Source organism: Mirounga angustirostris, unplaced genomic scaffold (assembly GCF_029215605.1).
Source record: "Mirounga angustirostris isolate CCGP_5_RB_7025 unplaced genomic scaffold, mMirAng1.0.hap1 SCAF_8, whole genome shotgun sequence".
Lineage (NCBI taxonomy): Eukaryota > Metazoa > Chordata > Mammalia > Carnivora > Phocidae > Mirounga > Mirounga angustirostris.
In genome coordinates this window covers 80,981,422-81,053,510 of record NW_026991716.1, presented here as the reverse complement: position 1 = coordinate 81,053,510, position 72,089 = coordinate 80,981,422, and the positions used below count along the sequence as shown (strand labels likewise).

At 35.0% G+C, this 72,089-nt stretch overlaps 1 protein-coding gene and 1 long non-coding RNA gene across 2 annotated transcripts; one reads left to right on the top strand and one right to left on the bottom strand.

The window, feature by feature from the left end:
* Positions 1 to 16,742: 16,742 nt before the first annotated feature.
* Positions 16,743 to 56,857, top strand: LOC135365493 (uncharacterized). Its single transcript, XR_010413431.1, has 4 exons — positions 16,743 to 17,105; positions 20,562 to 20,686; positions 48,243 to 48,293; positions 56,620 to 56,857. It is a non-coding gene; the product is annotated as an uncharacterized LOC135365493 (long non-coding RNA).
* Positions 41,110 to 43,956, bottom strand: LOC123836472 (ferredoxin-2, mitochondrial-like). Its single transcript, XM_045865426.1, has 2 exons — positions 43,948 to 43,956; positions 41,110 to 41,673 (listed from the first exon to the last, which is right to left on the bottom strand). Exons 1-2 carry the CDS (start codon positions 43,954 to 43,956, stop codon positions 41,110 to 41,112), a joined length of 573 nt encoding a protein of 190 aa, XP_045721382.1.
* Positions 56,858 to 72,089: the final 15,232 nt, after the last annotated feature.

The window sequence follows — 72,089 nt, the reverse complement described above, 5'->3', positions numbered from 1 at the left end:
CTTAACACATATGTTTTAGCTCCCTAAATCTCATTTAAATAACAAATCTATTACAGTTCTGAGACTGGCAGGACAACACTTCATCTTCCATTATTATATCATTAATTCTTTTAAGGTATGAGCAAGAATGGAGGTAGACACAGACCAGAACATACTCATTAGCATGCAGAATGGCAGAAAGTCTCTCAGTTTAGTGAATACTGAGAAGAGTAATAGGTTGTGAGAAACAGGTTAATTAAAAGATGCATTCATAATACTGAGAATCTCCTACATATTTGCCCCGCCCATATTACAACACAGCAAACTGTTATGTTGCTTTCCATCCTTCCCTGTCTACAAGGATATTTCTACTGTCTAGTCTAAAAAAGCAGTAAGTCTGAGAAGGAGTAGGGCACCTAGTATGGCTATTAGATTCCAAAAGTGAAGCTCTTTTTTTTATTTCTGTACTAGTACGGACCCCAGAATGTTCATCTATTTCTCATTAAACCTGAAAGTGAGTCTTTTTTTTTTTTTAAGATTTTATTTATTTATTTGACAAAGAGAGAGACAGCTAGAGAGGGAACACAAGCAGAGAGAGTGGGAGAGGGAGAAGCAGGCTTCCCCCCGAGCAGGGAGCCCGATGCGGGGCTTGATCCCAGGACCCTAGGATCATGACCTGAGCCGAAGGCAGACGCTTAACGACTGAGCCACCCAGTTGTCCTGAAACCTGAAAATGAGTATTGCTAAGTCAGGAAGACCTTCCCACATACTCAGTTCACCCAAGTAAATCTTCCAATTGAGGAAAGGCCTGTGGTGGAAACACCATGCTGCATATACTAGCTATTCATCATAATTCTAGTCCTAAATTCATCATTTACATAGGAACTACTGGGCACCTGAGGAAAATTAATAGTATAAAGAATCAAGTTGAAGAAAGAGAACTTAAGCCAAAGGAAGCAAAACCTTTAAGATATTAATTATAATTAATAGATCTAGAGTTATTCATAATGAAAGATTCAAGAACAAGAAACAATTCTAGAAAAATAAAAATAAAATAAGATTCTCAAAAGAACTGATTAAAAGTTTAAAAGACAAAAGTTAAGCAGAAACAATGAAGGAAAAAATAATGAAATATACAAAAAATTATAAAGTCAACATGTTTTCAGAGTTAAGGGCTCGACATGACAAATGAAAACATTTTCATTTGGACATGTGGCTTGTGAAATTTTAGAATATCAGAGAAAAATAGAAGCTACAAAATCTTTGAGAGGGAAGAAAATCAGCTTATCCTATAAAGATATGAAAATAAGATGCTCCTCAGATTTCATTAGTCATATTAGATGTTAGAGAAAAATGGAACAATGATTTCACTGTTCAGAGGAAAACTGACTCTACCTAGAATATGCAAACTAGAAAGTTATCAAATATAAAGTAAAGGCGTTTTCAATTGTTCAAAAACTAACAATTAAATTCCATTTATTTTTCTGTCTAAGGTGGAATAAGAAAACAGAAAAGTGGGAGGAGACTGTATTAAATAATGAAGCCAATTCTCCATAACAAACTTGGTAACTATAGGAATATGAGAGACAGAATATTGGAGTGATTGAGAGCCTTGACTTTATTTTTCCACTGTCTGCTACACCATGAGTTCCATGATGTTTGCCAAGTCATTTAACCTCTGTGTCAGTTTCTTCATTTGTAAAATGAGCAATAATTGGACCAACCTCACAGAGTTGTTGTGATAATTAAATGAGTTAATACGTGTGAAATATTTAAGTGTGAGAATCTCAGTAACAATATGAGCGCATAATATCAGGTTATACACTGGCCATCAAAAATTGAAGGAAATACAGGTAGAATGTTTTTAAACATATAAAGGAATACATAATTTACCTTAAGCATTGTGGGGGTTAAGGACAAAATCCACATATAACTTTTGAGTCCCCAAAAACTTCACTACTAATAGCCTACTGTTCACTGGAAGGCTTACTGATAACATAAACAGCCAATTAACACAAATTTTATATGTTCTATGTATCATATACTGCATACTTACAGTAAATTAAGCTATAGAAAAGAAAATGTTATTAAGAAAATCACTAGAAAGAGAAAACAAATTTACAGTACTGTACTTTATTTACTGAAAAACATCTGAATATAAGGGGACCCACATAGCTCAAACCCATATTGTTCAAGGATCATGTTTAATGGAATGAATAAAAGGAGGAGTCATCAAAACTGGAAGTATGGGGGCGCCTCGGTGGCTCAGTCGTTAAGCGTCTGCCTTCAGCTCGGGTCATGATCCCAGGGTCCTGGAATCAAGCCCTGCATCGGGCTCGCTGCTCAGTGGGAGGCCTGCTTCTCCTTCTCCCACCCCCCCTGCTTGTGTTCCTGCTCTCGCTATCTCTTTCTGTCAAGTAAAAAAATAAAATCTTAAAAAAACAAAAACAAAAAACGGAAGTATGGTAAAAACTCAAAAGATTTAATTACACAGTGAAACAGATATTATGATTTACATATATGTGTAATCTTTCCATAATGTGGAGAATATGTGAATGGATGGAAATGAGACTGGGCAAACTGGTGTGCTTTACTTACTAGAAATTATAGGTTGAATAAGGAACTTGTATCAAGATACGTGCTAAAAAGGCCAAGTCTAGGCAACTTCTCAGTTCCTCACTGGTAAAATGTGTCTATTGGACACATTGCTGGTTGAAGGAGGATGTAAATAGAAGAATGAGCTTCCTTCCTGGTTATAGCAGGCTCTGACTTCACCCTACTCTACCTGCTAACACAACCGTCTAGGAGAAAGAAGTTTCTGAGTATAGTAAGATTCACCTTGTGCTAAGGAGTTTGAGTTGCGTTTAGCTGAAGTACTAGGTTATGAGCTTCCCACTGTAGGAGCTGCCAGAGTCAGAAAACCAAAAGTTTATAGACCTGGCTCTCCCCAGTCTCCATAGAGGAAACAAAGCAAAGAATGGGAAGTCTCCCCACAGTCAAAAGTTTAACGCAGAAAATAAAAAAATATATATATAATAATATATTGAGTATTATTAGTTTTAATTTCTTAGACATTGAACAGAAAATTTATATTTTCATGAATAAATACAGTTTTATCAACATTGAAAATTTATATAAAAGTGGTACAGAAGAACAAATTCGGCAGGTTAAAAGACAAAGGAAAATTAGAGAAACAAGTAAGGCTAGAAGTTTCTTTTTACACAGTAGGTTAATAACATAAATATTGAATTTTGGTATATCAAGAAATATTGTTAAATCAACTAATGGATGATTTAATAATAAAAAAGTAAGTTAAAAAATTGAAAAAGAGGATAAGAGGGTCAGGGTGAGTTAATCTCTTATTCTTCATAGAAGAAAGTCATCAGACACTGTCAAAGTTGATTAATCAAACTATGGTCATATAAACACATTATTTAGAACTATGAAGACAACTACCAGAAACATCAAAAATAAAATGTAATCTGATTGCTTGTGGAGAGAGGAAAAATGGGGATAAAAGAGGAATGTGTACATTTGTGTGTGTGTGTGTGTGAGAGAGAGAGAGAGAGACAGAGAGAGAGGGGTGGGGATAGAAAGAGAGAATTAGGCAGTCCTTATTGCAACCAATTGGAAGAACACTTCTGTTAAGAATCAGCATTGTTTTGGTGTTTACTCAGGTATATCGAGCCAACTATACAACAGGGACTAGAACCCAAAATTACTTGACCATCTTCATTTTATGAAACTTCAGGGGAAGAGGAAGGAATTAACAACGAAGATAGAACATTAAGCATCCAAACTGCTATTGTTTAAAGAATTTTGTTGCTACCCTAGCAATCCATACACGGATATGCACAAAACAATCATTGTTAGCCAAAAAACTGAATTAATATTATCGGTTGACTCATCAAGAAACAACCCACACTCAAGAAGTATATTTATAGCACGCACTATTTATTTATTTTCTGTTCAGAAGAATAAACCATGAGGAATCAAATACTCAAGATGGTCTTGAGGTAAAATTGCTAGTTAACGAGCTGTGCTGAATAGTTTCTTCAGCCACAGTTGTAAACTGCTTCAGACATGCTGGCTGTCTCAAATGATCCACACAATTGTGAAATGAAGATAGAAAAAGACACTTTTGAACAAGATTTGGGGGACTCTGCTAATGCACTAAATGACATTATGCACAGTTTCTTGATGAGACCATTTCAACATTTCCTAATTCCTATCACAATTTAACAGTTACAGCAGACCTGGTTTCCTTGAAATTTGTTGTGAGGTTAGTAATGAATTAATTCTACCTGCACTAGATAGAGGACTAAGGAACTCATTTTGACTTAAAATAGCTGCAAATCCTATTATGTCTGACTATGAACATTTTTGCCTGCCCAAGAAATCTTTGTGAACTCTTTCCACCATCACCCAATCCGCATAGGATTAACATTAATGTCAAAGAACAAGATTATCACTCAACACACCAAACTAAAGTATAATATATAAAATATATAATACATGATTAATATATACATATCTATCTTTGGAAGATTTTTTTTTAATCATCAGTCTCTCTGGTGAATATTTGATATTGTATAACACTCATAAGTATAGTATCTACAGCTTTATTAATATTCTAATTTATTCCCACACCATTTGCACTAGAGTAGTTTTAACTTTAGTAGTGCACTAAAAATATCGCATAATGTTAACAATCACAGATAAAACAAAATTAGTATTTCACTAACATAGTATGTTATTTATATTTTGAAAAAATTAATAGTAACTACTGAAATACATGAAGTAACCCTTTACATTTTCTTGTTTAGATAATTTTTAAAAATCATAGAAATGTAACATGAAGTTTACATATAGGAAGTTGTCATATGGTGCAAACCATTCCATAAAATCCTCTTACATGTATTCTTCAGTCTACATAGTTATTCTACTTAATACTTCTTAAAAGTAAATCATAGCATCTATATAATTCTGTTACTGCAAACTTACACACTTCTCAAACATTGTGACAAATCCCTAGCAATTTGAAATTAAACAGTTGTATTTGCAACACCACCTTAATAAAACCCATTTTAAAATAACTATTTAAGGACATCTTATAATGTTAAATGTCTTGTTATTAATGCAGATTCATTAATTATATTTCACATGTGTTTTATATCATTTGTTTAGTTAAAAGTTTTATCGATAACTCCATGACTGGCACAATGATCAATGAATCATGACCTACTCACAGTTTAAACTCTCTACTCATTAACTGATCCATGAGCCAGACAAAAATATAATTTTAAATAATTACATTTTTAACATGTTTTATTATGACTTACTCAGTTTGAAATCCTACAATTGAGAATTCCCTCATGAGCTCAGGCTAATTTCTAGGAAAGAATACTGGGGAAACAGGATAAAAAACACAGTAAAAGGATAAATGAAGAGTCAGAATTAAAGTTATTGCAGTGCATTCATCTTGTTCCCCAGAGTATCTACAAACATGCCAAATTTGGGATAGTAAAGCGTGCCAGCTCACCTAATTCAGCTTGTTTATTAAACAAATCTTGATATAATATTGTTCTAGGCTAGTGCATGTCTTTTTTTTTGTCATAAAACATACATAGCATAATATTTATCATTTTAACTATTTGTAAATATACAATTCAATGACATTAAATACATTCACAATGTTGTATAACCATCACCACAATCTATAACCCAAAATTTTCATCATCCCCAACAAAAATTCTGTATTCACTAAATAATAACTCTATTTTTTCCTTCCCCCATCCTTGGTAACCTCCATTCTATTATTTTGTATCTATAAATGTGTCTATTCTGGGTACCTCATATAAGTTTTGCCCTTCTATGTCTGGCTTAAGTGTAATATTTTAAAGGCCCATTCATGTTGTAGCATGTAGCAAAATTTAATCTCTTTTTATGCATGAATACTATTTAATTGTATGTAAAAGAACTACATTTTAAAAAAGATTTATTTATTTATTTGAGAGAGAGAGAGAAAGAAGGGGGAGGGACCAAGGATGAGGGAAACAAGCAGACTCTCAATGCAGGGCTCGATCCCAGGACCCTGAGATCATGACCTGAGCCAAAATCAAGAGTCACACGCTTAAGTGATTGAGCCACCCAGGTGCCCTAATAATTACATTTTTAAAGTAAATTTAAAATGACAAACATGCCATATATAACAAAAAATTTTCAATACTTTTATACTATATTTTTGGTGGCCATGTGATTGATTATTCATTTTTATCCTGAGAGTAAAAGGGATAACTAATAACAATTACACCTGGACAACAAACTTATACTGGGACTCTCTAAGGCAAACAAGAAAAATGGTCATCCTAGGTATCAAGGAACTCAATGCAGCAAGAAGCAGAATATAGATGGTTACCTATGGCAAACAAAGTATTTTCTTCATGAAGAACTAGATATAGAATTGCTTTGTGGGATTCCATGGTTTTGGTGTAAATTAAAGGTTTAAAATAAAACAAAATTCAAATGGCAAACAGATATAGAATTGCTTTGTGGGATTCCATGGTTTTGGTGTAAATTAAAGGTTTAAAATAAAACAAAATTCAAATGGCTTTAAGATAACAGTTTTTCAAACAAACAAACTGGCCTTGGAGGCTCCTAAGAATTAGAGGGAACCAGAAGAAAACCTTCATTCGCTGGTTAGAGTACTGCTGAGATCACCATAATTTCACCTGAATACAGCAGACTCTAGTCATTTTGAAAACTTAATTTCACCCCGTGCTATGATTACAGAACAAACAGCCTCTTAAAATCAGTAAATACCCTTTACTCCTCCCCCACTTCCATTTTTACCTAAATCTTTTCAATTCTCTTCTCATCTGTCTTTCAAAATTTTACTCATCATGTCACTTTTCACTAGGAGCCTTCCCTAATTGTCATGGCAGACATGTCTACCTCAACTAGAGTACTTATTTTTCCACCTAATCTTATGATTATATATACTTTTAATACATATATTCAGAGCTTGAGGTGATTGATATCTTCTATACTTTCCAACATCTAATCTATTGTACCTTCTAAAATAGAGTTTCAGAAGTGCATAAAAGTAAAATAATGGGTTACGATCTGTCCACAAAAGAAATAGCTCTTTCTTGAGACACACGGAACGCCTAACACTCTTCTGACCAATTAGCTTCCAAAACTTCAAGGTCATATGCAGTCTAAAAACAATAGAAGAGGTTGCTGAGGTTGGGAAAATGTTTACCAGAATATCATAATAACCTTTTGTCCACTGCAGACACCTAAAACAATCAAGAGTATGCTTGAGTTTGTCATAGCCACATGGCAGTGCATGAAGGAAAAAGATTATTTTAAGAAAAGGATTTTGACTGAAGAACTAGAAGCATAAAAATTCAGAGTTTGAGTGAACCATAAAATTCACCCTTTTTAGAAAGCTACCTTCTCCAATCTCCTTATAATGTACTAATTTACTGGACAATATACTAGAGAGATGATTGTTCTAATTCACCTTAATACCTCCATTAATGGGAACCCATTACCAGTTGAAAAAGCCTCTTCAACTTAGTGTTAATGTGTTCAGAGGGCTAATTTAGAAAACTTCAGTTTCATATATATTTTGTGTGTGAAATATTACTCTATTGCTCAATATTCTTTAATATTTCATACTATTCCAATGAATGCTATCTCATTCATACAGCTTAACCTGTTGTATTGAGATAGGGTATAATGCAAAATAACAAGAGCGTTGACAGGAAGTTAAAAGCTTAGCTTTTAAGAGTGGGATGTAAAGACTTTATGTTATAGCGATAGTGTTAGAAGTATAGTTGAGAAGTGTAATACTTCTACTTCCTGGAGACCAGATAACCTTGTCCTAAAAAGGGAGGAAATCGAAAGTAAAAAGAATCTAGGTACTGGTGTAAGGCCTTGAGAAGCATGGGTACTCCCATGTCTAAGATTTTGTTAGTGGGGAGGGCTGATAATAGAAACTCCAATAATTTCAAGTGACCCAAATACAAGTATGATGAATGATTCTCCATCCCTCACTCCTGCTCCCAGTAAAGGCTGAAATTTTGCAAAACCTAGAGAGCCCATATAGATCAGTCTTCCAAGAAAAAGAACAGTTTTGAGAAGTGTAAAGAATGGATCTGGAGAGACAACGAGAAAATGTCTGATAGAAATGCAGCAGGATTTATGGAAGGTCTGAAGGCTCACTTGAGGTTGTAGCCATCAATTCAAAGACAGACTGGTCAGTGAGATTGCATTTTCTTCTCTATCCCCTACATTCAGTAGTCTGGATATATTGTAGAAATAGTCAGAGAATTTAGATTTTGTCAGGTAAGTACGAAAGATGGAGGGAAAAAGAAAGGAATATTGGAGTAGAGATCGTATTCATGATATTGATTATAGTGCTAGATCAAGTTATAATCTGAAAAAGGAAAAATGATAGACCTCTCATCCTGTAAATAACATAGGGTTAATAAAATAGAGGTACCATTAGGTTGAGACAATTTAAAATTAGTATACTAGAATAGAAAATAGGATATAGAATAGCAAAGTAGAAGAGTGGACAGAAATCAGAACATTTGTCATCTGAGATGACACACTTGGTAATTCAGAGTTGCAGTATGAGCATTACAGTATGCTGCTGAAGAGGTATGTTAATGCAATGATTTTCACAATCAAGGTGCTTTCTTCTATTAAACTACCTTAATTTAAGAATGAAGGGGGGGTGAATTAGAGGAGAAATTCCTGGTATTACCTTGTCCAGGGAATTTCAAATCTTTGGATAGGTATTGATTTAAAAAAGAAAAAAAAAGATCCTCACAGGAGTTTTAACATTAAAATGTCAGTCAACTAATTTTTTACATATTGATGGTACTGGTTCATACCATGGAGGCAAAGAAATCATCAGCACACGCAAGAGTGCAAGGCATATAGTAGGTATTCAATATGCATTTGTTTCATGAGAAAGATTGTTTGAAGGATATAATTTTAAGAACTAATGAGAAAATCATTATGAAAATACTGTTCATTCAGTTATTTTTTGTGTCATAAATAGACGAGGTAGTATATTTGAAAGCTTTCTAGATTTTAAAGCTTCATAATCATTATGTTTCTGCAGTTTTGATGTATTAATATCCATTTAACAACCATTCATAGAAAAATGCTGTAAAGAAAAAGAAAATTTCCAAAATCCTTAATATGAGACATATATCAATTGTGTTCTTAAGTTGGACTTGACATCCTTCAATTACATAAAGAATAGTTTTGAAAATATAACCTTATTTTTGACTGTTGAGTGTCACCTAATCCCGTGCTGTGTTTACCCATTTTTATCTTCATATGATAAATATTGCTAATTTTATTTATTTATTTACTCAATTTTATTTATGATCTAATTTCATTTCTTTATACTCTCCTCCTCCTTCATTTATTTATTCATTTATTGTCTTGCAGAAGCAAACACATGTTTTTCTCTTCTTACAAAAACAGAAAGAATGACCGTTCATGCTACTCTCAGGGCTGCATCTTAGGAAGTTCCTCCTTCATGGATCTTTTCATGATTTGCTTATTAGGTTTTATTGCATCTTGTAGGTCTCAGGTTAAATATCTGTTCCACTCCCTACCCTAGACACTATTATAATTCTAGCGTATCATTCACTTTTTATTTTCTTTCTTTCTTTATTTTTAGATTTTATTTATTTGACAGAGAGAGAGAGAGACAGCGAGAGAGGGAACACAAGCAGGGGGAGTGGGAGAGCGAGAAGGAGGCTTCCAGCAGAGCAGGGAGCCCGATGCGGGGCTTGATCCCAGGACTCTGGGATCATGACCTGAGCCGAAGGCAGACGCTTACTGACTGAGCCACCCAGGCGCCCCTCATTTTTTATCTTTAACAAAGCACTTATCAACACTTGAACTTATCTTGTTTACATGTTTAATCCTTATCTCACACCTAACCCTCACTATCAAGTAAGATCCTTAAGGTCAAGGATTCAGTTTGTCTTTACTCCTGTGTTCCTAACACTTACAGAAGTACTTAACAAATAGTAGGTTCCCATAGAATACTGGTAGGCTTTCTAACATTAACAAATCTGTAAATCTTTCCTTTTAAGATTTCTTTAATGGAGGGCGCCTGGGTGGCTCAGTTGGTTAAGCGACTGCCTTCGGCTCAGGTCATGATCCTGGCGTCCCGGGATCGAGTCCCGCATCGGGCTCCCTGCTCGGCAGGGAGCCTGCTTCTCCCTCTGACCCTCCCCCGTCTCATGTGCTCTCTGTCTCTCTCATTCTCTCTGTCTCAAATAAATAAATAAAATCTTTAAAAAAAAAAAAAAAAAAAAAAAAAAAGATTTCTTTAATGGATATCATAGTTAAATAGCAGTACTGTATCAGCCAGTCTAGTCAAGATACAAAAATTTCATCAGACAATTTAACAGAGTTTTTGGTATAAAGAATTATAAACCATGTCTTAGAGAACTAGAAAGACAAAAAGGAGATACTAAAGTATCACAGAAGGAAACAATTACCACTTTCATGGCTGGGGAACAAAGAGATAAGGTTGGAATCCGTAGCATTTAGAAACCTGGAGAAGAGTCCTGTGAATCCGAACTCAGATCTCTGAGGAAGGGATGATGCTAAGTTGGGGCTATCTATGAGATGCCACAGCAGAAAATTACGCTTTCCCACAGCATTAAAAGACTGAAAAGTGGAATCAGCTGCTACCACAGCAATCAGTTCTCTGTTGTTCTAAGGACGAAGAAGTGCTGTGGTGATGGCGACAGAAGCAGGAAACAAACAGAAGTAGCAGGTCCTTTTTCCTACAGCCTTCCTCTATTTACTTCTACTGAAAGAATCTAATAGGAACCATCTATCAAAGGAGGAAAGTAGTTTGCAAAATTCCAGCCCCACCTCAAAACATGGTAAAAAAGGGTCAGTTTGAAGTCAAGATCATAAGTTTAATAACCAAAATATTTAATTTATATTTAATTTATATTTACTTGAGCAATTTTCTAATTAAATCTTAAATTTTTGAACATGATTTTAAATACTTAATATATTTGAAATTTATTTTGTTAAATGTTTTGAGGTTGCTATAATTAAATTGTTTCCCATAGTTAGTTTTTGTCCCATCACTATTCATTCAATAATTCTCTCTCATTATATAAAATTCTTTTTTAACACAGTAAATTCTAATGAAGGGAGAGAAACGGGGTGGATAAAGATTCACAGATGTTTGGTTTACTTTTTTTTTAATTCCTTGTTCTATTTTCTGACTTCCTCAAATCTTTTGTTCTTTCAATATTTTTTTTTAAAACATCTATTTAATTATTTATTAAAGAGAAAGAGAGGGAGAGTGTGAGCTGGGGGAGGGGCAGAGAGAGAGAGATAGAATCTCAAGCAGACTCCCAACTAAGAGCAGAGCCTAACACAGGGCTTAATCTTACAACCCTGAGATCATGATCTGAGCTGAAACCAAGAGTCAGATGCTCAACCGACTGAGACACCCAGGCGTCCCAGTTCTTTCAATATTTCTATCTCACTAAATGACACTACCCCCATCAGAAACCTGGGTGTCTTCTTTGTCTTCATCCTCTGTGCTTTCCTTTCTTTTCTTTCTGGGAATTCTTATCCCCTTTTTAATTTGTTCTCTCATTGCAGCCAGGATGATTTTTATAAAACACAAATAGGATCATGCTTTCTTCTTACTTGAAACATTACCATGGTCTCCTTTTGCTCTTAAGAACACATCTTTACCATGTCTGAGCAGGACTAATATCATCTGCTATGTACCCACTATCATAGTTTCACCTTTCAGTGTACTTCTTTGCACTCACTGTACTTTAATTCCACAGGAGTTTTCCCCTAATACTGCTATGTTTCTGCTCCAAGCAGGGTCTTAAACAAAGGTTCCTTCTGCCTTGAAGGGGCTATCCACTCCCACCCTCTGCAGCTAGGAGCCTCTTCAATTTATTTTCAATTTTACATATATTGTCTCTTTCATAGGGTAGTTTCTGTGAACTCCTTTACTAGGTTACAGTCTTCTATTACATAGTAACTTTTATAGGCCATATGACTAATCCTTCTGCCACTCAATAGTAAGTTCAGTAAAGGCAATGTTTGGCTCACACATTTTATCCATGGAGTACTTGCCATATACTGATTATTCAATTAATATGTGCTCAATAAATTAATAGAGATACCATCTATTAGGTATATAATCCAATTATTTGTTTGCTTCAGTTTCCTTCCAAGAGACATTTATAATGCCCATTTTTAAGTTCTATATATTTTATTCATTTATTATCAGACATTTTACATTTTATGTTGCCATATGGAACTATTCAAATTGTATTTTCAAATAAGATGAATTTTTGAACTTCAACAATGTTTTAATTGAGCTTCTTGGGAGCTATTTTTTAAGAATATAATCAGAAATAAACCCACAATTATGTGGTCAATTAATCTGACGAAAAAGACAAGAATATGCAATGGGAAAAAGTCCTTCAACAAATGGTGTTGGGAAAACTGGACAGCAGCATGCAGAAGAATGAAACTGGACCACCTTTTCAAACCATACATGACGATAAACTTAAAATGGATTAAAGACCTAAATGTGGGACCTGACAGCATAAAAATCCTAAAAGAGAGCACAGGCAGTAATTTCTCTGTCATTGGAAGTAGCGGCAGTTTTCTAGCTATGTCTCCTGAGGCAAGGGAAACAAAAGAAAATTAAACTATTGCAAATACATAAGGTAAAAAGCTTAAAGACAGCAAAAACAAAACAAAACAAAAAACAAAAACAAAATCAAAACAAAAACCAGCAACAACCAAAAAAATTAAAAGACAACCTACTTAATGGGAGAAGATATTTGCAAATGACATATCTGATAAAGCGTTAGAATCCAAAATATATAAAGAACTTATGCAACTCAACACACACACACACACACACACACAATTAAAAAATGAGCCAAAGGCATGAACAGACATTTCTCCAAAGATGACATACAGATGGCCAACAGACACATGAAAAGATGCTCAACATCGCTCATCCTCAGGGAAATGCAAATAAAACCACAGTGAGATATTACCTCAGACTTGTCAGAATGGCTAAAATCAAAAACACAAGAAACAATAAGTGTTGGTGAGGGTGTGGAGAAAAAGGAACCCTCATGCACTGTTGCAGGAAAGCTAACTGGTGCAGCCACTGTGGAAAACAGTATGGAGGTTCCTCAAAAAATTAAAAAAAAAATAGAATTACCAGATGATCCAGTAACTCCACTACTGGGTATTTACCAAAGAATATGAAAACACTAATCTGAAAAGATATATGCACCTTAATGTTTATTGCATTATTTACAATAGCAAAAATATGGAAGCAGCATCAACAGATGAGTGGGTGAGGAAGATGTGGTGTATATATATATATATACAATTGAATATTACCTAGCCATAAAAAAAGAATGAAATCCTGTCATGTGCAACAACATGGATGTATCTAAAGGGTGTAATGCTAAGCAAAATAAGTCAGTCAGAGGAAGACAAATACCATATGATTTCACCCATATGTGTAATTTAAGAAACAAAACAAATGAACAAAGAAAAAGGAGAAAATCTAAAAAAACAAAACAAAACAAAACAAAACAAAAAAACACCAGACTCAACTATAGAGAACACATTGATGGTTACCAGAGGAGAGGTCGGGGGAGGGGATGTGTGAAATAGGTGAAGGGGATTAAGAGTACACTTAGTAAGATGAACACTGAGTAATGTACAGAATTGTGGAATCACTGTATTGTACACTGAAAGTAATATAACACTGTATGTTAACGATACTGAAAATTTTTAAAAAAGAATATAATCACTTCTGCAAATACTAATGATAATTCTTTCTTTCAAATGTCTTTTAGTTTTTCTTGATTATTATCTAAAACTTCCAGAAAAAAAATATGTAATGATAGGAGTGATTGTGGCATTCTTACAAACAGCTCTGAAAATATTTTGGGGTTAAAAAAAATAGTAAGAGTAAGCTACACTAATAAGTAGTAAAAGGAATGGAACTGTTAAATTTCTACTTTACACTTACCTTGTTAAAAATACTGCCCCCGCTTGGTATGTTGTCATTCTACTTCCAAGACAATGTTGTATTTTTTCCTTGGATTCTTATATCCCTTTAACAAGTTTCTCATACTCTTTTGTGTGTAATAATGTGTAGTTTGATTTATTGCCAGAAGTTCCAATAAAGCCCAGAGGACTCCAGACAAGGCTGCTCAGATTTAAATCCTTGCTTCATTTCTTACTAGCTTTTTGATCTAGGAAAGTCATCTGATTTCACTGTGACTCATTTCCTCATCTGTAAGATAGTTTGAGAATAAGAAGAGTTAGTATACATAAAACATTAAAAGATCCTGAAGATTTACAGGGCTTTTAGGACCCTATGATTATATAATCACAAACAATTATAGAATGTTGGATAGAAAATTATGTGATACAAGAAAATCATTTTTATCATTTAAAACTGAAAATGTATCTTTTTTTTTTTTAAAGATTTTATTTATTTATTTGAGAGAGAGAGAATGAGAGACAGAGAGCACGAGAGGGAAGAGGGCAGAGGGAGAAGCAGACCCCCCCGCCGAGCAGGGAGCCCAATGCGGGACTCGATCCCGGGACTCCAGGATCATGACCTGAGCCAAAGGCAGTCGCTTAACCAACTGAGCCACCCAGGCGCCCCTGAAAATGTATCTATATATTTTTTATTCTTATTCAATCAGTAGTGCTTCAATATATCTTAAAGGATTATAAACTAAAAATACATATCAAAAGCATTTATTTTAGTGAAACTTCTATGTTATCAAAAGCCAGTTATAGGTCAAGAAACATTGAGAATGGTTCTGATTTACTTTTAGCAGCTCAAGTACAAGAAGAAGACTTAAAATTAATCAAGTGAGAATTTTGAGAATGAGTTTGAAAGATGTGTCCCTTTAATTTCAATAAAAGATTAGCCACAGAAGAGAAAAGATGGGAAAAAATCAAGAAGTAATATTTGAGAGGTGCCATCTTAGAAGTAGCTCATCCTTAGGGACAATTTGTAAATTTGTGGAATATCCTCAAATCCAATCAAGATGACTAGAGTCAGGGAAAAAAGGGATCATCAAACTTAGAAAAAGTTATAACTTAATCACTATTTGTTATCCCTCATAAAACCTTCTGCTTAGAACTTAGTCCAATGCACATCAGGCTGGGATGCCAAGAATGATGAGCATCAGTGTTCCAGTCCCTCAAAAAGCAATGGCATAATCCTCATAGTGAAAGTATTAAAGTGCCTGTTGGCTTAAATCTAAGTCTCCCATGTGTTTATCATTGAGAATCAGTGCATGAGTCTAATTAAAATATATAATTGATTAGAAAATTAGAGGAATCAAGTAAAATGTCCTACTTTATGATATTTAAGGTTAACCTAAGATAAATCATTGGACTTGTAAAATATTACATCAACATTAAATTTTATGTATATTTGTTTATAAGGATATGCTTTTAAAATCAGGTTTAGATAAGTCCCACACTATATTGAAATGTGTCTTGCTATTCCTAATATCAATAAGCAAAGTCTGCCAAAAAGGGAGCATCCTCTTATAATGAGTCTCAGAAGTCAGTTTCTGAGAATTTAGGGCTTTAATAATATCGATGAGGGTTTGGGTGAGTTATGGATAGAATAAAAGATGTTATCTAAGAGATATGTAAGCAGCAGAGTTTTGAAAAAGGAGTGGCACTAGAAATTTTAAAAATATACATATGCTGTCTTCCCCACTCTCCTGTAAAAAGACATTATCGACAAATGTGTGATTCATGATAGAAAAAGGTTTTTAGTTAAAATGTATCTAAAATCATAAGGGACATTCTAAATCCTGAAAAATGATAGAATGTAGGTAAAACAGTTGAAATTTTGGAAGGTTTGAGCAACATAATTTATGAACTGTTCTAATAGATAATAGGTTAATACTGCTCTGCTCCCAAAAAGTTGAGTATACACATTTGTTTTCCTTTTTTAAAATTTTTAAAATAAGACTATATATTTAATGTCTATGGCATGAGGTTTTGATATGCATTCGCATAGTGAAATGATTACTACAGTCAAACTAATTATAACATAACCATTTCCTCATATAGTTGTCATTTTCCTCCCCAGGAGATGAGGGTGTGCCACTGTCTCAGTTCCTCGAGACAGGCAAGATAGAAGCCAGCCCTTCTAGTAGCCCCTGGAAAAGCTGGGGTCCTAGATGTCGGGTCCAAGTCCTTCTCTCCTCCATGAGAACCTGGGAGCTGGAGTGCCCACCCACTCTGCACTGAGCTGGGGGAAGGAGCTGTGGCAAATGCCTGCCCTCTTGTTCAGGCCACGTGCTCTTCCTACGGTTGTGTTGCTCTCTGTCTCTCTCAGGGGACCAACCGAACCACAGGGCTCATCAGCTCTCAGAGACAGGTGGGTTAGCTGGAGGCTTGGCTCTGTCTCTGGAGTAAGGGGGCAAGGGGGGTGTTGTAGGCAGTGCCCACCCGCCATCTCAAATCACCAGGAGGCTAGGGATTACCTGCCAGAGACAAGCCAGTTAGGAGCCAGACCTCCGGGGAAACAGCTGGAGAAGTTGAGGCACTGGGCGTGCAGTGTCGCCCCTTTCAGGCAGAAGGTGGGAGATGGGCATTATTGCAGGAACGTGATAGGACCCGGCTCGCAGGAGAGCCTGCAGAGTCATTTAAAACTGCTTTGTTCACCGGAGATCCGAGGGACTAGCAAATGCCAGGCCCCAGGAGTTCCCAGACACAGGCAATGGAAGCCCAGACCCTCAGGCAGCTGCGGGAAAAGTGAGGGCACTGGAGGTAGAGTCCAATTCCTTCCCGGTGGAAGCGAAAAGTTTGTGTTTGCTTTTTTCCTCAGAAGACGGCGTGGAGGGGGGAGGGAGGAACACCGGAAGTGCCCACAAGCCTCTCCTGTCCCGTGTCAGTGGCTCCCACGGTTTACCACAGAGAAATAGCTGTGGGTGGCGATGTTACTGAGTCCAAGGTCTCACCAGCCAGAAACCGGCCAGGCTCCCGGAGGACCCGGCCGGCAGCCAAAGGTAGGAGGGTTAGAAACCAGACTCTCTAGCCGCAGTCCGAAGAGCCGGGAATTTAGACGTGTAGTCCAGCCCCTTCGAGGGAGAAGCTGCGGCTGGGTTTAAAGGCAGGGGCTCGCTCTGCGCAGAGCGGTGCGGACTAGCTGCTCGAAGTGCTCGTGCACGGGTTTAAAGTGCACGCGTCGTTCTCTGTGGTCCCGGGGGACTAACGAGTGTCTGCCAGCTCCCAGAAATACGTGCGTTAGGGGTCGATTCCTCAGGTGGCAATAGTAAAGGTCGGCGCTTTGGATGCGTGGTCTGAACTTTTCTTCGCTCCTCACGAGAAAGGAGGGAGTTGGGGTTTCCTTCTGGATTGTATGGTGTTGTGCCAGGGGTGGCGTTTAGGATGAGAGTGTGTTTCAGCTTTTCCTACTTTTTCCACTGTGTGTATTTTCTCAGCCACTGGGTGTATAGGAGATTCTCAGCCGGTTTCTGGATTTTTTCAGAGAGCGATCCTACACGTGTAGCCGCTTATTACTTGCATCCCTCTTTGGGAAGAGGAAGAATCGGGAACGGTCTATTTCACCATCTTGTTAATGTTACAACCCCCCTTCTTTTCAAAGATTCATGCAACATTTACAAAAAATGATGTTTCCAGGTTGTAAAGGAACTGCCATTAAATTATAAAAATATCAACTCCGCATAGAGGAACATTCCTGATTACAACATGAGATTAGTAATTCGGTAATAAGTAGATGTTCCCAGACCTGTAGATATGGAATATAAAATGGGTTTATGAAAAGTAAATGAGTAAATACTTTATTAACTGCTATAGGCTAATCATGATTGAACAGCAGTATGATGTGTGCAGTTTAATGAAGCTAAATAAGAACTTGGAGGGAAATTTATATTCTTAAATTTGTTTTAGAGAATAGGAGATATTAGGGGCACCTGGTTGGCTCAGTTGGTTAAGTGTCAGACTCTTGGTTTCAGCTGAGGTCATGATGTCAGAGTCCTGAGATCCAGCCCTGGTGGGCCTCCTCTCAGGGGAATCTGCTTGAGATTCCTTCCCTTTCCCTCTCTCCTCCCCCTGCTCATGCTCCTGCAGTGCACTGCTCTCGCTCTCTCTCTGTCTCTCTCTCTCTCAAATAATAAATAACCAAATAAATAAAATGTTTAAAAAGAAACTAGGAAATATTAAATTTTAATGAGCATTTTCCTAAACATGTTGGACACTTATCATCAACCCAAAGGAACTATAGAAAAGAAAGTGGTAAAAATAAAAATAATAAAATTTAAAAAAGAAATCAGATTGATCAACTATACATAGAGATAAACAATAAAACAAGAAGCTGTTTTTAAAAACTAATAAAATACCTTGGTAAGAAAATATAAATGAATAACTGATTTATAATTAAATATAAAAGCAATGTAGAAACACAAAAGCTACTTCACAAACTTAAGCTATTCTAAAATTTGAAATCTTGAAATTCAAAATATTTAAAGGAGTTTTAAATACAGTTAAGGAACTAGAAAAATATTTAGCACATATGAAAAAGACAACGATGATCCTTCGACAAAGATAATACAATCCTTGAAAAATTAATTAAGGGCATGAACTGAATGTTCACAAAAAAGAAATACAGCTAAAATTAAAAATAAAAACAGAATTACTGTATGATCTAGCAGTCTCATTTCTGGGTATATATCTGAAGGAAATGAAATCTGTATCTTAGAGATATCTGCACTCCGATGTTCATTGCCAGCATTATTCACAATAGCCAACATATGGAAACAATGTGTCTCTTGAGGAATGAGTGGATAAAGAAAATATGATATATGTATATGTGTGATATATATATTTGTGATGATATGGATGAACCTGGAGGGCATACTGTGTGATCTCACTTACATGTGATAGCTAAAAAAAGTTGAACTCATGGAAATAGTAGAATGGTGGTTGTCAGGGAATAGGAGGTGGGAGAAATGGCGAGATGTTGGTTAAAGGGAAAAAAGTTTCGGTTATGATGAATATGTTTTGTACAGAATGTACAATGTACAGAATGATGACTATAGTTAATAATACTGTATTGGAGGGCGCCTGGGTGGCTCAGTTGGTTGGGCTACTGCCTTCGGCTCGGGTCATGATCCCGGAGTCCTGGGATCGAGTCCCACATCGGGCTCCCGGCTCGGCGGGGAGCCTGCTTCTCCCTCTGACCCTATCCCCTCTCATGCTGTTTCTCTCTCTCTCTCTCTCTCTCTCAAATAAATAAATAAATAAAATCTTAAAAAAAAATACTGTATTATATACTTATAATTTGCTAAAAGAGTAAATCTAAAGTGTTCTCATCACACACATATACAACAATGGTAACTGTGATGTGATGATGTGTCAATTAATTGTAGTAATTATTCCATAGTGTAAACAAATATCAAATTACAATGTTATACAACTTAAATATATACTAGTTTATTTGTCAGTTGTACTTCAGTAAAGCTAAGGTGAAAAGGCCCTCAAGGTGATTCTGATGTACACACTCAAGCTTGAGAACCACTGCCATGGAGATTTTAATTGACATTTATTTAAAATTATACTTCACATACTTTGAAATTTTTATTAACTACTTCATGATTCACAAATAAAAATAGTATTCAAAAACTAAAACAAAAAATACTTATTTAAATCAGAGAAATTAAATTTAATATAATAATTTTTGCATATGCAACTAAATATATATGATGATAGAAATAAATGGTGATGATGATGGTAACTTTGCTTTGAGCATTCTTATATACCTGAAGCAGAAGTTTAATTGAAACAAACGTTATTAAAATCAATTTAGCAAAATATGTCAAGGATTATAAAAAAAAATTTAATAAGATTTGTACCAGTTATTCTCTTCCTAGTAATCTATTAAAAAGAAAACAAAACATACACACCCAGAAACTCTTACAATGATTCATCTACAGCAGAGTTTAACAAGACATTGCTTATGATAATAATAAAATGGAAATAGTCTAAGTATCCCCAAATGGAGGACTAGTTAAATAAAATATGGTCCATGGATATTATAGTGGACATTTGTGAAGGACCGCCTGTCATTCATTATTTCTTGTCCCTTTCTCACAGGACCTGGATTTTCTCCCATTTTATAGCTTCTATCTGATTTTTGTGGTGTGGGCCCTGATTGGCTTCATTTAAAAATATATATATAAATGGACAGAAATTAGTAAGGTGAGAGGCAATAGACAGACATAAGCCAGTCAGTTCCCATCATTCTCTCTGTATATATTGATTGGTTCAGGGTAAATATGTCAAGTACTATGTTCAGCTGTATATAACTGAGAACCCAAATAATAGCGATTTAACTAAATATCAGTGTATTTGTATCACGGAAAAAGCCTAGAGCCAGGCAGGCTGGGGCAAGGCCAGTAGCTGCATTATCCATCCACAATATTACGTATGTTCTTTCTTTTCAGGCATCCGTATCAGACAGTGTCATACCTGTGTCTTCATAGTCCCAAAATGGCAGCTACACAACCAGCACTTGCCCACGTTCCGTTCAGGAAGAAGGGACAGGGGCAAAGGCAAGATATCCACTCCGGTGAGTTTTTCACACTTAAAGAACTTCTTTGGAGCCACCCAACAACTACTCTGTGCGACTCCTAGGTTCTATGCTTGGGAAGTCTGGAAAACGCCGATTTTAGTTCTTTGAGGTATTGTTGGTAAATGAGGAGAAGACGAGGTAAGATAGGTAATGAATGATTTCTGACAAAGGTAGGTATACAAAATGAGTTGGTCCTAACAAAGTGATGCCCTTGACTTTTCCCATGGTTTAGAGAGAAGGGTTTGCATTTAAGACTTTAAATGTGTTTTTGTTTTTTTTTTTAAGATTTTATTTATTTATTTGACAGAGAGAGAGAGAGAGAACACAAGCAGGGGGAGTGGGAGAGGGAGAAGCAGGCTCCCCGCGGAGCAGGGAGCCCGATGCGGGCTCCATCCCAGGACTCTGGGATCATGACCCGAGCCGAAGGCAGACGCTTAACGACTGAGCCACCCAGGTGCCCCATCCTTACTTTTTTTTTTTTTTTTTAAGATTTTTATTTACTTATTTAACAGAGATAGAGAGCACAAGTAGGCAGAGCGGCAGACAGAGGGAGAGGGAGAAGCAGACTCCCCAATGAGCCAGGAGCCCGATGCGGGGCTCGATCCCAGGACCCCCGGATCATGACCTGAGCGAAGGCAGACGCTTAACGCCTGAGCCACCCAGGTGCCCCCTGACCAAGCTTTTCAAACATTGGAAGGAAAATAAAGTATTACAGCAACCGAGCCGGGACGTAAACCTTGGGGCGACCCGGATTACTCCGCTCGCTGGGTTGGGCGGAGGGTGCTGGTGCAGATGACACCCGCCCACCAGCGCCAGCCCCACACCGCGGTCTCTCACGCAAGGACACTTATCCGAGCCCAAGTGAGTCACTAACAACGGAATGCTAACCTGAAATTTTCTCTAATTCGTCTTTAAACAGTAAATCAATCGCAAACAAAACACAAACGCTTTGTATGAATAACAATGAACTTGTGACACTTCACAAAAAAACAGGAGAATATTATTAGTGTGTCAGTTACCTGTTAACAATCACTGTTCTATAGAATGTTATCGAGGCTTTAGAAAATAGAACCATGTTCCTTAGAGCGCGGGACTTTTTTTTTTTTTAAGATTTTATTTATTTGACAGAGAGAGACACAGCGAGAGAGGGAACACAAGCAGGGGGAGAGGGAGAGGGAGAAGCAGGCTTCCCGCAGAGCAGGGAGCCCGATGCGGGGCGCCCGATGCGGGCTCCATCCCAGGACCCCGGGACCATGACCCGAGCCGAAGGCAGTCGCTTAACCAACTGAGCCACCCAGGCGCCCTTGAATGTGTTTTTTTGTATGAATCAAATAATGCTTGATTAGTATACATCATCAGTGCCCTATAACATTCTTACTGTTTTCACTAAGAGTGAATAAGATATTAAAATGGACTATTCTGTGAAAATAATTTGTATTCTTACAGAAATAAGGTACATAAAATTGTCTGTTAAATGACAACCAATGCAAATTATTTTTCATTCCATAAAAATGTTTGCTTTCTATATATGGATACAATTTATTTTAGGAAGTTAAATATGCCTTGAGTATATCTATTCTATCATTCTCTCTCTTAGGATGATGCACAGTGATGGGAAGGATAAGAAGGTTGTAACAGGAGATTTGAGTTTGGGCCCAGACCCCATGTTTACTAATTAGGGGCTCTTAAGCAACTATCTGAAAATAATTTCTCCATCTATAAAATGGAAGTAACTAGAGTATACTCAGAGGACTCTTACAGGGGTTAAAGGAGAAAATATTTGAGAATCGTTTAAGAAACTGTCCAGTTCTGCACACGTTTTTGAACATTACCCCTTTATCCCTTTTTATTTTCTCTTTTATTCACTTGTAAAGCACAATGTTGACTTACTCAGCTTAATTAATGTAGTATCATGTGACCTCAGTTTCATACAAAGCTCTACCATAATGAAATTTTATTTCACTTACACTTTAGAAACACTCTGGTGCCATTTCCTGGGCAGAAACAAAGGGAAAAGCTAGCCCTAGGCATGGGTCTAACAGGCTGGACTCTCACCAAGCATATGGGCAGGCAGTGCTTCAGTGGAGAGATCAAAGCACAGTGGATGGCCTTTCTCTGGATGACTTCCCCAGATGCTTAAGGTTCTCGAAACAGCTGTTTCAATCCAGGCACAGCAGGTTTCCCACTCTACCCTCTGCAAATTGTGGATTCTTTGCAATATCCCCAGTGGATTTTTTTCCCTTACAAATTGGCCTATAGATTAGGCATGACAATTAGCACTAGTCTATAGACTTAGAAAAAGAAAGAAATTAGTCTGGAACTAAAAGAAAACATGCTGTGCACTAGTAAAACATATGATATAAATTAAGTCAGAAGATTATAAATGATGGAACTAGAAGGGACCTTTGAGACTCCATAGCCCATTGTACTAATTGTACAGATGAGAAATCTGATGATATTGTATTTTGTTAGACTGCTCATGGTCACCATCTCTAAAATTGCTAAATTTGTCAGTGGGAGGGGGGAAGCAAACACAATTTTGCAGATTCATTTTGTATATAGCTATATTTTGAATCTAAGCGTAAAACAGGCTTATACATTTATTCAAAACAGCGATCATTTAATCCCTATAATCTATAAGAATACTCCCAAATTTTAAAGATACGGTATTTTTTCCCTTTTATTATGTTTTAACTCAAATACAGTTTTCGTTAGCGTTTTAAGTGCAAGCAGTTTCTTGCTCTCTGGTCAAATCTTACTGTTAATGCAAATCCAGTATATCAAAGCAAAAAGCACTCTATTAAAAATTCATTTATTCATTCATCATTCAGTCATCCCGTGAATATTTACAAAGTATCTGTTACTGTTTTAACATTATCCTACACATTGAAGATATAGAAACGAGAAATGGCTATTGATCTGTAAAGGAGAGAGTGTAGATAGTTCTTGAGAAAACCAGCGTGGAGCTACCTTGTCTAAGTTTGAATTTTGTCTTCATTACCATCTAGCTAAGAGACAGTCAGCAAGTTACTTAACCTCTGTGACTTTAGTTTCCTCATCTGTTAACTGTTCATAATAATACTATCTACTTCACAGGAGTTTGTGAGGATTAAATGATGTAATCTGTGCATAGTTTTAGCATATTCCCTGGCAATTATTATTCGCCAAATAAATGTTCATTACACATGACATTAGAAACTCCTTATCTAGTGAGAAATACAGAAAATTATACCACTACTCACAATATGATAAACTATGGTCTGAGAAAGATAAGCATGTTTATATGTCCCTGTAAAATATGTCCCTGTTCCTATGGTACTACAAGATGCAGCACCAAATCTATGGTTGGATGATAAGGCCACTGTTCCCTGAGAAGTTAATGCTTGAGTTGCTTTTTATAGATTTTTTTTCAGTTATTTGACAGTGACTTAGGAGAAACATAATATGAGGAGTGAATATTCCAGGTAGAGGAATGCATTTAGGTTTTAGAATGATTGCTTTGCCAGTGATATGTAAGGTGACTTGAACTTATCTTGAAGACAGGTGTTATGAAGGTAGACTATTGTGGTACTGCAGCTGAAGAATTACGTATGAAGAGTATGAGAGAGAAGACATATTTGAGAAACATTTAGAAGATGGAATTAGCTAGACTTAGTTGCTGATTATATGTGGAAAGTGGGGGGAGAGGAAGGAATTGTGTAAGCTTCTTGCAGTTCTTTACTTTAAAAAAGTAGTTATGGAGTCAAGTCCATTTACTGCAATAAGGAAGACCAGGCCTGATGAAATGATGAGGCCTGTGTTTTCCATGAGCAAAACTTTCCAAATGACATATAATTCATGAGAGAAAAAGATAACAAATCTGGATATGAAGATAAAGATATCTTCACTGTAAAGTGGCTAAAAGTCATATTCATGGATGGAATTATTTATTTAGAAGAGAAAAGAATGCTTTGGTCAAGCCTGATTAAAAGACTTGGACTGGGAGTAGTGAGGAGATAAATCAATCACTAAAGCTGTCAGGTACATTTGAGATGAGTTAAGGTAAAGGAAAGAAGAAGTATATTGAGGTACCTAACATTTAATAAACACATACTATAACCTGAGCCATTTACATGTTAAAATATTTAATTCTCAAAAGAGCCTGTGATACAGTCATCACGATTTCAATAATGAGAAGACTGAGGCTCTGCTGGCACAATATTTTCAAAATCACACAATTCGTATATAGCAGGGCTGAGGTAACACAAAAGCCAACTCAACATCAAAGCCTTCATGTTTCAGTACCTCATTTCATAACCAAAAAAGCAGGATGAAACAAAACAAAGAGTAATATCAGACAAGCCAAAAAAGGAGAAAATGCCATGAAAGTAGATGTAGAGAAAATAGAAACAGAATATTTTTGAAGAAGTTGCAAGTGAAAAGAGTAAGACTATTTATTTGGATTGGTGTTGTTACTACTATTTTGAAGATGGGAGAAATTTGAAAATACACACATACACATGGTTATAGCATCCATATTTTTTTAATGATGCAACTTTAGAATCACTTTTCATTGAATGAATGATTGAGGCATAAATTTATATGGGTATTGTGAGTTGAAAAAAATATATAATCAGAATTTATTTCAGTAACATTTTATTTCAGGAATATCATCCTATTTGATGGGAAGACATTTTCTGATTATCCAGATTAGAGTGAAAGCTAGAACTTAGAGGGAATGGGGGAGCTGACTCTGGCAGTGACTGTATTTCAAAGCCTAGGGTTTCTTGGTTGTGAGGAATAAAAGGATGGGAAGAGCAAGAGGAAAAGAAAAGGAAAAGCCCATTGAGACAGATGACAAGAAGATTGTGCAGTGTGTTAAATGAATCCCTCCAAGGGGACATTGTTGTATTCTGTACAAGTCCAGAGAGCACCAAATATCTTGACTTCAGTGGATTTCTTCTTTTGTTGACTGTTAAGTGGGCAAAATTAACTCTAGGAATTCAGATGTTAACCTACTACAGGTTCTTTGTGAGAATTCCTTCTTTGACATCATTTTGGTTTATTTTAATTTATCATTTTTCCCTTTGCCTACGTCTTTCAATAATTTCAATATGTTGAACTTAGGTATAGATTGCAGTTAATTTAACCTGCTGAGGATTCTTTCAGAATTTTTTTCTTTTAAATGTGGGTATGATGTCTTTTGCTTATTTTGAAAAATTTTCAGCCATTATCTCTTAAATACTTTCTCTACCTAAATTTCCCACTTGTAGGACTCTATTAAATGTTTGATATTCTTCTTGCTTTATTTTACCTTATCCTTTTTTCCAAAATTTTATCTCTGTGCTTTATTCACAGTAGTAAACTGATCTTCCAGTTTACTACTTCTCTTTGCAGCTGTTCTGTTTAATCTATACATTGAATTCATCTTTATAGTATTTTTCATTTCTGTGAATTGTATTTCATTGTTTTGTAAATCTTCTGTATAATTTTTAAAGTTTTTTGTTTGAAAATTTTGAACATATAATCTTAGTCTCTTAGAATGGTGATCTACCATGGGCCCTTAAAATTCTTGCTGGGCATTTCAAAAAATGAAGTCTCTCAATGCTCTTTATTTGAGCCATTTCTTGGGCTTGAACCATTTTTTTTGTATTTGCAGTGAGCAACCATGAAGGATAAGAGAACATCTCTTTTTGGACTAAAATCAGACATCCTTTTATTTACTATAAAAGTGGTGAATCTAGTAAACTCTCAATTAACACAACCCACTGTGTATGCAGGCATCCACCAGAGGCACTGTGCCACCATCCTGGACATGGAGAAGCAGTGTGAACATCATGCTGACTACGTTCTAGTTACTGCTTTGCCCTAAATAATGAAATCCATTTTCCTCTGACCCAGTAATCTAGTGTCTTCTTCTAATATCTACAAATGGTAATAGGCTAGTTTTTAATGTTGTCTATGTATATCCAATACCCACTGAAACAAATAGAATACATAATACATATTTGACTAATCTTGAAACAAAGTGCCTGTTAAATATGTATTTTATGTTCCCCTTAAACAAAAGTGCTTGAGAAAAATACTGTCTTGAGGCAACTAAATAACAAAGTTATGTAATTAAATATAATTTAATTATTTTATTCAAAATCATTCTGTCTCAGTTTACATCAATTATTTTTCCAAAACTATGGAATTGCTCTGCAATGTGCAAATCTTTCGCAGTGACTATTTTTTTTCTACTTTTGTCTGAAAATTTAGTTTGTCTTAGAGCTGGTGTAAGATACAGTTAACTGCAATGAAATGATTATGAATACTCTATGTAGACAGGTTAGATTAAAATATTTTGCTATCTCATAGAAAAGATAAGTAAATGAAAGCTGCTTATACGTGCATACTTTCTAGAGAAGGTGGTTTATTTAGAAGAAAAATAAGTTGAATCTGATTACCTATTGGAACACAGTAAGATAAAGCCATTTTAAAAAGCCCAGTGAAGAGTATTTTCATACAAATTTATTAAAAATCATATTTAATAAATATGAATAATGAATTTATAATAAATATTGTATTTATTTTATATTTTATTTATAAATAAATAAATTTATTTATAAATAAATAAATTATAAAATAAATAATAAAATTCACATTTCTATAATGTATGGGCCCTGATAATGAGTAAATTAGGTTAAGTGAAAAAACCTAAAGAAAGCCCTAGTTGTAATTTTTTACAATTTTAAAATACAATTTTAATACCAATTTTATAATTAATTTAACTCTAAGAAAAAAATAATCAGATACATAGAATTTGGAAAAGAAATTGTTTTTAGTCAATTATGGTCACTTTGTTTTTTATAGGAACTTGTCAACTTCAATTTTCTCATGGTAAATTCCTTTGTAGCAAGCATAGGTCTTAGCAAACAAATAATAAATGATATTTTTGAAAGAAAATAATTCTGTATTTGTGGGTAGTCTGGAACAAGCAGTTTCACATTACCCCCGACATAGGTGTATATGCCTTTAAAATGGATGCACCAAAGTGATTTGCACTGAATTTTTTTTATCGTTTCATACTTTACCTGGTGCTTTACAAGTCGAAAAGCCTCAAAGCTTTGGTTTGAAGGGTGCCAAACATAAAGTAGAAAGCACTAAGTTTAATCTGAAACCCACAAAATCAAAAGATTGCTTAGCCAAAAATCCAACATTTCACTGTCTGTAAATTGCAATGGGAATTAAAGTATTGCTTTTATTCCTTTCATCCAACATTCTGAAGGACATTTGAGAACTTAATTTATGGCTTTGAGGAAGTGAGTCTGGGGGTTAACAAGCAAAGAATTTAAACATCCAATTGCATATATTCCTTCAAAGACATACCATTGGTACCTCCTGTACTTTCATTAAGTGGTGTGTCTAGATTATATGGCCAAAGGAGGAGAATACTTCCAGTCTACATTTTTCATTGATGTGGATTTAGCAGAATTTCTTTATGATCTATCATTCATGTATCCCACAAATTTTTATTATCTAAAGTGGGAGTTGAAGCTATAATTCATATAACTCCAAAATTGCGATCAAGCATTTAAAATGCCCATACTTGAAATGGAGATGACGTATAAATAGATACACCAAGTCTTTCTTATAGGAAGCCAAATTATTTTGAAAATGTGGGATGGAAGACAGGATTCATTGTGTAAACCAGGCAGCTCAGAAATAATTTCACAGTGGAGCCTGGGACAGTGAGCCTATATTTTGACTTATTAAACTCACATGCCAACATATGTTAATTGTTGAAAAATGGTTTTGGAAATATCTCTTGGAAATATCTCTAGAGATGCCTTGCCATTCTGACCAAGATATTAGAAACATTGTCTAATATCCATTGACACTTTTTTTCTACTTTCCTCATCCTTTTCTTTTTCTGCCTTCAGTCAGTTTAAATTGATTTCTTCTCTCCAAAGCTAAAAAAAAAAAAATAGTAGGAATAGAGCTGGCAAAAAGAAAAGACATTGTCCTGGGGGAAGAAGTATACAAGATAGAGTCAGAACTAAGGATCCAGACTGTAGCTTTATAAGATGCCATCAGAAATCAGCCTGAATCACATAGGTGCATCCATGTGGTACCAGATATGTCAGTGCCCTAAGTTAATAGCGTGAGTATAATTGGGTGAGGGGTATACATTCAAATTGCCAGAAGTTGAATCTCAGTACATAGTTAAGTGCCTGTGTCTGATACTTTGAATAGAAATTTTTCAAACTTCCTCGCAACTACAGTGAATATAAGGAAATCCTTTACTTTTCTCTATTTTGCAACAAAATATTTTCATCGAGTTGCTTGCAGTGTGAATTAATGCTAAGTATTCAATATGAAAAGCAGTGTGACATTCATTTTTAAATTTCATGCTTCGTGTCACTTCACCTCTCTCCTTACTAAATTACATTTGGTCATACTTTAACCACACAGGATGATGCAGCAATGTTATATGTGGAAGAGGGGCAGGTAGGGAGAAAGGTGCAGAAGTGTAGTGCAAAAAAATTAAAATTTTGTTTACAACTCTCCAGGAAAAAAATATAAAGCTGTGGCGCACAGGCCAAAATATTTTGAAAGATACTGAGACTGATTCTTGTAATCCTATATGTATTTATATTTACACTGAAGGTTAATTCATTCATTTTAATTCATTCACATGTAGTCGTTAAAATATCTTATATATTTTGTTGTAATCATGTTATTTATGAAATTTATGTATTAAAAGTTTAGAATTTTTTACATTATCATTACTTTGTACAATGAAAAAAAAAAAACATTATATTCTGAAAGACCTGAAAGAGATAAGGAAAACATTCTGCAAGATCTTAAAGAGAAAAGTAGAAGTTAAATGGTAGCTTATATTGAATCCTTAAATAACACCAATTCAATAATTACTCAATACCTGCTATGGATAAGACACTCCTTAACACCCTGCAATGTAAGTATTGTAATCTTCATTTTATAGATAAGAAAACTGAGTCTCAGAGAGAAGTCTTTGTTTTAAGGCTACACTAGTAGTACATCAAAATCTGGGATTTTTGTCCAAATATACCTGTCTTGGAGGCTCATGCCTTTTACTATATATCCCATACTTTCCCTGCTATAACTGTTTCTTACTTTTAAAAAGTTGAAGGATTAATATAAGTGGCAGAGATATAAAGAGCTAAGTGTAATAAAATTAGGACGAAGTAAGAACTAAACAAGATGTGATACTCTTGCTGTACTGATGAGAAAATGATTAAAGATATTAGTGTGATCAGATAAGATTTGCTGGAGGAAAAAGTTCTTATTTAATCAAAGTTCTTTAACAAAAAAACAGTAGATATGCAATTAAGTATAGTATACACAGTTATGTTTTAAGTGTAGACACATAAATAACCACAGACTACATAAAAGTCTGTTTTTTGTAGTCATTAGGAGCACAATCTATAGGCTACATCTGCTTTGACTCAAAATCCAATTTTTGCTATCCCCCTACTGCATGGTATTACAAAGCCAGTTTCCTCATCTATAAAGTAGGCTGTATAGTACCAACTTGTTTTTATGAGGCTTAAATGTGATAATCCATGTAAAGCTAACACAGTGCCTTGAAAATAACTAAAGAATCCCATAAATAGTTATACACTGATCACTTGTGATAGGCATATGGTATGGAATTTACAAGCAGAGAATGGGAGAAGAGATGAAAAAGATATCCGGGCTGAGTGAATAGTGTTGCAAGTACATAGAGTCCTGAATGAAGCAATTTGCTGGGGATGATTGTTGGTATGGCCAGAATGCTAAGTGCAAGGTCATGGGAAGGGGAAGGAGATGATACTAAAATTCATTTTAGCTTTTTTGGAGGATGCATGTCTTTCTTTTGTGAATAGCTTTATTATATTATTCTTATAAAGTTTTAGTGTACATTTAATACCAATCTCCAACAAAGCACTGATTGCCCTGACCAGAGCACAGCCTAGGTATTTTATACCAGGAGTTGTGGAACTGACCAAGAAGGAGCTGTGGGCTAGAGAATGAGAGGAAGACAAGTTAAATCTCTTTGGGGTAGCAATGATGGTTTACTTGGAAGACATCAATAAAAAAATAAAAATAAAACTCTCAAGAATGAACAAAAAGGCACAGTAGACACTAAATCTGGGCACGTTAATTAAAATTACTTCTCTATAAGTAATAGAAGTCCACTCTGAGTAATTCAGACCAGAAGGGAATCATTGGTAAGCATTTAGCAAGACTCTCAAAAATAACACAAAGTCTAGAAAACCCAGCTGGATAAAAATCAGTAGTCATGGCCACCCAAGATCTAGGTTAAACAACACAGCAACAACTAATTTCCAGGTTTATCCCAGCACAAATGCTGGCTTAGCTTTCTCTGTTCAAGAATGGATTCCAGAGAAAAAGAACAATTTATCTGTGTAGACTGGGTCATTTTCAACATCATGATCAAGAATAGCACCTAGGTTAATATTTCAACCTTCAATCTGATTGTGGTCAAAGAATATGCAATAATTCCCCAAAGGGAAATTGGCCTTTATTGCCAAAGAAAAGAAAATAGATGTTAGGCATCCCTTCTTCCCATCCCAACAAACACACACACACACACACACGCACGCACGCACACACACACCCCAGTTGCTTTTTGAAGGAGCCAGAGTGAAGAGTCTAGAAAATGTGAGAGAAGGTTCCTAATGACTGAAGTGAGCCACTGTAGGCAGATCAGATTTTGTGAAGGGTTATTGTTTTTCCTTAAAGGAACATGGAGTAGAAAGGATGCCATGTTCCTGACTTGGGGAGTTCATGATGGATAGAGGTTATAAAGGTTTCACTTCAATTATCTTTCTATCTGAGAACTTAGACCTGTGTCTGGATTGTAGCTGACACTTAAAACTTGGATAAAAGGATGAATTAGTAAATTAATAGCTCTTTTATGTTTTTTTCCTTCATTTTATATCTATCTAGGATAGATTCCTGGAAATGTAAATTTATAAACACTTTAAAACTCTGGACATGATCAGTAACTATTTTAGAATAAAAAGTTTATTAAAGGACTTCCTTCTGGTTTCTGATGCCATCCTTGGAAGTCACTCCAGCCCAACAGTAAGAAGCTGGACATATAAATCAACAAATCTTAGATTCATACGAGAAGAGAGGGCACAGGGCATGCTAATATCCCCAATACTGGGAAGTTAGACAGTGAACACAGGGTATCACATCTTACAAGGCAAAGACTCATGAGCAGAAATAGCTGATAATTAGTACCAGAATAGGAATACCTGAACTGTGATTGATGAATTACAGGAGGCTCAGTGTGGATAATTCTGAGAGTTAAAAACTCCAGGAGGACCCAGTCAACCCCTTCACCCCCACAATTTTGTGAGATTTACCTCCAGAAGCTTGACTGGTTTCCCACAGTATATATTGGAGAAAAATCCGCTCTGGCTTCTGGCAGGGGGATGGGTAAAGGAACTATTTTGATATATGCCAGAATGCTTTGTTTTTCTTAACGAGGCCTGCCTTCAAGGGAAACTGGTTAAATCAGAACCTAACCTGCTGGGGAATTATCAGAGTCTAACGGAATAGGATGAAGGAAAATACCAACTTCGGCCCACTCTAGCCATCCTATCCAACCTAAGGGGAGGAAAAACGATACAAAACAAAACACTAAGGTAAAGAAAGACTTGAGCTCACAGTCCAGAGGAACAGGCTCACTAAAAGACTGGAGACCTAATCACAGGACTGTAGAAAACTCCCCCTCACCACACACCTCACCATCTAACTAAACATCTATTTATAACATTTCTTTAAGTGAGTTCTTTACATAATGTCTGGCTATCAAGAAAAAATTACAAGGCATATCAAAAGGCAAAATAACACAATTTGAAGAGACAGGGGAAGCAGCAGGATCATATATAGCAGAGATGTTAGAATTCTCAGACCAGGAATCTAAAACAACCATGATTAATATTTTAAGGGATCTAATGGATAAAATAGACACCATGCAAGAACAGATGGACAAGGAAGCAGAGAGAAATCCTAAGAAAGAATAAAAGAAAAAGATTCTAGCAATCAAAAACACTAACAGAAGTGAAGAATGTTTTTGATGGGTTTATTAGTAGACTGCATGGCTGAGGAAAGACTTTCTGAGCTAGAGGTTATATTAATAGAATCCTCAAAAAATTGAAAAGCTAAGAGAACTATATGTTATCTATAAGAAACCCACTATAAATATGAAAACACATCTCATTTAATAGTAAATGGATATCATGAAAAGACATGGAAAAACCTTAAATGCATATTACTTAGTGAAAAAAGCCAATTTGAAAAGGCTGCATACTGTATGTTTCCAACTTTATGGCATTCCGGAAGAGACAAAGTTATGAGACAGGAAAAACAGCAGCAGCTTCTAGGGGATGAGTGAGAAAGATGAATATGTGGAACACATAGTACTTTTAGGGCAACAAGTATACGCTGTATGATGCCTAAATGATACGTCATTATACATTTGTCCAAACTCAATAGAATGCACAATGCCAAGAGTGAATGGTAATGTAATTACGATGTGTCAATGTAAGTTCATCAGTTCTAACAAATGTACCACTCTGGTGGAGGATATAGAGAATTGGGAAGACTATACATGTGTTGGAGTAGGGGACATATGAGTAATCTCGGTATCTTCCTCTCGATTTTTCTGTGAATCTAAAACTTCTCTAAAAAAACTCTAAATTTTTTAAAAGTTAATTTAAAAACTCTGGACATACTTTAAGTATATTTCTGAGTTTTTAAAAATCAAATTACAGTATCATCAACAATGTGGGCAAACTCTAACCTCCAAACAAACACAAATTGGCAGGTACTGTAAGCAAACAAAAACCCAGTGTAACACTGTGAATTGTGCAAGACTGTTGAATCACAGACCTGTACCTCTGAAGCAAATAATACATTATATGTTAAAAAAAAAAGAAGATAGCAGGAGGGGAAGAAGGAAGGGGGGGGAATCGGAGGGGGAGACGAACCATGAGAGACGATGGACTCTGAGAAACAAACTGAGGGTTCTAGAGGGGAGGGGGGTGGGGGGATGGGTTAGCCTGGTGATGGGTATTAAAGAGGGCACGTTCTGCATGGAGCACTGGCTGTTATACGCAGATAATGAATCATGGAACACTACATCAAAAACTAATGATGTAATGTATGGTGATTAACATAACATAATAATAAAAAAAGATTTAAAAAAAGCAGTGTAATCCAACGTAAAATAGACTCTCCACTCATTGTGAAATTTGTGTGTATATTTTAATCCAAAATAGGCACTAGTCTTTTTGAGCCTGTTCTGATATATTAGGTATAGAAATAGCAGTAACTGACTTCCTTTTAGCAGCTGCAGTGGACATACTGTCACTTTGAGGGTATGGTGAGTTCCAGGAGATTTAACCAATAAATCTATACAGAAAATTGTGGTGAAAACTTTTTGCTGTAATAGTCTCTAATCAAAGAACTTGGAGAGAGGATAGCTTAAAAAGATTCATGGAAACTGAATTGTATTTAATATCTATTAAATGCCAGCCACAACCACCATACCTGCATATAACTATGATTGTACTTTTTCTTTCCTCACTGCAACCCTCTTAAATAAGCATTGTTATCTTTATTGTATAGATATTAAAAAAAAAAACAAACTTCATTGAAGCTAAAAAGAATGTCTACAACTTCTTGCATTTTGTGGTGGTAGAACTATGATTTTACACTGTATCTTGTGGCCTTTTACATATAATAATATAAAAAGAACATTAATCTATAAACTTTCTAGAAGACTTTTGTATAACATAGATCTCATAGCAAAAGTCAACTTTATTCTAGTTCTGTCTTCTCAGATAAATATTGAAAAGGTGAAAAGTCATATAAGGCCAATTGACAATCTAAAATTGATACGGTTTTTCTTGATATGGTCTTTCTTGTCTCTGGAGGCCTAAATAAGGGTACCTGGAGAAAAAGAAAGTCTTTTGGTATCACCTGATTCAGTGGCAAAAGTGGTAAGCCTTACTAGTCAACTCTAACATATCGATAGTAATCTATGCCATCTCTTCAGCTTAAACCATTACCTGAGCATCATAGGAACAGTGTTGGTTGAAATAGTAAATATAAATAGCCCAGAAAAAAACCCAAAATGATGACCTCACAAATGAAATCCTGTGGGAACTGTGTAGCTCAAATTAACGAATTCTAAAAAATAAAAAAATAATGAATTCTAAAGGCATTTAATTCTTTAAGCATTTTCTCTACCAAATAATTTTTTTATATCTAGTTTTACTAGTAAAGCTAATCTAAATTGTTTATTTAGTTAACTTGAGAAAGCACTGCAAAAAAAATTCTAACAAATAAACAAAAGTTTAATCTCAGGCATATGAGGAAAAGGCAGCTGTGGTCTAAGGAAAAGAATATTTAGACAAAGGCTTAGAGGTCTTGGGTTTGAATTCCCATTTCTCCATTTACCAGCTGATTTTCACAGATAAATTATTTGGCTTTTTTGAACTTTATTTCCCTCTATGAAAATGTAGATGATAAAACATCCCTTAAATGAAGCTTTTTGAAGTTTGCAACCTAATAGGATTTTTGTACATTTAGGTATATTTTTAGAGGTTGTGTATTTCTTAAAATTTTACACAAATGTCTTAAAAGTATCAGAACACCTCCTAACAGTTTAAAATAATTATAAGAAATTGACTCTAAAGGACTAGACTATAGTTCAGTGAACAATTGTTAAATGTGAATCTGAACTCAGGACATAAGAATAAATTCTTGCCTTTCAAATATTGTGCATATTCAAATAATCAGATGTCCTGAGGCCATGCATTTCTCTACTTCACTTTCTTGTTTCTGTTTGTATAACTATTGTATTGTGTAACTGTTTGAGGGCAAGGTGATGTTTATCTGTATAGCCTGGCACAGAGTTGGTTGTTGATAAATGCTTATCAGAATAAACAGGAAAAAAGCAAATTGTAACCGACATTATGATGTATAATTAACACAATTATTAAATAATTAACACAATTACTTATATGCAATGCTAACAAATTTGGCAGTTATTGAAAAGAAATGTACAAAAAACTTGCTAAAAATGAAATTTAAAATTATAAAAACTCAGAGCGTTACTGTCATGCACTTTGCAAATGCCTCACAAGCACATAAGGCACAGCTGGTGAAGAGCACCAGACTCCCTGGAAATATTTATGTAACTTATAATTTCTCAAAATGATGTCTTGCAAAACAACAAGGTGACTCTGTGTGAAAGTTATTTTTTTCTTTAATAAACAAACAAGAAAATTTGGGTTAAACAAGACAAAACTATGTCTTAAATGCAGGACTGCTGAATACTTCTATGTTAAAATGTCATGTGACTATCAAAACAACAGAATAGCCTTTCCTCAATATTTTTATTTTTTTATTTTTTTTTAAAAGATTTTATTTATTTATTCATGAGAGACAGAGAGAGAGAGAGAGAGAGAGGCAGAGGGAGAAGCAGGCTCCCAAGGAGCAGGAAGCCCGATGCGGGACTCGATCCCAGGACCCTGAGATCATGACCTGAGCCGAAGGCAGACGCTTAACCATCTGAGCCACCCAGGCGCCCAATATTTTTATTTTTTATAGGACTTTTCATAGTTAACATAGTGAGCTTTGTGTTTGTTGTTTGGGGGAAGAACCTATTATTATTTCTCACAGCTAGAAAACACATGGAATGTAATTTGCACACTATCTAAAGAAATTATATAGAGTTGTCCTTTGTCACCCTGTCATGAGGAAACACTTGTAGCTAATGTATGCTCTAAAGGGAGATCTGTAAAAAGTATTGTAAATATTTTTTAAACTTTTTTTTCAATAAATTATATACTTGGTGCCCAGAATATGGCAGATATAGTTCTAGGTATTGAGTATACACATATCCGTTAATCCCTCTGGTGCTTTTAAAGCTTGCTTACTAGACTGTACTACATAAGGAAAAAAGAAATAATGAGCGTGAGAAGTGTTAAAAGTAGAACAGGCACAAAGCACTAACGAAGGCAGTGATAAGCCATGTCAGAAGAGAGGTGCTTGAGGAATTCTAGAGTCAGTGGAATCCTACTTGGTCAAACAGTGAGCCTTCCTATTCTAGGAAAATTGCAAGGGCTTAACTTTGTTTTGAGGTTGACGATGTTATTGATTATTGAGCATTTTGGTTCCTTGAGTCTCTGTGATAATGATCAGAAAGAGTTACCTAAATTGCTTTGATTCACAGGTAATTAAATGACTCTACCTCACTGTGTGCTATGAAAGATTACACAATTTATCTTGTCTAATAAGGCAGAAAAATAGTAGTGATATGCTATTACAGTGTTTTATTTTTTAGCACATAAATTAGTGCTAGAAAAAGACTTGAAAGAAAAATATTGGAATGTGTAATATCCGCTTTTAAAGCAGTTTTGTTGAATGTCAATTCATCATGCTTTTCTCCACATTGCTCTATGGGTACTGGTTATGTGACTAGCCATGGATATATATATTGTTTATAGCAAATGAAATGGTTAGTTTGAGCTACTGTTTTTCCCTTGAGAAATAATATAGCTGAAGATTTTAGCCATTTCATAAATCAGTGTTTTGCCTTAGTAATAGTATTGTGTTTTTGAACACTGAGAAAGTGAAAGTTTGACAGTCTTTGCATCAACCTAACTGAAAGGCCCATTGCCTTAATAAAGTTATCTATTTTGCCATTGTCCTTCAAAAATTGTGCTTTGTAAAGTTGTTTATTATATTTCAGTAAAAATACATTTTAGATGGATACAGATTCTGGTATCTAAACTAATAATTAAAGAGTATATATTCTTTTTTTTTTTTTTTAAAGATTTTATTTATTTATTTGAGAGAAAGAGAATGAGAGAGAGCAAGCACATGAGAGGGGGGAGGGTCAGAGGGAGAAGCAGACTCCCTGCCGAGCAGGGAGCCCGATGCGGGACTCGATCCTGGGACTCCAGGATCATGACCTGAGCGGAAGACAGTCGCTTAACCAACTGAGCCACCCAGGCGCCCAAAGAGTATATATTCTAAATATGGAAAATTTTTGAATATTTCTTTCACAGTAACTAGCATAAACTTACTAATGGAAGAATCTTCCTACAGTTGTAGTTATTTTATTTTATTTTATTTTTTACAGTTGTAGTTATTGATATCTAATGTAGGTTGGTATCATGCTATGTGTAGACATAGTTTATAAAGTAAGTCACAAAGTGCTCACCTTAGGCTCACATTTAGGCAGGATTTTTAAGTGAGCATGGATGTTTACTTTTAGAATGAGAAGAGTGAGTGCAATTTTACATATTGTTAAAGAGGACAACTCCCATATTAACAAACATATACTGGTTAGAGATACAGAGCCATCTAGGACTACGTGATAACCTTGGCAATGGAAGCTTTCTATGGAAAACAAGATAGAAAGATCCCACTCGGACACTAGGAAAATCATATACAGCTTGTACACTAACTTCTTCCAGTTAGAAAAACATTTTGATTGTAATGGGACAGACTTCTTTGTTGCTATTGCTGTTGTTACTCTCAGCCAAACCCTAATTCCAATAATTCATTTGCCATCAGAAAATGCTCATGATAGATGGTGTATGGGGGGGGGGAACAATGGATATAAATAATGTGTAATTATGTGGGAAGGGTGTGATAATAAGGAGGGTGAGGAGAAAGAGAAGTAGGAAGACTTGAAGACTGGAAATAAACAGATGTGTTCATTTTAGTGTTTATCCTAAATAGATATTATAAGTAACTGAATTTTCTTTGGATATTCTATATTTTCCTATGAAATACAGTCAGTATTAATAAACTTATAGTTAGAATATTACAGTTACTCAAAATTTTAAACATTGATTATGCATAGAAAAAATGAGGAAATTTAGCTCATACTTCACTGGCTGGGTCCTGAAAGAGTCTCACCCTGGTTTCTTTGTTCTCTGTCACACTCTGCTGATGATGAAATGTATACATCTTCTTCACTGGTTATAAAAAGGACAGTTCAAAAGGTGAATAAAGGGTCATTATAAACATTGAACAGTCAGGGAACACTTTACCTATATCACACATTTAACCACTATCTGTATTAAAGTTCCTTAATGGAAGTGCATAATAGATTTAGTGCTACAGATTTTTAGAGAAAATTAAGCATGGAAAGAAATACAGACTGTTGAGTAAACACACATAACCTCCAGTATAAGAGAAATTTATAATGTTGTACTATGAATTTTGCAGATCACAAAGGTACATAAGAGGCTTGCGATGATGTCACCCTGGGACCCTCAGTGAAAAGAACACCAGTAAAGAAGGTTGTGGATGATCATGTTCCTCTGTTGTGGGTTGAATTGTGTCCCCACAAAGATTTATATATATTGAAATACTAACAGTTACATTGGGAAGAGCATCCTTCAGTGATACTTTTTCTTTTCTTTTTTTTTTTTTTTTTAAGTTAAGTCCAAACTCTACTTTGCCTACCAGTAATCTCAAAGCCTGGCCCCATCCCACCTCCGCAGTTGACTTTCTAACATTCTTACCTTATTAGTATTCTGGTCTCATATAAACAACTTGCATGTTTTCAAAAACAGGTCATGTTTTCCCTCTTTCCTTCATCATACTTTTACACCTCCTGTTTGTACTTCTGGAAATGTTTTCCTCTCTTCTACTTTATCCTATTCATTCCTCAAATCTCAGTTCAAATGTTTTTTCCTTTAAGAGACATCCCTGCCCATGTAAGCTTGCCTTAGCAATGCTCTTTCTGTGTTCCCCCTTAAGTACCCTTTACCTATTTATGTGAGAACACTTACTCATTTGCATTGTATTATCTATTTACTTGCCTATATTTTCTTCTATTATGTAAGTTTTTTGGAGTATAAACTGTGTCTTTGTCATTATTTTATCTCAGATATTTAGCCTGCTAGGCTAAATAGGCCCATAAAATAGGTACTTGAGAAGTTACATATAAATGTATAAGTGATCAATAGAGTGATGCCAAACTTCTCATGGCAATTGGGCGCTCTTTGTTGGGCCAAATTAGCTTCATTTTAAGGAAATTGTTATTTATGGTGAAGGATTTAAAAAGGCTGTTGATATTTTCTAGAGGTACTGAAGTTTTTTGAGTGAAAATCTGGTATTTCAAAAGGCAAATCTTTGTATATGATATATATAAATTTAGAGTATATGGGAAAGTCTTTCTGAATGATTTGGTCTTACAGTTTGAACATACTTTGTATGAAGGTGACTACAAATTAATAAGCATGCAAAAGTTTTTGTTTTGACAACTGAAAATCACTGAATAAATCTTATTTACTGATGCAGTGCTCTACCATATTATGTTATACTAATTAATAACCTTGAGAAATTTACAGAGGCTTCAAAGAATCTGATTCCTGAAGTGATAGGAGTATAAATCCTGAACACTGTTAGTACCACAATAAAAACTTTAAAGTTTGCTCTAAATTAAGTTTAGGGAAAAAAACATTTGATTAGGATTCAGCAAACCTCTACTTTAATCTTTATTATCATTCATCATGTCTCACTCAGCCTTTCTGGACCTCAGATTCTCCATGTTCAAAATGGAGAAATCATGGGCTGTACCCATTTCATAAATCACTATGGAAAATCAGTGCAACAATATAAGTGAAAATCATGAAGAATGAAGTCATAGACAAATATAAGAGTTTTTATTGATGCTATCAGGCTAGGAAGCATCTATAGATTAAGTCCTCTGAGATAGTACAATGTTATAGGAGCAGACAGTAGAGGTGAAAGATCTCATTTAACCATTTAGAAAGTGACAATTTGATAGTTTCCTTTTATGGAAGGAGCATGGAAGCAATATTAATAACATTCTTAAAAACAAGAATGTGAAGGGGCGCCTGGGTGGCTCAGTCGTTAAGCGTCTGCCTTTGGCTCAGGTCATGGTCCCAGGTCCTGGGATCAAGCCCCACATAGGGCTCCCCGCTCCATGGGAAGCCTGCTTCTCCCTCTCCCACTCCCCCTGCTGTATTCCCTCTCTTGCTGTGACTCCCTCTGTCAAATAAATAAATAAAATCTTAAAAAAAAAAAAAAATGTGAAAACAACAGTATTTTTTTTTTTTTCCTGTGAGACAGTTTTATTGTTGTTCTAGTCAGATTCCACCCTATCTACACACTGATTCTCCTGAGTTTTGGGGAGGCCACCCCAGCAGGGCTGGGTCCCCCTCTGCCTCCCAAACCAGAGCCTGGACATGGGATCTTTCTGAGGCAGGGGCTTTGGCCTTCTGGTTGCTTCCAACATCTCTCTCGGGCCTGTCCATGCTCTGGGCTGGGCTGGCAACTTGGCTATTCCTCCAGTCCCCGCCCCAAGGCCACGGGTGCCCGGGGTGGTGCGGCTGCCCACGTCAGTGGGGCTTGGGGACATGGCCGTCCGCGTAGAAGTTCCTGGTGATCCTTGACAAGGTGAATTCGGCCCTTTCCAGCTCAGGAGTCAGCACGATTTGGCAGCCCAGCTGGGAGTTCTCCTGAAGAAGGGGGGCCATGTCCAGCATGTCGTCCTCCCTCTCAGCAGGAGGAGGCAGAAGGTCCAGGTGGTCCTTGCTCACGTACACGTGGCAGGTAGAGCACACCAGGGAAGCTTCACAGGCCCCTTCCAGGTCCACTCTGTGGCACTGGGCCAGGTGGAGAACATTGTCCCTCACTCTGCCGCTCACCGGAATCCATTGGCCTGACCGGTCTATGAACACCACGTTCACCACATCCCCCGGCCTCTCGGGGCCGCCAGCTGCTGCTTCCCCCGCCAGGCGCGAGCCTGTTGCTTGGAGACTTCTGGCTGTCACTGGCGCCGCCGCCTTCCCGGACCCCTGAGAGTCCCCAGGCCGGCTCCACCAGGCTCCCCTGGCCGCCCCCAGCAGAATCCCAGCACTCACGCCTCCCCAGGCCACGGAGGTGGCCAAAACAACAGTATTCTACAGTTCATAAAAAAAAGTCTACATATTTTAATTTTTTATATAATTTATGTTAAATGTTTTAGAAATACAAAAGTAGTATATATATTTTATTTATTTTATGTGTCATGTTTTGGAGCTCCTCATAGGTAAGGAGTATATTTTAAGTACATTTCATTAGTGAGGAAAGTGAAGCTCAAATTTGTTGAGACATACCAGATTCATGAAGAAAAGACACATAAGTAGGACTAAACAGTTGGCCTTTTGTTTTTACAGCCTATGCTCTTTTCTGTACAACCCATCAGTTCTTTTATTAAAAGATAATTACTGCATATTGACATCAGATGACACAATGGACTTGGTGCTCAAGAACACTAAGAGTAGCGTGGCTGAGGATTAAGTCTTGTGGTTTGTACCAAATGGCAGTCCTTTCACCTTTTGGACAGAGACCTTGTAGAGGTTGATATAACATAGGCAGCTATGAATATTTAATATTTTTAGTAAAACCAGTTGTTTTCCTTGCTCTCTATAATTTCATGAATGAGACCACCAGCAAAAATACTGGAAAACAAATAGTTTTCAGTATGTCAGACATTTGACACTCCCATCTAGATAAAGAGGGAGGAAGGAAAGGATGTACATTATACTTCCAGGCACCAAAGCATGATCTGAGTAATCTGTTATTTCAATAAATAAGTAAGTAAATAAATAGTGTTTTAAGTTCACTATTCTATGTTGCTAGGTGTTTTAAAACCAAAACAGAACAGAGATTTAACACTTATTTTTTAACTATCACTGAATGTAATTCTTTTTTTTTTTTTAATTTTTTATTTATTTATTTGAGAGAGAGAGAGAGAGAAACAGCATGAGAGGGGATAGGGTCGGAGGGAGAAGCAGGCTCCCCGCCAAGCCGGGAGCCCGATGCGGGACTCGATCCTTGGACCCTGGGATCATGACCTGAGCCGAAGGCAGCCGCTCAACCAACTGAGCCACCCAGGCGCGCTGAATGTAATTCCGATTAAAGAATTAGCTCATTCTCTTCAAGGACTATTGCTTGAGACCTTGAGGTCAAATCAAAGGTCATCAATTTGGAGGAGAAGTAACATTTGAAATCACCTTATAAACCTAAACTAGTGTTTCCTTATGCACCTACCAGTCACCTCCTTTCTTATTCCTGGCCCTTTGCATCAGCGTTTCTGAGGTGGGAGGTGAGCAACTACAATTTAAAGCTCTTCTAGGTATTCCCAGTGCACACTTCCTGGAGAATCACTGACCAAGTGACAGTAGTACATCACTAAAAGAGCACCTCATTTTGTTCTTTTGCAAATGATTTCCGTAGGACTATTTCAATAAGACCTTAAGGCTTCTTCTAATTTTCCCCAGACTATACTTGTAGTGGTTCACAGTCTAAAATCCTCTTTATATTTACCTCTAGAATCTATCCACATTTCTAGTGAGGCAAAAATCTTCCTGGTAAATATAAGTCTTTCTGTTTATCTTTTCAACTTTACCTGACAACACATCAAAAAAAAAAAAAAAAAGTTCCCTTGAATGAATGTCATAACTTATACACAGTCTAATACAGGACTACATTTATTAAAAAAAAAATTATCTTTCTCCCTTAGATAACATTTTTTTTCTCCTAAAAAATTGAGGTTACAACAAGAAAGATGCATGTCTACCCATGGTAAAGGGTATATGTGAAATGATGTACTCTTATTTAGGTAATAATAGATTTACATGCATATACATTTTTTTATTTGTATCAGATATAATTCACACATTATTATATATTGCAACAGAGGCTTTTATCTTAAATTAAAACTCATAAATTTTGACTATGTTGCATTCTATTTTATTTATGTTTATTGGCATAAAAGTGTTGAATTTTTATACAATGCTCTTAAAGAGATGGAGCCCTTTACTTTCATTTGGACTGTCTTAAGGCTTTGAAATGTTTGTTTTCACTTGACTCATTCCATTGATAAAAGAGCAGAAAGATCCAGGAGAGTTATCAGTGACAGGTTACAGTGCTATTTATGAATATCAACCACTGGCTCCACACTCAGAACCAAGTAGTAGAAGAATATGGAAATGTCTCTACTCAGTCGTGTCTGATATTATTTCTAGACTGTTCCCAAAGAAAGCTTATTTTTGCTCTTGCCAAACCAGAACATTTATATTAGAAAATCACCTTCTATGCAAAGAATCTATAACCAATACACTGCAGATTTCAGAAGGATGTAAGTAGAGAATTTATAAAATTATCTATAGTAGTTCAGTTCAAAATCTTACCTTAGGCATTCCTTACAAAATTGTACTTTTGTGCTTCAAACCCAACCCATGCTGTAGTTAACCTTCCTACATTTGTGCTTCCACTCTCTGGTTATCCCCCGGACTCTCACTCTTCCATCCGTTCATGACACAGAGTACCGTATCTCTCTCTCTAAACTTCTGTTCCCTTACTTGTATAACATCACCTATTCATTATTTGATAAGGTCTTCTAGTTTGATTATCTCTTTTGTGCTAAGTAAACAAGTTTTTTTAACGTGCCTCCTCAACTTATTTTGAATGAACACTTCAAACTAGTTTTATTTTGCAAAATCTTTCCTTGCTGAAGATCTGGAGTAGTGACTTCCAGTCTGTGAACACCAGAGTTACTACAAAGTACTCTGAAGTCCATATGTATACCAAAATATTTATAACATACATGTGGAATGATTTTGCAAATTGTGCTAATGAAATGTATGTCATTAAAAAATAGCAGCTATTATGGGCATGTTTATTTAAGCCAGTAAAATACAAATATCACATGAGAGGTATCTACAAAATTTTCACCTAAAGTTTTTTGGAAGATACTTAACTGGAGAAGGCACACCTGAAATTCCAGTTACTTCATTCTCAAATGGAACTAATGTAGTCCTATTCTCCTTTCCCACCACTGCCCCCTGTCCCCAACCCCAGCTCTAAGTAGCTGATTCTTAGTTGAAATTTTAACTAAGTCTCTTCTTCAAAACACATCAGAGGTCAATAATAATATGAAAGGACATCAGTGATTTTCCCCACTATATCAAGCAGATCAAGACTGGATATTTTCATATTCTCTCTTCTAGTTACAACACCACACAGGTCTTCTATTATTGATTCCTATTTTGACTCAAAAATCATAAAATTCCTGAGAATACAGAGAGTCTATCCTATCAGAAGATATCAATTATTATTGGGGTAATGTGGTAGATACCATTTTTCTTTAGGCTCTTAAGCATCATGATTGTCACAGTTGTTCTCAACCAAGGCTAACTGGTTTAGGCAAAAGCTACTTAAGACTTTCGCTCTCAAATCCTGCTCTATACCAAGGAATAGTTATGTTACCTAGTGATAAAAAGGACTTCAGACTTCCATTCCTGCCTACCCTACTTTCAGAGTCCAAAAAATATCATCCTTTGAGAATGGAAGAGGGGGCGCCTGGGTGGCTCAGTCATGATCCCAGGGTCCTGGCATCCAGCCCCAGGTCTGGTCAGGCACCCCACTCAGCAGGGAGTCTGCTTCTCCCTCTGCCTTTCCCCCTTGCTAATGTGTGCATGCTCTCCCTCTCTCTCTCTCTCTCTCTCAAATAAATAAAATCTTTTTGGGGGGGTTCCTTTTTTTAATTTAAATTCAATTAACATATAGTGTATTATTAGTTACAGAGGTGTAGAGTTCAGTGATTCATCAGTTGCATAAAACACCCAGTGTTCATTCCATCATGCGCCCTCCTTCATGCCCATCACCCATTCCCCCCACCCACCACCCTTCCAGCAACCCTCAGTTTGTTTCCTATGCTTAAGAGTGTCTTATGGTTTGTCTCCCTCTCTTGATTTCATCTTGTTTTATTTTTCCCAGGTTGTTTTGTGTTTTTTGTTTTTTTTTTTACTAACCAGTATCATGCTGTATATATTGTTCTTTGATGTGCTTGTTGGAGATGTTGTCAGCCTAGCACACTCCTTTTATCCATTCTCTCTCTCTCTCTCAAATAAATAAAATCTTAAAAAAAAAACTGAAGAGAAAAAAAATGAGCAATTTGCACCTTATCATCAGTGATATTCTTGGGTTTATTAGATATCACTGATAATTTGTGGGGGTCACATGATGGGAGTCATATTATAAATAGCCTTTGGAAATTTGTTGCTATAGCTCTGGCTCCTGGATTTTTACATCAACATCCATCCAATGCTAATAGAACCAGTGCCATTAGAAAAGTCTAACTACCCTTAAAAGGGAAAATTGTCACAGAGAAACAGAGATATATGGAAATAGATCTTTTCCTTTGTTTTGCTAACTTCTCTTTCTCCACCTATATATTTTAACATTGAGAACAAAAAAGAATGTTACATTTGTAGTAGGAAAGCTTAATCCACTGATAGCCTTGTAAAAGATTTTGTTCTAGACATATTCCTTTAATTCAACATAGATTATTATTTTTTTTAAGATAAAATGTATGACATCAACATAGAATGATTTCTTATGCTTAGATACTAATAATCGGATCAGGATCATTTCTTGCTAAATTGTTATTTGCTATCATGAATAAAACTGCATTGCATATTGTGAATGGAATAATTAGAGACTCTGGTGTGTCATAATAAGTAGTAATTACAGTACTTCCGAAGATTTGGTTACTCTTTTCCCTGAAGTCATGCTGCCTTTTCAGCCAAGTACGAAGTACCAAATTTTTGTCATAGCAAAACTATGATGAACATTGTTAAGTGTTTGTAATTATTATTACTATTTTTTCAGTCCATTATATCTCAGGGTCTAAATATATGTAACAAAAAAATTAACTGAAATAAGTACTTTTTATTTTCCACTTTATATATCCTCACATGATTTCTGTGGTAGAGATCCAATTTCCACCTGGAAAAAAACTAAGGAAGAAAGTGGAGATGATTAAGGCAATGTCAGCAAACAAATAATGAATTTGGTCAATTTTTCCAACATTTAATTGATTCAGTGAAAACAATCAACAAGCTAATTGCTTCACCAAAATTAAAAATCACTTGAAGCAATCAATTGCTTAGCCCTAAATCTCACTTTAATCCTAGGAAGGATGAACTGAGCCAGGAAACATACAATCCAGTCTTAATTAGTATTTTTTAGTTGAGAATTCCAAAGTAGTGTTTTACCAATAGAGCTTATTTTTCTGAAAAATCTTACACATCATTATACACAATTTTAGGGATTAATTCCAAAGCATTTTAAAGTGTTTGCCAAATATTTTAAATAGTAAGTGTGAAAAAAGCATAGACTTTAAAACTAGAGATCTAAAATAGTTGGTGTTATTTTTGACATATTAAATCAATATACCAGTTATTCTTTAGAATATTTTTTCTAAGAATATACTTGATTTTTCTAATAGCTACATTGTCTTCCATTAACTTCATTCATTCATTTAATAAACATTTACCTTCTACTGTAATTTTTCAGTTGTCCACTAGGTAGGCCCCTGCAAGGGTTTCTTTCTTTTCTTTTTTTCTTTTTTCTTTTTTAATTATGCACTTTTGTGACCAGCATTTCATATTTTAAGATGTTTGTTTCATTGGGATATATTTCCAAAATATTGACCTGAGAACATTCTATGGCTTTCTTTTCCAATAAATATTGCATAAGCTTTGGTATATATTATTTGATTGGTCTCCAGAATAACTGAGCAGATTTATAACCCACTAACAAGTTTAACATGTATGTGCCTCTACATAGCCTGGCAAACCAAGTTAATGACTTTTGTTAGATTAACAGGTGTAAAATTAATCATTAAAATTATTTTAACTCGCATTATTATGCATGACTTTTATTATTAATGAAGAAGGTTCTTTAAGTATGTATATCTCCTTCACAATAAACTTTATTTCTGTCCTTTGTAAAAATTTGTCCATAATGATTTATCTTTAGAAATATCTGTGTATGTATCAGTTCTTACAAATTTTTAGAATAAGTATGTCATATTTTCCAATGTTATATTTGTTTGATTACATTTAAGCTAAAGGTTGAATGATTTATGTTTATATGGCTCTATTAGTTATGACTTAGTTGATTTTATCTGTTTCTTAAATACTCCTAAATTTTGTCTTGTCTTCTTTGTATTGCTTCTGTTTTGTCATTATCAGAATAGCATTGGTCTATTTAAATATTATAATACCTTTGAAATTAAGATTTTGGAATTTTTTTAAATGCCTTGTTTCGTACTTACTTCATGTAACTGCATCTTTAAAATGGTGTAATCTTCAGTAACAAATATTGTGGACTCTACCCTCAGGATTCACTTGATTCATTATTTTAGTATATTTCCATAAATCACATAATCTGTGGCCTGGGGGTATAATTCCTTTGCAAGCACCTATTATGTGCCAAGTTATTTATTCATTGACTCTTCACAAGAGTATGAAGCATTCTTCAAAGTCAAATTTCATCTCTGTCAGAGTCACCTAAAATGTTTCAACAAGGACCACTGAGTCAAAATCTCTGAGAATTTGAGGATTGGGCTGGAGGAATCTACTTTTTGTTTTGTTTTTGTTCTTAGTAACTTTTACTGAATTTTTTTTTTCTTTTCTAGACCCCAAAGTCCGAGGACTACAGTTCTGTAACACTACCTTAATCACTCATTGTAAGTATGAGGAAATAAAGTCTAAAAGGAGTTAAATGTCTTACCTAAAGCCACATGAATTTAGGAGCATGTGATCAAGATTACTCCAAGACTAATTATCTAACCTATAGTACCAACTCAACCCCTGAGGGGATGCCTAAAGAGGCCTGAAGCTTTTTATTCTATCTGAGCTAAAATTAACTGATTTGTTTTGATTCAACTGCTTACTAAGAACTAAAATTTGGGGAGCGCCTGAGTGGCTCAGTCAGTTAAGCGTCTGCCTCTCGATTGGGTCCTGATCTCAGGGTGCTGGGATTGAGCCCCACATCAGGCTCTCTGCTCAGTGGCAAGTCTACTTCTCCCTTTCCCTCTCCCTCTGTAATGTCTCTTGCTCTCTCTCTCAAATAAATACATAAAATCTTTAAAGAAAAAAAAAAAAACAACTAAAATTTGGGTTTCGAGTAGATCTTGCTGGCATTGAGGCTAAAAAGACGACAGTTCTAGTAAAAATAATTATTCGTGGAACATATACTTTTAGAACTGTAAATATCATCATCATACAATCTATGAAACAAACTATATATCTAGGTCATAATTAGCATAATATTATACCCATTACTATGTGCTTTGGTGTATATCTGGTAACAAAATAATATCAAAGTGCATGTTCCTACACACACATCCCCCCAGCTTAAGAATTATTACTCCAACCTGATTCTTTTTAAATACATACTTTCACATATTTGATATGATTATAACAATGTCTATCTCTGTGGAAATTCATAGTTATATGTTTAGAAAAGAAATCATCGCATATCGTTACAGAAAGAATTATAAAGTCTAGCAAAATAGTTATTTTGCAATAGAGCAGCTTTGATTCTAATAAGTAGTATGAGGTAGGTAGGCAATTCTATAATTTATGGCTATGGCCAACACAAATAAAGAAATGCTATATTAACATAAATAAATCTATAAACTAATTAGGAGGTCCTTTACTACTTTGAGAGAAAAACCCCCAAAATTTATAATTACATAATTTTTAATAAAAAATAAGGGGCATAAAACAGGTTTGAACAAAAACAAACAAGAATCAGGGGCACCTGGGTGGCTCAGTCGGTTAAGCATCTGCCTTCCGGCTTAGGTTACAATCCCAGGGTCCTGCTTTTCCCTCTCCCTCTACCCTCCCACCCTGCTCATGCTTGTTCTCTCTCACTCTCTCTCAAATAAATAAAAATCTTAAATATTTGAAAAAAGAATCAGATTCATATATATATATATACATATATATATATACATATATATATGTATTTTTTTTTAAGAGATTGAGAGAGCAGGGGCAGAGGGAGAATCTCAAGCAGGCTCCAAGCCCAGTGCAGAGCCTATGTGACACAGGGCTGATCTCACAACCCTGAGATCATTACCTAAGCCGAAATCAAGGGTCTGACGCTTAACCCACTGAACCATCCAGGCACCCCTGGATTCACATAATTTTTAAATTGGCAACAGGGAACTTAACAATTTTGAACAAGAAGTAAATATTTTTTAAAATTTTAATGCTATATCAGAATCAACAAAAATGGGAGTGAGAGTAAATATGGTAGAGGATCAAGAAAACAGAAGGGAAGTAAAAATTAGACAAAAGGCAGGGAAGAGAAATATGTAGATTATCATCATAAAACTTTGTATTGTGCAAAATGAGTGATAACAGCAGATAGGCCAGGGGTCCTGTCTGTGAGTGGAACAGAAGTTAAGCATAGCGGAGTTTACAGTGATCAGACCAGATGTGGAGATGGCCAGCATCATGAGGACGCCTTGGGATGTCTCTAGCACTGTGAACAGGGCCTACTTAGGTAGTGGCAGTGGTAAATTAGGTAGCAAGTAGGAAGTTAAGGGAAAAAGTCAGGGAGGTTCAATTTAATTTTCCTAGCTAGAAAATAAGCAGAGCTACTTTAAAGATTGGTATCTCACTTCTGACCCAGTGAAGTAGAGACATAGAAAGGAAGAACCACACACTGAGATAAAAACAAGAAAGGGGGGAAACATATAGTTAGAATAATAAGTTCTCAGGTATGTATGAAGAAAGTTGCAGTTGCAGGTGGTGGGCCTCTGAGGGTTATTACTTACTGCCTTAAAAAAAATGGTAGCTGATTCTTTTCATAGCTGCTTATTTTTTATCCTTAAATTATAAAAGCATCATTTGTCATAGAACTGAGAAGGCAGTGAATGAAGAGATACAATTTTGTATATTGTAGTGACCTTGACTAGAACTTTATTATTTCCAAAATTGTATGGAATCAATCACATAGTATATAGCTATGAAATCATACCTTGTTTGTAGGTATACAAGGATACATAAGTGATTGAATGAAATCAGTCATGTGACCAGAGGATCGTCACATGGAACATCTACAATTTTAAAATAATAATTTATTAATTTTCACCTCTATGTCTAATGCTTATTTTCCTGTGAATAAGAAGGAAACACAAAGTATAGAGACATAGAGCTCAGTTCTGTACTTAGACACACCTGAATTGGAAATTTTGCTCCTCACTTACTCCCTTGAGCAAACTGCTTAACTTCTATATTTCTATGTCCTCATCTACAAATTGAGGATATTTATAGTACAGAACTCAAGAGGTTGTAGAGAAGATTTAATAAGATAATATATTGCATATATTAAGCATTGACTAAATGTTAGCTATTATTATTAAGAAGGTCAAAAGGACCTACAAAGCTTGAGCTTGTGCTTTATCAGAATATCTCTGGAATGGAATCATTACCATGCCATTTCTCTCTGAATATGATGACCTCTACATATTATAAACCCCACAGAAACCAGTCTCTCTGTAAATAGCACATAGAACTGACAAAAGTACCAAAAATGTTTTTTATTGAGTTCTAATTTTACGGGAAAAATTGGATAAAACAATGAATTCAGCATGTATTTAAAAGTCCCTGAAGCAACCAACCATCTATATTTGAAAACTTTGCTTTTACTTTTTTTACTTTTTTTTACTTTACCTGAAATTAAACAATTATCTTCTCAACTGCTTAACTTATTGAACTGGATGTCAGAAAATGTGTTCTAAACTTCATTACCAGGCTAATATTGCATTGCTGTTGACAAAATCAGTAAAGATTGATTTCTTGAATGATATAAAAAATAGATCATTTCAGTATCTTTTTAACACCTTTTTGGGGGATTGATACAAAATAAACTGCACTTATACAGTTTTCTAAGTTTTCATATATGTATAAATCATATTATTATCACAATCTATGTAATTAATATTTCTAACACCCCTAAAAATGTCTCTTTGTAATACCTCTCCCTCATCTCTCCAGGCCCACCCCCATCCTAGGCAACCACTGATCACTATCTGTCACTTTATGATACTTTTTAATGACACTTTCTGTCATATTTTGCTTTTTCTAGAATGTTATATAAATGCAACCATATAGTGTGTACTTTATTTTCCTACTTGGTTCATTAAGTGTAATTCATACTGTTGTGTGTATTAATATTTTGTTCTTCTCTGTTGCTGAATAATGCATCCCATTGTACGGACATAACAATTTGTTTATACATGCATCTGAGGATGATGAACATTTGAGTTGTTTCTAATTTTCAGCTGTGAAAATTAAGGCTACTATGACACTTGTAGAAAAATCTTTGTATGGACGTTTGCTTTCATTTTTCTTAGGTAAAAATATAGAAGTGGAATGTCTGGGTCAAGTGGTAGGTTCTTGTTTAATTTTTTAAGAAACTGTCAAACCTGTTTTCCAAGTATTTGTACAATTGAACATTTCTGTCAATAGCATACATATGAGAATTCCAGTGCCTCCATATCTGCATCAACACTTCAAATGGTCATACTTTTAAATTTTAGACTACTAATATATGTGTTTTAGTATCTCATTGTGCCTTTTAATAGGCTTTATTCTTTTAGAGGAGTTTTGGGTTTACAACAAAATTGAGCAGAAAATACCATTCCCATATGTTCCCTCCCATTCCCTACACACAGCCCCCCACATTGTGAGCATTCCTCAACAAAGTAGTACATTTGTTACAATCAGTAGACTTTTTGACACATCATTATTACCCAAAGTCCTTAATTTATATTATGATTCACTCATGGTGTTGTACATTCTATGGGTTTAGAGAAATGTGTAATGATCTTTATCTATCATGGCATCATACGAAATATTTTCACTGCCTTAAAACTCCTCTGTGCTCTGCCTATATATCCCTCTCCCCCACCCACAAGCCCTATCTATCAATGATTTTTTTTATTGCCTTCATACTTTTGGAGACACATAGACACATCCTTTTCTAGAATGTCATATAGTTAAAATCTTACAATATGTAGCCTCTTCGGATTGGCTTCTTTCACTTAGTAATAAACATTTAGGGTTCTTCCATGTCTTTTTCATAGCTTGATAGCTCATTTTTTTAAGTGCTGAATAATATGCCATAATATTCCATAATAATATTCCATAATATGTCTAGATGTACCAGTTTATTCATTTACTGAAGGACATCTTGGTTGCTTCCGAGTTTTGGCAATTATGAATATGGCTGCTTATTGTGGTTTTAATATGTTTTACTCAAATGATGAATCATGCTGAATACTAATTATGTGTTTGTCATATATATATTTTTTGAAATGTTTATTTAAATTTTTCCCTTTTTTGTTAACAGCCTTTTATGTACTAACATAAAATTCGCCTATTTTAACTTATATTGTTCAATGAAAAAGTTGTTCAGTGACCATCAGGAGAGAGTTCCAGTACATTTTTATTGCTCCCAACAGTGCCCTCATACCCAGTGACAGTCAATTGCTGCTCCTATCCCCAGTCCCAGAATCTGTTCCCCTCCCTAATTATTCTGGTTGCTTAATGCATATAAGGTTTGCTTCATCTAGAAATTTCATATAAATGGACTCATATAAATTATATTTTTTCTTCTGGTTTATTTCTCTTGCTGTAAAATTTTTGAGGCTTATGAATGTTGTAGGGTATGTTGTCCCTTTTTATTTCTGAAAAGTATCCCATTGTATACTTCATTTTTTTATCCATTCACCAGTTATTATCCTTTTGGCTGGATGCTAATTTTAGCTGTTTTGGATAATGTTGCTATGAAGATAAATGGACAAATCTTTGGATGAAGGATTCCAGTTCTCTTGGGTAAATACATAGGAGTGGGTTACTGGTTCACAGAGTAAGTATATACTCATCCTTTAAAACAAAACAAAACAAAAAAACAAAAAACAAAAAAAACCTGTTTTCCAAAAATGGCAGTACCATTTTACATTCCCTCCCCAGCAAGGTAGAAGGTTACTGCTTTCTCTACTACATTGGCAACACCTGGTATTGATAGTTTATATCACTATAATTATTCTATAGAGGTGTGTAGTGGTATCTCATTGTAATTTTAATTTGTATTTCCCTAATGTTTAATGATGTTGAGCATCTTTTCATGTTCTTTTTAGCTATCCATACATCTTATTTTATAAAATGTCTATTCAAATTATTTTCCTATTTTATAAATTCACTTGGTGATGGTGTATAATTGATTTTATGTCTTTTGGATATAGTTTGCTAATATTTATTAAACTAGTGAAACATCAGCACCTGGGCTTTTTGTGGAAATGTTTTATTTACTAATCCAATTTCTTTACTTGTTGTAAGTTTATTCATGTTTTTACTTCTCCTTGAATAAACTACAGAGATTTTGACTTTTCCAGATATTTGTCCATTTAATTGAAGTTGTCTAATTTTGAGGCATAAAGTTGTTTGTACTAATCTCTAACTTTTCATTTCTGCAGTGTCTGTAATAATGTTCTATACACTTCATTTTTCTCTGTATATATATATGTGTGTATATATATTCTAAGGATATATATATATACATTCCTAGAGAGTCTAGCTAAATTTGAATTTTACTCATTTTCAAATAATCAGCTTTTTGTTTTATTAATATTTTTATTGATATTTGTTGATTTTTTTGATTACCTAAAATGTATTTAGGTTTGTTTTATATCTTAGCATTTGGTCTATCCTGGAGAATAGTCTATATGCTTTTTTAAAAGAATGTATATTTGCTCTTATTGGGTCAAATACGAAATTTCACTTATACAAATTGTTTTATAGTATTGTTCAAAACTTCTTTATTACTGATTTTCTTTCTAATTGTTATCTAAATCACTGACAGGTGAATAATGAAATCTCCAATTGCTGAATTGTCTGTTTCTCTTTTCAAATTCGTCAATTTTTGCTTAACCTTGTTTGGGGTCCGTTTTTTGGTACATATTTTTTGTATTTCTTATGCATATCCAATGTATAAGATAAACTTTTAGTCATTTTGAAATGTCCCCTTTTTTCTACTAATCAATCTTTTCTAAAATCTACATTTTCTAATATTAATATAGTCACTCCAGCCCTCTTAAAGTTGTGTTTACATCGCCCATCTTTTTGCATCCCTTTACTTTAACTTTTGTGTATCATTGACCTTTTTGTGTCCCCTATTGATAGCATAGCCATGTCTTTTTTTCTTAGCCATTTTTCCAATATCTACCTTTTGATTAGAATGTTTGGTCCATTCATGTTTAATGTAATCACTTATGTGGTTTGATTTACATCAACCATTTTGCTGTTTGTTTTCTGTATTCTTCCTACTTTTCTTATTTCTTTTTCTTCTTTATTCATTTGTAAAACATTTTTAATGTACAATTGCAATTCCACTGATAACTTTTAAAAGATTTATTCTTATATTTAATGTCCAGTATCTTGAAAAACATGTTTTATATATATTTTGTACTTTTTTTTTCTTTTTTTAGAAAGGGAGTGCCTGTGAGAGAGTTGGGGGGTGGCAGCAGAGGGAGAGGGGAGACTCTTAGGCTTCATACCCAGTGCAGAGGCCCATGTGGGGCTCCACATCTCAACCCTGAAATCATAACCTGAGCCGAAATCGAGTCAGTTGCTTAACCAACTGAGCTATCCAGGCATTCCTATTTTCTACTTTATTTAAGTTCTTTCAAGCAAACTCTCCTGTTAGTTCACTCTGGCTGGAAGTGGAAGTCTATTCATTAGGTTTTATTTGTATGTTAAACATAATAGTTACAAAAATTTCATGTTGAAAAGGAGTTTCCCACATTTTATTCACATCATTGTAGGATAGGGAAACCTCACAAAATAAAGATTCCTTTATCCTCCCTTTTTATACAGTAATAGTTATATGTGTGCTATCTAAAGATATTAGAGATCTTGTCATGCAGTTTTATAGTTTTTCTTTCAACTATCATACATTTTTATGTAATATTTACCCTTTGTAATGCTCTCCTTTCTCTATCTGTCTCTTTCTCCTCTCTATCCCTTCCTTCCAGTCTCTTTTTCTTCCAAATTAAGTTTCTCTCTGACATCATTTCCCTTCCATCAGAAGAACTTCTTTTAGTATTCTTTTGGAACCTTTTTGCCGGTGACAAATTATGTAAGTTTTCCATTATGTGTCTTTTAGTTGGTGTTTTTAAACCGTTTATATTTAATGTAATTATTATATAATTATGATTTTTTAATTGTATCATTTGTTTTCTGTTTGCTTCCTGTATTTTGTTTCTCGGTTTCCGTTTCCCGCCATCTTTTGTGTTCTTTCAATATTCTTTAGTATTTCATTTCCATTTACCTATCATGTTTTTTAACTATTTCTTTTTTTCTAGTATACATTTGTTCCCCTGAACATAGAATTCTAAATTGTCACTTTTTTCTTTTAGCATTTTTTTAAATGTTGGCGTATTTCCTTTTCCCCCCCCATAGTTTCTGATTAGGGGGAAAAAAAAATCTCAGTCATTGGTATTGGTCCTTTATATGTTTAATTCATCTTGTTTTCTGATTGATTTTTAAGAATTTTTCCTTATTTTTGTTTCTCATCATTTTTATTATGATCCATCTGGGGAGGGAATGCTTTGACCTTATTCAGTTTTGTATCTCTAATCTTCTTGAATCTCTTATTTGTCTTTCACCAGAACTTGGAAGTTTTTACTCATATTTCTTCATTTTTTCCCATCACCACACTCTTCCTCCTTACCTTCTAAGAACCTAATGACAAAAGAGTTGGATTTTTTATTGTATTGTGTCACAGACTCCTTATTTCTCTTATTTATATTCAACTTCACAGTCTTTATCATCTCTATTCTGCTATTGAACTAATCCAGTGAATTTTATATTCTTGTAAATGTATTTTTAATTCTAAAATTTTTATTTATTTAATCTTTATGTTATCTATTTCTCTGCTGAGATTTTCCTTTTTTTTTTTTTTTTAAAGATTTTATTTATTTTTATTTGACACAGAGACAGCACAAGCAGGGGCAGAGGCAGGCAGAGGGAGAGGGAGAAGAAGACTCCCCGCTAAGCAAGGAGCCCGATGTGGGACTCGATCCCAGGACCCCGGGATCATGACCTGAGTCGAAGGCAGCTGCTTAACCAACTGAGTCACCCAGGCACCCCTCTGCTGAGATTTTCTATCTTTCTATTTATTTTAAGTGGGTTCACCCTTACTTCTTTGAGCATGGTCATAATAAAAGCCTTCAAGTCCATTAGTGATAATTTCAACATTAGTACCAACTTTGCATGTCTTTTTTTGTTGTTAGTTGAAATTATTGTGGTTGTTTGTATGCCAAAACTTCTAAATTGTGTAATAGAAATTTTGGATGCTATGTATGAGACGCTGGCTCTCTGTTTAAATCGTATTTTTTTTTCTTTTGTCTGTTTTTTTAGGGAATCTATCAGATTAGATTCAGTGTGAAAGTTCTAACCTTCCTTCTGTAGTGTGCAGTTTTAATGTCAATTCAGTTTTCAAGATGTTTATATATGTTTATGTGTATGTTTATCTGTTACACAGATCAACCTCATGTGCCCACTAGTGGTCGATCTCAGTCTTATGTGGTAATCTACCATATAGTTCAGTTCTCAAAGCCTATTTATATCCTTTTGGGCCAGATTCATGCATGCAAGTCTCTGAGGTAAACTCAGGAGATTTTACACAACTTTATGAGATTGTTCTGAGTTTTCACCACTGACATTATCTAGTTCCATAGAGGCTTCCCTTCCCAGTCCTCTGGCCAGAAAGCTGGTGCTTTGGATTTTCTACTCTGTTGCCCATTTCTTATAAATGAGGCTGCATATAGAGCTAAAAAGAGAAGGACAAAGAGAGAAAAAAGGGCAAGAATTCAATCCAAGATCTTAAGGTGACAACACAACTGGATAGATAGAAGGATTCCCCTTCAGGGTTCTCATGCCTTCCAGTTGATGCTGATTCACTTCCCAGCCCCAGCAAGATTCTTGAGGGCTGAGTCAAGAGGAATGGATGAAGGGGGAAAATCCCACAGAATTTTCTCCATTCTATTTAACTCTTAGAACAGAGAAGGATTCTTTGAGGATTCTTTCTGTTCTTATTCAGTGCCTGCTTCTGAATTTCAGGCTACCTTTGGGTCTAGGCTGGGTGATACCAGAGGAACAAAACTCACCACTGATTTGTTAGTACTTAAGATTATGATGTTTTTCCCTAGTTTTCCTGCTCACATATTTACCTCAAGGTCCTTAGATAGCTATTTCATGCAAATTGTCCAGGGTTTTATTTCATTCAGTGAGAGAACAGGATGCAGTGAGCTTCTTCCATATGGAACTGGGTGGAACTCCTTTAGGTTCCAAAACTTGAACACTTTGGTACTTTTTTAAGAAGTCTTCCTCAATCTAATCCTTGGAATAAGAATATTTAGAACATAATATAAATATAATATGATATATTTAGAATATATTCCCCCTCATACTGCCAGTCGTTGGGGTAAATAGTATATATATATTTTTTTCCTTTTACTAAGGATAAGGAGTGCTGGGGGTAGTGAGGATAGAGCATATGCTCCCTGGATGGTAGGGAAGACATAGTAGAATTTCCAAAGCTAAAGGGAAAGAAAAACATACTTTATGTATGACCCAGAGATAATACAAATATCCCTATCTTGTAGGGGTTTGGTTTCTTGACTCCACTCTCAGATATGATGACTGCCCTAAAGAAAAATCATAGAGAGAAACCTTATGGAAAAAAATTTCACTGAGAATGTTAATAACAAATTCAAAGTCTAGGGGACTGAGTTGCTAGAGCTTCCCATGACAAAGTTTTCCAGTGGTACTTATCTTCTGAAATTAGCATTTTTTAATTACAGTATACATCAAAATTCTAAATATGTCTATTATTTGATCATATAATTCATTATAGTGGTTTAAATATATATATATAATACACACACACACACAAAGTATACAGTTTTTTCTTCCACATCATTAACCCAATGAGAAGTTGTCAGAGTTCTGAAGTGAAAAAAGTTTCAGAAATATGTGTTTACATTTTTCCCTTTTAGAGATTCACAATGAACAGTACTATTGTAAGTGCTCAGAGAAATTATTCAGTACAGAAAGCTATTAAACTTTGTTGAACCAGCACCTCCCAATCCTATTATATCAGAAAAGTTGTTCTTTGTTTTTTTGTTTGTTTTCTTGTCATCTAACACTTAATAAATTTGAAGAAACCAGTGTTTCCTGGAACACACTTGAGAATTACTGTTCCATTGTAATTCAGGAGATTTCATCTTTAACCTGATCATTTATATTAATTTTTGAACAACCAAAAAATAATATTCCATCAGGTATTTTGAACAGATGTTACCATATCCATTGTTTCCCTAAAATTATAGCATATATGACTTTGGAGATGAATACAGACCTAAATGAGAAAAGAGGTAGATTCTTGAAATTTATAAGTACCTTGATATAAACTGTTAACAACTCATGAAACTAATTAAGGAGTAAAAGCATTAAATTTAACCACTTATGATAAGAAAGGGGCATAAGTAAATGTTTCTTTTGAAATTCAAACTTAAAGAAAAAATACTAGAAATACTGTTCAAATGGCAAAAAGAAAAAATAATCACTCAAACTCCTAAATCAATGTTTACAGTATTATTTGAAATATATTTATTTATAACTATAACTTATCCCCAATTTATATTGTTAAAGAAAAGTGGACATTGATCACTAAATGTTGCTGTATCAATAAAAAAAAAATGTGCTCTGAATTCTTGTTTGTTAGGCAGAAAGACACATTGGTGAAAAAATTTATAGAATGGCTCCTTCATGAGCTTAAAAGGGGAAATTCTTTGTGATCATGCTAACATGCACCCTAGATAAGGTAGAACAAATATACACATCCCTTGTGACATTGGCTAAGACAAAGTCCATTGTCATTGGTCAGGAAAGTCTTCAGTTGTATCCAATGAGAGTCTATCATATATGTGTTACTTGAGATTTATGATCATTATCAACATCAGATATGGGTCACTTCAAATTCACAGTTGTTACTCAATTTTAGCTGGTTAGAACCAGTTTTAGTGAGTTAGAACACATGATTTTGATACCTCCTAGGCAAATGCTGCTTCATATAAAAAGTCCTTTGACAGCCCTTCTTGGTTTCCTACCTTCTTAAATGAAGAGATGGATGCAAAAACATAAGCAGACGGTTAGCTTTATAGTTTGTATCACTATAGTAGTGTTAGGTGTCAGTGTCACATAATTCAATCTTTTTTGATACAGAATCATCTCATACATAACTGTACAGGATGTTAAGTATGCATCAGCATTTTAAACACTGATATAATTGACAAGAGCATTAATTTGGAATGAAGATAGAAATAGCATAATTAATATTTGTAGAGTACTTTTTAATTTTTTATCTTATTTTTATTTTATTTTATTTTAAATATCAGTATAGTTAACATACAGTGATATATTAGTTTCAGGTATATGGTATAGTGATTCAACAGTTTCATACATCACCCAGTGCTCATCGCAAGTGCACTCCTTAATCCCTCTTGTCTCACCCACCTCCCCTTTGGTAACTGTAATTTGTTCTTTATAGTTAAAAGTCTGTTTCTTGGTTTGTCTCTCTCTTCCTTTGCTCATTTTTTTGTTTGTTTCTTAAATTCCACATATGAGTGAAATCGTGGTATTTGTCTTTCTGACTTATTTTGCTTAGCCTTATACTCTTTATCTCCATCCATGTTGTTGCAAATGGCAAGATTTCATTTTTTTTTTTTGGTTGAATAATGTTCCATTGTGTTATGTGTGTGTGTGTGTGTGTGTGTGTATATATATGTATATATATATTACATCTTATTTCTCCATCTATCAGTGGATGCTTGGGCTGCTTCCGTAATTGAGGTATTGTAAATAATGTTGCTGTAAACAGGGGTACATGTATCCCTTTGAATTAGTGTTTTTGTATTTTTTGAGTAAATATCCAGTAGTCCAATTACTGTATTGTAAGGTAGTTCTATTTTTAACTTTTTGAGGAAGTTCCAACTGTTTTCCACAGTGGCTACACCAGTTTGCATTCCCACCAACAGTGCAAGAGGGTTCCTTTTTCTCCACATCCTTTCCAACATTTGTTTTGTTGTTGTTGTTGTTGTTGTTTATTTTAGCCGTTCTGATCAGGTGTGAGGTGCTATCTCCTTATGGTTTTGATTTATATTTCTCTCGTGATTAGTGATGTTGAGCATCTTTTCATGTGTCTGTTGACCATCCATATGTCTTCTTTGGAGAAATGTCTGTTCATGTGTTTGCCCATTTTTAATTGGATTATTTGTGGGGGGTTTGGTGTTGAGTTTTATAAGTTCTTTATATATTTTGGATACTAATCCTTTATGACTTTGACACTTTTGAAGTGTACTAATCAGATTATAGGATCCCCCTCAATTGGGATCTCTCTGTTGTTTTCCTATACTTAAACTGGAGTTATGAATTGGCAGGAAAAATTTTTGTTTTGTTTTGTTTTGTTCTTTTAAAGATTCTATTTATTTATCCATGAGAGACAGAGACAGAGAGAGAGGGAGAGAAGCAGAGGGAGAAGCAGGCTCCCAAGGAGCAGGGAGCCCGATGCGGGACTCGATCCCAGGACCCCGGGATCATGACCTGAGCCGAAGGCAGATGCTTAACCATCTGAGCCACCCAGGCACCCCGCAGGAAAAATTTTTGTAAAGGCGAAGTGCTCTTCTCATTGCATCATACCACAGGATACATGTTTTAAGATGGCTTACTGAAAATGTTGCTTTGATCATTGATTCAGGTAGTGTCTGGCAAGCTTCTTCCTGTAAAGTTTCTGTTTTCTCTTCCCATATGCACCCTAAAATCTATTCTATTAATCTTGTCTACAGCAACTATTACTGTGCTATTCTATTGGTGATTTTCTAATTCTTTTATCCCTTATGTATTTATTATTTGGAATTTGTCTGTAAGAAAGATGTGTTCTTTCTTTCTCTCATTTTTCTTTCTTTCAGTATTATTTATCAGTATGGACTCATGGGTATTTATTTGATTCTTTGGGTTATAATCTAATATTTTCATTATTTATTTTGTTGCCCATATTATTCCAATTCTGACCATTGGGAACTCTTTCAGAACAATTCCTTGGTCCCCGTATCCTTTACACATGCTCCAATACTTTATTGTTTTATTGTTATGTGTGTGTGTGTGTGTGTGCGCGCGCGCGCGCTTGCATGTGTGTGTTTAAGCGTTTCCTTATCTTATGGAACTATAAGTATTTGTGGCCTGTTTTTGATTTGTCATGAAGCATGTGTCAAAACACAGCTGAAAGTATTAGCTACAAAGCAAATGCCACATTGTTTTAGTAAATAACTAAAGAAATGTTATAGTGTAGCAACATTGCATCCAGCAAGTTAAGGTTCTTTTGCTGAGTTTATATGACAGCAACACTTTCATTTGTGATGATTATTGTAATAAGATATTTTGTATGCCACATTATAGTTGGGAAACATTATCTCTGATTCCTTTTGGGATTTCTGCACTTTGAAGGGCACATTATTTTTAAAAATTATAAGGAGATTTTAGATATTAGGAACTATAGAGTTTTAAATCCTCAAAATAGGATACAAAACCATTTCTCAATGGCAGACTTTCCTCTTTTTCTAAGGAAAACATTGTGTGGCAATATTACCCCTATAAAAATACACAAAATTAGAAGGACCTTTACAAGAAAAAAAAATGGTGTATCTTAAAAGGATACTTCTCAGGTTTCTGGGAACTATACAGTAAAAATAATTGAGTTTTAAGAGGGAAAATGTAGTTAGTCTAATCAGTGCAATGATATATTTCTGATAAATTGCTTTAGGTTAAACAGTATTATCAAGTACTTCCAGTGATGTCATACCATCAGCAACATTATACATTACAGAAAACATGTCATTCCCTGTGACTGAGGTTGTTATTTTGTATGTACAGGAATCGTTGTAATGCCATTTTCACCCCTTTAACAATTTTAACCATAATCGTTTCATTTTTCCCAAAAACTGATTGCTGAATAATTCAAGGTATTTTATAGAGGTAATATTATTAATTATGGTTCAATCAGAAACAAAAAATAATTTCTATAGATGAACCTCACCATAAATGCTGCTAATACTATTTAATGGAATATCCTAGGACTTCCCCAATTTTCTATGGGAAAAGGACTATACCTAGCAGTTAATTAAAGTTTCTATTCAGTTATACTCTTGTTGAATCTAAAACAACACACTATCTAAATAGTTTATCCTAGCATTACCATATTTAGAAAAATAATAATGTAAATTATCAAAGGAATTAAAATACACATAGGTAGCCCTATTTAAAGGTATTGATATTGACCTGTTGTTCCCAAGTAAAACTACTTTATATTGTTTATGTTACTGAAATTGTGTTGAGTTTTTTTCATGAGTCTGATACCAATACTGCCCTGCACACACATGCACACACACTTAGAGGCATATTTATATTAAAATATATTTATTTATTATTAAGATTTATATTCTGAGATTCACTGCAAGGAATTGCCTTATGTGATTATGGGGGCTGCCCAATCAAATCCAAAATCAGTAAAGCAGGTAGTCAGAAGCGAAGGTTATGAGTAGTACAGCATTCCACTGGCGCAGACCAATGGTATTATCCACAGGTGGAATTTCTTCTTCCTTGGGAAAGCTTTCAAGGCTTTCTACTGAGTAAGGCAAGCCCACCCAGATTTTCTAGAATAATTCCTCTTACAAAAAGTAGACTGTTTAGGACTTTAATTGAATCTGAAAAATCCTTTTTCATCAATACAAAAATAATGTGATTGAAAGACTAGAGACTATAGCCTAGTCAGGTTGACACATCAAAAAACCTATCATAGCCATTAACTTAATTGATAATTCAACCTCCTCTTCTCTTAAATTTTTAAAAATTTTAATTATAGCATTAACAATAAAGAAAAAATAACCTGAATATTTAAAACATTGTTTTTTCTTCCCCCAAATTATTGAATTTTTCTTATTTTAAAATTACATGAGCATATTACTGTCTTCCTACCATTCAGCATTCAAGTAGAGTTGTAATTAGTGGATATATAAAAAGGTGGGATTTTCTCAAAGGGATATTTGTTTTGAGCATTAAGACCCCATGTTTAATATAGAGCAGACAGATAAAGTATTAATCTATTACAAAGGAAAGTTATAAGGACAGAGTGACATAGAAACATTGTCAACGGAAGAGGTAGAAACATTAGTCATTGAAATTCAAGACTTTAATATAAAAAAATTTAGAAATCTATGTGGCATATATAGAATTATTTGGAAGGTTTCCTTATTAAAGTAAACTTCAGTGTATTACACTTTATTCATAATTTATTTTCTGTGACAACACTACAAATGTCTAAGAATCTTACATAAGATCAGAAATGCAATATTTAGAACAAACATGTATCTGTGATTTCTCACTAGGTCCTAATCTAAGTATGATTTAGACTTTTTTAAATCAGTTTTTTTAAATTTACATTACCCCTAAAGTGTGATTGAGAAAGCACTTTAACAGATTATTTCTTAAAGAGAATAGGAAAAATTTTATACTTATTTGAAAACAGAATGCCTAAAGCAAATCATGGACAGAGGTACAGGCCAATACTTTGGTAATTCTCCCTTTAACACCTTGAAGGCTACTTTCCAGGACACTTTGCAACCATGGATCTCTAGTTCTTTCATTTTCCATTGAGCACCTTAGCTGACATTCTTCTGGTTTTCTAGGTGAAGTAATATCTGCTCCAACTTCCTGACCAAAGGTTAATCTGTATGGGTAAGTAGAGGAAAGCCTCAATTAGAGACCACATTTACATCTTTTCTTGAAATTTCCTCTTATTAACACCTAACCCTAAACTATCTTCATCATGGATACCTGAAGTGCTTGTTAAAAATCTAATTTCCTAGGCTCCAACCCAGAAACAGACTTTCCATAGTGGGACATAGGAAATCAACATGATAGAACAAGCATTCCTGAATATTCTCCTGTGCACTTAATTTTGAGAACAACTACCTTTAGGTAAATTATTTTATAACATAGGACTTCATATGTTTAAACTTTTACAAAATACTTCTTTCTCTGGAATGCATTTTTTACTATTTTTCAGGAAAATAATAAGAAACTAATCATTTAAAAGTACACATCAACTAGTTTAGATCATTCAAATTAATCACCCGGAGAAGGCTTCCTACCTCCCCCGTCAGTTGAACAACTTATTTAAGGAGCCCTGTCAGATACAATCCGCTTTACTTTGTCCCCTGCTGATATCTTTTATGGGGGATTGCCAACACGCTGAGTGCCTGAGGGATCTAAACTCAGATTACAAAAGCAAACCCTGAATGCATGCTCTTGAAAGGTAGACTTCTATGGGCTACAATGGCAAGTGTTTAGGAGTGTGTCAAATAACAGTGACACCACCTTGCAACTATTTCACTTTATGAGGTATTTTTAATGCTCACCCTCAGGAAAAAATTCTCATGGAAAGATAACAAGTATCAAGAACTCACTGGATCATAGCACAAAGCTGTGCTCCATAGGCATACTGCAGCCAAAATCCCAAGTCCAGTTACGACCTAGAGAGGATAATTCAAATAGTGTTTTCTCCCAACCCAACCCCCAATGTTTTACTTTACTCTTGCTAAGGATCCTTTATGGAACATTTAGATGTTATTTCTATAACTACAGAGCAAGATCTACCCCTCACATGGGGGTAAATGTCCAGGCTCTTTTGCTAGTATGTCAGGAATTTAAGACTTAAACCAGAAACTTTCATTTGTTTTCTTGCTGTTTGAAGACTGAAGCCAACAAACATGCTAACAAAATACTTTATGATACAGCAGGCTGAGGAGTCTATTCAGAAACTTACCGGAGAATGATATGTAACTGAATTTTAAAATTTGCAGACACCCACTGCTTGCTTATAAAACAGACATGGTGAGCTCCATTGGGAACTGTGTCAGTAGCCAGACCTTTCTTCCCATTCACTACTGAACTCAAATTGTACAGGCTTATCCCTGGAAGATTTGCATAGTCCCATCAAAACCACTCAGCCCATAGTACCTATAAAGTAATTTGGATAAAATCATCTCTCATTCGGAGAGATGTGTAGCAAACAAAACAAACAAGGGGGTCTTCATTCCTGCCGACTTAAATGAGAGTCCTCTCCCCACCAGCTCATTTGCAAGGCTTTTAATTTTTTACTCTACTGAGTAGCTTTCAGATAGCTCACATACTCCCTCTACATTAACTACTACTGTTAAGCAGATCCAATACTCGATTAAATTCAGTACTCTCGAAGACACAGATGCAGGCATAAAAATAATTTTAAAATGTCCTTAAGGAACTTATTCTTAAAATTGTGTGAAGGAAGACAAAGTAATTATGAAGGTAATGTAATGGCATATGTAGGTGTCTCAAAAGAAGGGGAAGATTACCATTGAGGTTCAAAGCCAGATTATGAGTCTCAAGTCTTCCCTGGCCTCCTCAAGGTAACCAGGAAACTACTATCTTGGAAAATAGTAAATACATGGAATGCTTAAATTTGGAGTAAAGAGGATTTTAACATACTGATTTTAACATATTGATACCAAGTCATAGCACATCAATTTTGAGAATATTGCATCTGTTTGAACTTGGCGAAATAACTTAGCCTCTCAAGTTATGGAGGCAGCACAGTCCAGAGTTTAAGAGGGTGTAAAGTGGCATAAACCACAATATTACTATGAGTTACATAAAGTAATCACTATATAACTTGAGCTAATTACTTTCCTTTGGACTGTCAGTTTCCACATTATTAAAAGGGTGAAACAATAAGTACCTAATTTTCAAGATTGAGATGACTGAGTAAAGACATAGTATCTAAGGCTTGTTTTAGATGTTTAATACACAAGTAAGTGTGTGCACACACATAGTCTTTAGAAAGCTTGGAGTTTGCCATCCTTATATATGGCAAGCATTAGCCACTCTGAATTTGTCATCAGGAAAAACTCTTAATCTCAGAGCAAAAAATATTGGGACAAGAATATATTTTTGCCCTAGACTGAGTCACAAATTCAGATGCCTATCATACACTTGCAAGTAATGGAAAGGAATATGATGGGCCACAAATAAATGTTTATTCCCATTTTTCTTGAAATCTAGAGTCTATGAATCTTCTTTTTTCTTTCCTTTTGGACAAAGACATAGGTACAGATAATATTTCCATAGTATAAGAAGAGCAACGAATAAGGACAACAGTAAGTGGCAACTGTCACTCTTCTGTGATGTCAGGAGGATGACAAACAATGTGGAAATTGTTGATTTGGGCAGTTTATGTCCCTTCTAAAAAGAATAGCTGTTACTCAGATCTTGACAACTCTTGTCATATGGAAATTCAGATACTATGTTAGTAGATTTTCCAAAGGTGTACAAGGTGAAATCTGATTTTTTTTTAAATAAAATCTGCTGGTTGAAATGTTGAGTTAAAACAAAACAAAAACCCATTCACACTCATTCTGCTGAACAAACACGTCTGTGAAATTGCTCATATAACCTCAGTCTTCTTGTTCTGTTTGATGTAACCATAAACGTATGTGTTCGTTTCTTGTCTATTTATGTTACCGGTGAAGGCAAATGGCAGTAGGCAACCCCTGAGACTTTTTTTTTCAAATCCCTGCCATCGCTTTCTCTCAGCATCCCAGAAAGAAATCAGAGGAGTGGTGTTATCACATGTTTGGTATCATCAGTGAAAAATTGGACACTATTTATAATTTAGTCTAATAATTCTAAACCCTAGATCATATTAAAACTACTCAAGTTTTCTGATTTAATTAGTTACAAAACTACTTCAAGTGTCTGATTTAATTAGTTACAAGTGGGTATAGGGCATCATTATTTTAAAGCTTTCTGGAAAATTCTAATATGCAGAGTTACCAGTAACTGCTCTAGTTTGGACTTACCTTTTACACTTAAGGAAATTGAAGATATGAGGAAATGATATAGCTATAATAGCGACTCTGTACTAATTTCACACTATGCCTGACATGTGCGCTAAGTGCTAATGATAGTGTATAGCTGCTAAAGGGGGTCCCTGTTAGTTTAGATCTTCGTTACCAGACATTGTGGATTTGTTTTCTACTGTAGGCCTTTTAGCTTTGCACAAATTATACAACAGACCAAAACAAAGCAACTATTGGGGTCAAGCACTTTATCTTCTGTTATCTCAGAACCAAAGCTTCAACCCATAGGTTCCATCTGAGACTATAATCAATGGATTTGTCAGTTGAAACACTAACATGCTGTAGAAATCACCACAAAGTACATTTTCTGTTGGGTAACACCTGTATGGTCCCATTGAATCAAGTTGTTTTGTATTTAAAGTGTTTCACCTCTTATTTAATGTGACAGGTGATTGAGACTGTTAGTTTTCTTTTCAGCAGACTCATAAGAGCAAAAGTAAAACCATGGTCTCACTAGAAGGAAATGTATAACACCAGCATATAATCCAGACTCCTCAAGGACCACAAATTTGCATAGGCACTTAGAATAGTACCTCACACTAAATATGTTATAATTAAATTTTATTATTATCTGTAGAATTTTATCATAGAGTGTTTTATTTTTTTTTTTTTTTTAAAGATTGTATTTATTTATTTGACACAGAGAGAGACAGCGAGAGCAGGAACACAAGCAGGGGGAGTGGGAGAGGGAGAAGCAGGCTTTCTGCCGAGCAGGGAACCCGATGTGGGACTCGATCCCAGGACCCTGGGACCATGACCGGAGCCGAAGGCAGACGCTTAACGACTGAGCCACCCAGGCGCCCTATCATAGAGTGTTTTAGAATGGTTCATACAGAGAGTGAATTTTTTTTTTAAGATTTTATTTATTTATTCGTGAGAGACAGAGAGAGGCAGAGGGAGAAGCAGCGTCCCCGCTGAGCAGGGAGCTCGATGTGGGACTCGATCCCAGGACCCTGGGATCATAACTGGAGCCGAAGGCAGACACTTAACGGACTAAGCCACCCAAGCACCCTGGAGAGTGAATTTTATTAGTCGATATTGTTTTATATGAGTTTCCAACAGAGGTCAGCAAACTTTTTTTTTTTTTTTTTTTTTTTTTTAATGTCCAGATAGTAAATATTTTAGGCTTTGCAGGCCAGATGGTCTCTGTTGCAACTGTGTAATTCTACCATTGTAGTGGGAAAGCAGCTATAGACAAAATGTAAACAAATGGGCATGGCTGTGTCCCAATAAAATTTTATTTATTAAAGTAGGCTTCAGGCTGCTGGATGGAGTGGATCCATGGATCATAATTTGCCAACCCCTGCTATAGTGGATAATAATAAATGCTACCCAATTTTTGAATATTGATCTAGTTATAAATAGGTATGCTTCCCTAACAACTGCAGGAATCCTCATATAACTCAAAATGAAAGTAAATCTAGGCAATATGCATAATTAGTTAGGTAGAATCATTAAATCAAATATATTTAAAATTTTTGATGAGTTGCTAGAGTAGTGCTAGAGAAGCTAAACTCTATAAGAAGTTTCTAAAAATCTCCCATTTTCTATGATAGTTTATGTATTCACTGTTTTGAAAAAAGAAGATCTAACCCAGCATTTTTTATTCTAATGATTCAAATTAGACAAAAATTTTTGAAAACTCAGACATACTATACTACAGTGGGTGCTCGTTAAAATCATCTCATTTCTCTTGATCCCTACCCTAGCTATTAATTTGATCAATTTCTAATAAGATTTCATTGAGACTGGGATTCATACTTCATCAGTTTCTCAATTTTATGATGAGCCACTAATCCTTATGCAAATTATACCATTTCTACCTTTACTGGATAATAAATGCCGCTGCATGTACACCTGTCTACATAGCCCCCTACTGAATAGATGCAACAGCTGCTGGTAAACATTACTTAGGACCTTGCTACTCAAACTGTGATTCATGGGCCAACAGCATTTATGTCATCTAACAATATTGGTAGAAAAGCAAAATACTGAATCAGAATCATATGTGCATTAAAGTTCAAAAACTACTGCTTAGGACACATCCAAAATATGCTCTCAGGTACTCAGTAGAAATCTGAGATGACTTTATGATCTTATTATGTTTATTTTAATTAGGAATTTACCCTAAGTCTGCCCCTAAAAGTAGGGACTCCAACCTTGGCTAGGACTACAAAACAAATCCGACCAAATGGGGAAAATGTTCTTTAGCCAAGGAAATCAGAATATGCAATTGAAAATGTTTACTTTTCAACCAACAGCTCTTATATCCTATTGAGAGAATCTTCATACTCATGTAGTTATTCTTATTATGTGGTAAGTTAGTCCAAGGGTTGTTGTTACTTTTTATGCTAACAACTGGAATGTGACCATTCCAGAGGTATAAACTGCCCAGTGATAGAAGTATTGACCTTAAAATGAGAAGACTGGAGTGGAATATGGAGGCCACATTTATAAGACATTAGAGAATCCATTATGTTCACCTTAAGAGTCAATACAGTAACACTTCCATCTCAGAGAATAAGGAGGAGTTAACTCTCCTTTTCAGAACCCTGACAGCATTTTAGTATATTATTCCTCAGAGTGCACTGCTTTGGTCCTGACCCATATTCCCATTGAATTACACCTTGACATTAGGAGACTGGTGTGCTTTTACTGTAGACCAAGGGTCCCCAGAACAGGTGGTTGTATACTTTCCAATAGGTGTACAAGGTGATCCATTGGGAGCAGAATGGCAATATTGAAATTTTATTTCTAATTTCTCCATATTTCAGTTCTCTTTCTGTACTACTTAATACAATTGTGTGCATTAATAATTAAATTAATATTGAATAAATATTCATATATTTGAGATTCAGAGTCTCTCTTTCATTTTACTTAGAGTAGTATATGTTCAGGGCACCTGGGTGACTCAGTCAGTTAAGTGTCTGCCTTTGGCTCAGGTCATGATCCTAGGGGTCTTGAGATCAAGCCCTGCATTGGACTCTTTGCTCCGCAGGGAGTCTGCTTCTCCCTCTGCCACTCCCCCTGCTCATGCTCTCTCTTACACTCTTGCTTGTGCTCTCTCATAAATAAATAAAATCTTAAAAAAAAAAAAAGAGTAGTATGTGTTCAAAATATGGAAACTTTTAGAGTAGAAAACCAGGAAAGCTCCAAGATGATAATCTATCAGAATTCTTTTGTATAGTTGTGAATCTGTATATATAATATGTATGTAAGAATAAATTTAAAAGACATTTCTTAACAAAATTGATCAATATTTTGATATTGTTTCATTTAGTAATCTATATTTTAGGAGAGGATTATTTTATTATAGAATGTATAGAGAGCCATAGACATTATATAGTATAAGAAACTGGATTCATAATTTTTACTGTAAAATACCAAAAGGCCCTTATTTCTTATTTTTTTTAAAGATTTATTTATTTATTTATTTGACAGAGAGAGCGTGCGCACAAGTAGGCCTAGCAGCAGGCAAAGGGTGAGGGAGAAGCATACTCTCCGCTGAGTGGAGAGCCCGATGTGAGGCTCAATCCCAGGACCCTGGGATCATAACCTGAGCCGAAGGCGGACGCTTAACCGACTGAGCCACCCAGGCGCCCTAAAGGCTCTTATTTCTATGAGCAGCCAAGTCAAAATATAGATCTTAAGGGAGTAAAGTGTAGTTATTTTCACACACAAAGAAGACTTGTATTTCAACTCACTTTGGCTTCTATTATCCTCGCTATATGCTTATTTTTTATTATATATTAACTCAACATAGTAGTCTTCAATTTATTTTTCCTATGTTTCTATCTTAGCTGCCAATTTCACATGTAAATTGAGTAGCTTTAAAAGAAATTTCAGCCTCAACCCTTCTAGCTTTTATAAATGTTAAACTACTTGCCAAACGGAAGTCAGCCATTGCCTTAAATCTGTACCTTCTGAATATTTAGCAGATTACGTATTTTTAATGTTTGAATTTAATGGAAATAAAAGCATGCTTTTAAGTAAAACACAGCAGCTCTACTTTGCGCTTTGAAGAATAGGACAGTCATGAAACATAATTCTGATCAGTTTCAACTGACTGCATCCTTGTTGGTCTGTGTTTATTACCATTAAAGATAACTTTCATACTTCTTCATAATATTGAGATTCCACTAAAAAATGTGATCAGTAGTCCTGTTCAATACTTGTATGTCAGTCCCAGAGACACATGCCTATGCTTTACTTTCAAAACAGCAAAAGTATTTACCACCTCATAATCTTTTATTTGTAAAAGCACCTATAGTTTCAAAGTACATTAATAAGTTTTTAGAAATTAAAAAATCTATTATGACAGAGTTTAAATAGGATCAAACCAAAGGTAAATGACTTTTGACTGACTAATCCTGCCTGAACACTAAACACCTA